Source organism: Nicotiana tabacum, chromosome 8 (assembly GCF_000715075.1).
Source record: "Nicotiana tabacum cultivar K326 chromosome 8, ASM71507v2, whole genome shotgun sequence".
In the NCBI taxonomy this organism is placed as follows: Eukaryota; Viridiplantae; Streptophyta; class Magnoliopsida; order Solanales; family Solanaceae; genus Nicotiana; species Nicotiana tabacum.
In genome coordinates this window covers 107259055-107331143 of record NC_134087.1, presented here as the reverse complement: position 1 = coordinate 107331143, position 72089 = coordinate 107259055, and the positions used below count along the sequence as shown (strand labels likewise).

General features: G+C 39.4%; 2 protein-coding genes, 1 long non-coding RNA gene and 1 pseudogene across 4 annotated transcripts; all 4 read left to right on the top strand.

Moving 5' to 3' along the window:
- The first annotated feature begins 19418 nt into the window (after positions 1-19418).
- Positions 19419-21215, top strand: LOC107826621 (glucan endo-1,3-beta-glucosidase-like; annotated as a pseudogene).
- Positions 21216-34077: 12862 nt separating this feature from the next.
- On the top strand, positions 34078-42935 carry LOC107826622 (cytochrome P450 71A9-like). The gene is made up of 3 exons (NM_001326169.1): positions 34078-34492; positions 41063-41595; positions 42283-42935. The coding sequence occupies exons 1-3, from the start codon at positions 34153-34155 to the stop codon at positions 42892-42894; spliced, it is 1485 nt and encodes a 494-aa protein (NP_001313098.1). The 5' UTR covers positions 34078-34152; the 3' UTR covers positions 42895-42935.
- Positions 42936-43771: 836 nt separating this feature from the next.
- Positions 43772-67314, top strand: LOC142162780 (uncharacterized). Of its 2 annotated transcripts, XR_012694175.1 has the most exons (4): positions 43772-43891; positions 47286-47397; positions 54761-54852; positions 67170-67314. It is a non-coding gene; the product is annotated as an uncharacterized LOC142162780 (long non-coding RNA). The 2 variants fall into 2 exon arrangements; XR_012694174.1 differs by lacking the exon at positions 67170-67314 and having other exon boundaries at positions 54761-55089.
- Positions 67315-68344: 1030 nt separating this feature from the next.
- Positions 68345-70291, top strand: LOC107791197 (uncharacterized). Its single transcript, XM_016613213.1, has 2 exons — positions 68345-69117; positions 69181-70291. The coding sequence occupies exons 1-2, from the start codon at positions 68345-68347 to the stop codon at positions 70289-70291; spliced, it is 1884 nt and encodes a 627-aa protein (XP_016468699.1).
- The last annotated feature ends 1798 nt before the right edge of the window (positions 70292-72089 follow it).

The following is a 72089-nucleotide window of genomic DNA, read 5'->3' as shown; positions in this document are numbered from 1 at the left end:
AAATATCTTTTTGGTGAAATTATTATTCATAGGTTCGGGGTTCAGGTAATTCGACCGAAATCGAACTAGCATAACTTTTATCAAGTGAGTGCTTGCTCGGACTCGAAATAAGGTAACCCTTTGGTTTTATTTGAATGAGGATGATCTTTCGAACTCAAAGCAAGAGATAGCCCTTAGGCTTTTGTATTAGGCCGACATGGCCTTTGTATACAGAATGTTTATGTATTTTCCCTTATTTTCGGCTTAAAAAGTTTGTCCTTTATATTTTTAAAACCTATAATGCCTTAGCATAGAATAAGGGATTGTTTGAGAGTTCAAACAATTTTGTACTCATTAGAGTTTTCAAGGCTTGATATTATCAAAGACCTTTATAATTTTGCTGAGGGTATCCTTTTTAACCGGTTTAAGAAAATATTCGCAGGCCTGTTTCATTATGGAATTCGTATGTCTCTGAATCGTGTTAATTTGGTCGTAGCCTTTTTTATTTTGGACTTGCCTCTTAGGCTTATTTTCTCGTTTCACTTCGAGCTTGTCAGAAGTGTCAGTCTCTGAGTGGGGTGGCTATGGCCTGTAAAAATCGAGGGTTAACTTTAAGGTCTTATGATCTCGAAGTGTTAATAATTCGATCTCATTTGTTTTTTGGACGACAGTCCCCAAGCGTGGGGTTAGTTGTTCGAACTTCCGTTATGATCGGCCCTTAAGCCTGTTTATACGATAGATCAAGAGTATGAAATCATAATGTAGGAAATTTTTCTAAGGCATGAGATATTTGCAAGGGAAAATACTTCTTTCAATAGATGATTATTCATGCGTACATGTTTGATGTTAGGGCTCGAGTAACCTATATGGGCATAGTTCATTCGACCGTTTGACCCTTACAAAATTTACCTATCGAGATCCCGCTGTCATGAAGTAATTTCCTTGCAACTAAGTTGACACTCGAGGGTAATGCCCCTTAGTATTCGAGGTTGATTGTAAAGAAGCCTCGGATATTGTTAAATTGTTCTAAGTTAGCACGATCAATGGTTGTCTTGTTAAAAATCTCGCTGGAAAAACAACTTGGGGCTAAAAACAGTTTGAGAAAAAAGAGTGCAACACGTGCTTTCATACCTAAAGACTTCGTACTGAAGAATCTGTCGATGTTCTTGATCGATCACCTGCAATTGGTTAATATAAAAGAAAATGGAGAAGGTTGTACCTTATTAGTAGTATCGCTTTAGGAGTGATACATTCCAATTGATCGCCATTCATAGTGCAGAGTTGTAGGATCCCTTTTTGATGATGTCGAGGACCTGATATGGTCCCTCCCAATTTGGATCCAGTTTTCCTTCATTCGGGTTTCGAGTGTTAAGGGTGACTTTTCTAAGCACCAAGTCCCCAATTTTAAAGTGTCGAAGATTGGATCTTCGGGTGTACTACCTTTCGATCCACTATTTTTGTGCAGCTAATCGAACTAGGGCGGCCTCGCATCTTTCATCCAACAATTTTAGGCTTGTATTCATGCCTCGTTATTTGATTCTTCGGTTGCATATTGAAACTTGAGGCTAGTTTCCCTAACCTCGACCAGGATAAGAGCTTCGGCACCATAGACAAAAGAGATTGGTGTTGGCCCCGTGCTGGATTTCGATGTTGTGTGGTACACCTAAAGAACCTCGGGAAATATTGATCGGTGCCAACCCTACACCACTACAAAGTGGCGAGAGCAGTCGAAGCAGCTTTTACCCGAGATGATCGGGATCGAATCCACAGGGAGCAAGAATTGGGAATTGGATTTCTATCTAAACTAGAGATGCGTAGTGCTCTTAATTAAACTTCCAATCATATTCGTTTGTTTTGTTACTTCTAATTTTTATGGTAATAGTATGCTAAATTAAACGAAGAGTAATTGCTTATAAGGTTTTCTAAACAGATAAAGAGGCACTAGGGAAGTAATTTTCTCCTAGGTGAATACTTAACGGGATCTAAAGCCTAAGACAAAGCTACTACTACTACTGGCTCTTCAGACTGGCCAATAGAGGCAGTGGCTTTGCCCTTAGGGTTTTTGGGGTTGTCCTCACCTTTGAGGTTGTACCAGGAAAAGGGTGCCTTTGATTTTACCTTCACATCGAATTTCCTTTTTTCGACATCCTGATCCTCAAAGTACATAGTCAGAAAATGTAGGAAGGGGTATTATCTATCGCCTTCATTGTCCACCCATGTAATCTCCCTGGACATAACATTCCTGATGTTGATAGGGTACCCCGCCATGATAAACGCCACTAATATAGCCCGAGAGATAGGAAGAGAGTTCTCGTGAGTGGTGTGGTCTAGCCTGCTGCAAGCAAATGTCTCCCACCCTTTTGCCTCGAAGTTCAGGGTTCTCCTCAAAATTTTGACTCCCGCTGTCAACCATGCTGGGGTGGTACCTGGAATTGCCAAGTACTCTGCTAACCACAGGCGGGTATCCTCCCCCAATGCTACCTTTTCTAGGTATAAAGTTTCATCCTCCTCCGGAAAGCCCAGGTAGTCATTGATTGTTTTCCCATCAAACTTTACTTTTAAATTTCGCACCTTAGTCACTGTAGTGCCCTTTTGATGTGGGCAACATTAGTGTAAAACTCCTTCACAAGGTGCTCATTTGCATCATCAACGTTGCCTATGAACTAATCCCAGCCCGGCCTCTCTCTGAATTTCCTCTGTATATTTGGGTTGTGAGGTAGAAGATCCTTGTCAATGAATCTCCGCTCAAGTATCAACTTCCTCTCGGGCCACCATTCTCGGAATTTGTGGTACGCAAGCTCACTAAGAAATCTATCCTACCAGGCCTCCGGCTTTCTAGTTCTCTCCACCCCCCCTACTTGAGGGACACTCCCTCTTTCTTCTCTTTCTATAGTATCCTCACCGGGTGTTAAAGTTGTAGGTGAGGTAGAAGAAACATAATCACCGCTCTCAGCTGAGCCCTCAGACGACTCAGAAGAAATTGCAACTGAAGCTTGAGCAGTAGGAGTGACCGGAGGTGTATCTCTCAATTTTCGCCTTTCCGGCCAGTCATGAACATACTATGGCACTAACTCGGAGTCGGATGTCTCCCAGGAGGGCAAATACTCACTTCCCGAATGGGAAACAGCTCTATCTGTAGCCTTTATTGACTTCCTGGTGTCCTTGATTGACTACCGGACTTGGGGGGTCAATCTGATCATACCTTGTCCCCTACCCCGGGAGGACTCTCCTTTGCCTTTTTGTTTATCACCTCCATCTCATGATTTCACCATTATCTGCAAGGAGAATTCATTCAGTTATTGTTAGTATCATAGTACTAGATGAAGTAGTGAAGATTATGATTGCAGACAGTTGACAATGTAAAGCAGAACTGCAGACTGCAGACCACACAAAATGCATTGCGGCCGCAAAGGGAGCACCGCGGATCGCACAAAATGGTACCACGGTCTGCATTAAGGTGTGGGTCAGAATACCCACTCTCTGATAAAGGCCATCGCGGACCGCAATAATTGTAATGTGGTCGCGGTAAGGCACCACAAACCGCAGAATATCCATCGTGGCCGCGGTCCTCAAGATTCAATCTCTCTGAAGTTTTACCACCGTGGTCCGCACAAAATTGCATCGCGGACCGCAGAGAGGGACCGCGGACCGCAAGAAATCCACCGCGGACCTCGATAAGCCATAAGCAGCAATACCAATCTAGGGTTTTAGATTTTTACATCTTTTTAGCCTTAGTCAACATTTTAGCAACCCACTAGGTAGTTAATCACCTTGTTTAACTAATTAACCCTACTCTAACAGCGTTATGTAACCCTAAGTTAACAATTAAAAGAAAAAGGGAAGCAGATGAAACATGAACTAACAAATTAAAAGAAAATAAAACAAAATTTAAAGACTAAGGAAAGATTAAAAGTACCAGTAATGAGATGCAACACAGATGAATGAGAATCAGTTGTTGAATTCGTGCAGTTAGGGTTAAGGATGAATAGTACTTTTTACTATTTGGAAAGCAAATGAGCGAAAAGTTTTAAATGAAGGCCTCAGGTCCTATTTATAGAAAAAGAACCTGGGCCCACTTCACGTACCCACCGCGGACCGCAAGTAATGCACCACGGTCCATGGTACTCGAACACATGAAGCACTGACAATGATGGCACCGCGGACCACACAACATGCTCTGCGGCCTCTATGGGGTACCACGGACCGCAAAAAATGCTTTGCGGCCGCGGTGACAATCTTCAGAAAACCTTCACTTTTACCAATCAACACTGCGGACCGCAATAAAATTTTGCCCCCGCAACAAGGCCATTACAGCTGCGAAAAATGCATTGCGGCAGCAGTCCAAACTTCAGAGAGTGCATCATTTTTCTAGTTTTAGTCCTGCACTGCATCAAATCAATCCTACACATATCTCACAACCAGTTAGACCAAAAGAAAATCATGTACTAAAAAGAAAATCAAAGAAAAACAAAAAGAAAGACACATGGGTTGCCTCCCAAGAAGCGTCTGATTTAACATCGCGGCACGACGCAGGTTACCATTAAATCACTTTAGATAGAGCAGTGCCACCACGTGGCTGTCATTAATCTTTCCCAGGTAGTGCTTGACCTTGTGACCATTAACTCTGAAGACCTCTCCATTTTTTTTCAAGTCAAGTGCACCAAAAGGAGTCACAAATACCACTTCTTAAGGTCCACTCCATTTTGACTTAAGCTTTCTCAAAAATAGACGTAACCGAGAATTGAACAAGAGAACCAAATCACCCACTTTGAACTCCTTGCTACGAGCATACTTATCATGAAGGTACTTCATCTTGTCCTTATACAAGGACGAACTGGAGTAGGCATGGAATCGGAATTCATCAAGTTCATTAAGCTGCTCCACCCGAAGATTTGCTGCCACATCCCATTCAAGATCTAGCTTCCTCAAAGCCCACATAGCCTTGTTCACTAACTCAACTGGTAGATGGCAAGCTTTCCTAAAACACCAACTGGTACAGATACATACCAATCGGACTCTTGTAAGCAGTCATATAAGCCCATAGAGCATAATCCAATTTCTTTGACCAATCGGTCCTATTTGCATTGACCGTGTTTGACAATACACTCTTGATTTACCTGTTTGAGACTTCAACTTGTCCACTCACCTGAGGATGATAAGGAGTAGAAACTTTGTGATTGACAAATACTTTGCAACAGAGTGTCAAAAGCTCGATTACAAAAATGAGACCCCCCACAATCACTTATGATTGCACGAGGAGTGCCAAACCTTATAAAAATTCTCTTCTTGAGAAACTCAACAATACTCCGGGCCTCATTGTTGGGCAAAGCCACGGCTTCAACCCACTTTGAAATATAGTCGGCTGCCACTAGAATGTATGTGTTCCCATACGAGCTAACAAATGAGCCCATGAAATCAATGCCCCATACATCAAATATATCAACTTCAAGAATGGTATTGAGAGGCATCTCATCTTTCTTCAAAATTCCACCCGCTCTTTGATATTCGTCGCATTTCTTCACAAGTTCACTTGCATCTTTTTACAAAGTTGGCCAATAAAACCCATAGCTAAGAAATTTTGAAGTCGTCTTTGCCCCACCATGATGGACACCATAGGGAGAGTAATGATAAGCCTCTAATATACTCAACTGCTCCTCCTCCGGGACACACCTTCGGATTACACCATCTGTGCAGATCTTGAACAAGTACAGCTCATCCCAATAGAAATCCAAACTATCTCGTTTGAGCTTCTTCCTTTGGTTAGAAGAGAACTCACATGGGATTATACCAATCACAAAGAAATTATCCACGTCCGCAAACCATGTCATACCATTCACCGACACAGAAAGGAGTTGCTCATCGGGAAATGAATCATTGATCTCTAGGCCATCACGAGGCCTCCCCTCCTCCTCCAAGCAGGACAAGTGGTCTGCCACTTGGTTTTCACTGCCATTCCGGTCCACAATCTCCAAATCAAACTCTTGAAGTAACAAGACCCATCGCATCAGCCTTGCTTTGGAATCCTTCTTCATCATCAAGTACCGGAGTGCGGCATGATCGGTATGAACTATGACCTTGGCACCCATGAGATATGGCCGAAATTTCTCCATTGCAAACACAATAGCCAAAAGCTCTTTCTCAGTCACCGTGTAGTTCACTTGAGCATCATTCATTGTCTTGCTTGCATAGTACACTGGATGAAATATTTTGTTCACTTTTTGACCCAAGACCAACCCAACTGCAACATCACTCGTGTCACACATAAGCTTGAAAGGCAAGCTCCAATTGGGTGCGGTAATAATAGGAGTGGTGGTCAACTTGTGCTGGAGAAGTTCAAAGGCTTGCATACATCCCTCATTGAACACGAACTTGGCATCTTTTTCCAATAACTTACACAAAGGATTCACTGCCTTCGAAAAGTCCTTGATAAATCTCCAGTAGAACCCCGCAAGCCCAAGAAAACTTCTAACTTCTTTGACAGAAGTAGGGGGAGGGAGCCTTGAAATCACTTCAATTTTAGCTTTGTCCACCTCTATACCACGCTTTGAAATTTTATGGCCAAGGATTATGACCTCCTCAACCATGAAGTGGTATTTCTCCCAATTAAGCATAAGATTGGTTTCTTCACAATGGGCCAACACTCTATCAAGATTTTTCAAAAACATTCATCAAACGAGTCACCCACAACACTAAAGTCATCCATGAACACCTCCAATATATCTTCCACCATATCGGTGAAAATGGCCATCATACACCACTGAAATGTAGTCGGTGCATTACACAACCCAAAAGGCATCCTAGAAAAAGCAAAGGTACTATATGGACAAGTAAAAGTGGTGTTCTCCTAATCTTTCGGAGCAATTAAAATTTGGTTGTACCAGAATACCTATCCAAGAAATAGTAGAAGGCACGCCCAGCAAGTCAGTCTAACATCTTATCAAGAAAAGGCAATGAAAAGTGATCCTTGCGGGTCACTTTATTCAACTTGTAGTAATCCATGCATACCCTCCACCCGGTGATGGTCCTGGTAGGAATCAACTCATTTTGTGCATTGGTAACTACAGTCATACCACCCTTCTTCGGCACACATTGCACCGGCGAAGTCCAAGAGCTATCAGAGATGGGGTACACAACCCCAACATCCAACCACTTGATAACCTCCTTTTTCACAACTTCTTGCATTGCCTCGTTCAACCTACTTTGATGTTCCAATGAGGGCTTTGCATCATCTTCCAGAATAATATTGTGCATATAGAATGTGGGGCTTATCCCCCGAATATCAGCTAAGGTCCATCCAATTACCTTCTTCTGCTTTTGAAGCACCGCCAATGTGACATCAACCTGCATGTTAGTAAGACAAGAGGAAAGAATAACTGACAAAGTTGAACTAGGGCCTAAGAATTCATACCTGGGGTGTGGAGGCAACGACTTCAACTCCAACACCAGAGGTTCCTCGATTGAAGGCTTTGTTGGTGGAGTCTTCCTATTCTTAATATCCAAAGAGAGTTTTTGAGGCTCGTAAGAGTAATTCCCATTCCATGTAAAGCATTCACACACTCCGCTTGGCCTTCATTCTCATTTACATCAAGATTCAACAACATCGCCTCTAGAGGGTTCTCCACATTGATCATTGCACTAGTATCATCAACTATCACTACCGTGACAAGGTCCACAAAAGAGCACACTTCAGAACTATTGGGCTGCTTCATTGACTTGCACACATGAAAGACCACTTTCTCATCACCCACCTAAAAGGTAAGTTCCCCCGCTTCCACATCAACTAAGGCCTTCCCAGTAGCAAGGAAAGGTTTACCTAATAGGATCGGAACTTCATAATCTACCTCGCAATCCAAGATCCCATAATTAGCCGGCAAGATAAATTTGTCCACCCGTACAAGCACATAATCAATTATACCCAATGGTCTCTTCATCATTCTATCCGCCATTTACAATCTCATGGAAGTCAATCTCGATTGCCCAATACCCAAAGTCTTGAAAACTGAGTAGGGCATCAAGTTGATATTTGCCCCCAAATCACATAGAGCTTTAGCAAAGTCTGCACTCCCAATGGTGCAAGGAATGGTGAAAGCACGGGGATATTCTAGCTTCGGAGCCTTTGAGTGCACTATTGCACTAACTTGATGGGTCATCTTGATAGTTTCACAATCCATGGATCTTTTCTTTGTCACCAAATCTTTCATGAATTTAGCATAACCCGGCATTTGCTCTAGAGCTTCTACCAAAGGCACATTAATGGATAAGCTCTTCATCATATCAATGAACTTCTTAAACTGGTTCTCATTTTTCTGCTTCGCTAGCCTTTGAGGATAAGGTGGAGGTGGCCTTGGAAAAGGAGCCTTGGCTTTAGGCACCATCATTTCCGGCATGTCTATTACATGTTCCCTAGACGGGTTCATGTCATTCTGTGTTTCCACCTCGGCATCTTGGATATCAATCCTCACTTCCTCATTCACGTTCTCATCAATCACATTTTCAACCACCAAAGGGATCTCGTCCTCTTGCAACTCAACTTCATCATTAAAAATTTCTTTTTGTTTGGAGGCATTCACATCACCGCCTCATCTACTTTTTGTAGTTACCATCATTACATGCCTGGAATTGTTCCCACCCTTTGGGTTTACTACCATATCACTTGGTAGAGCCCCCTTAGGACGAGTATTCAAGGATCGTGAGATTTGGCGTAATTGAACCTCCAAGTTTTTGATTGAAGTATTGTGGGAAGCCAACTGAGCATCAGAATCCGCATTCTTTTTCATCATCTGTTCAAACATCATTTCAATTCTCCCTATTTCATTGTTGGAAGAACTATGACCTTGGGATGGAAATAGGGGTGGATTGTTCGGTTGTCGATAAATTGGGGGCCTTTGAAAGCCTTGCCCCGATTTCCTTGGTTGCCATTGTTCCAACCACCTTGATTGTTGTTTCCACCCCAGTTGTTGTTGTTGCCGTTCCAATTACCCTGATTGTTCTGATTTCCCCAGTTGGAATTTTGGTTTTTGTTTCCCCAATTACTATTCCCTTGTTGTTGTTGATTTCCCCAATTTCCTTGGGATCTCCATTGTTGTTGGTTGGAAGAATTGCCCCTTTGGCTCTGATAATTGTTCACATATTGCACTTCTTCATTCTTCTCATCATAACCATCATTTTGGAATCCACCACTATCATTGTCATATTGATCTGAACTCCCTTGGTTCTGTTGACCTCTTTGTCTTCTTCACTAACATGTTGACACCCTCCATGGCATTTACCTGTCTTGGATTTTGAACCTGCTATAATTGTGCCTTTGCTAGCTGGTTCATTGTTGTTGTCAGATCTGCTATTGCCTACCCATGATCATGGAGCTCTTTGTGCAAGTGGATGACTATGGGGTCACCCTGTGGCACATTGGCTCTACTTTGCCAAGCGGAGGACGTGTCAGCCATCTCATCAAGAATGTCACAAGCCTCATCATAAGATAACTTCATGAAATTACCCCCGGCAAGTTGGTTCACTATGCACTGATTTGTTGTGTTAATGCCCCGGTAGAATGTCTGTTATATCATTGCCTCAGTTATATCATTGTTGGGACATTCCTTTACCATGGTTCGGTATCTCTCCCATATCTCATGTTATGGTTCATTGGGCTCCTGCTTGAAAGCTAAGATCTCATCCCTCAATACTACCATATGTCCCAGCGAGAAAAACTTAGCATTAAATTTATTCGCCAACTCATCCCAAGTAGTGATGGAATGGTTGGGAAGCCGTTCAAGCCAATCCAATGCCTTCCCTCTAAGTGAGAAAGGGAATAATCCCAACCGAAGTGCATCCTCGGACACATTAGTTTGCTTGCTCCCCCAACAGGTATCCACGAAACCCTTGAGATGTTTGTAAGAATTCTGATGGGGAGCACTGGTGAAATACCCCCGCTGCTCCAACAATGTCAGCATCACATTTGTAATTTGAAAATTGCCCGCCAGATCCAGGGTGGGACAATTGCACTAGCATATCCTTGGTTGGGATGTACTCGATGAGCTACTCTTGGAGGTGGTGGGGGAGGGTCTAGAACATTATCATTGGCATGTCAGCCTCTCCTTTGTCCTTGAGGCACTATAGGAACCTCATCATCAATATTGTCATCTACCTCCTCCCCTGGTGGAAGGTCTCCAAGAGGTGCGTTGTTTGCTGCCATTTTGTACTTGAGTTTTCGACACACACAAGTTAGTAACACAAAAGGAAAGAAAAACAATACACAAAACTATTTAGATAGATAGCCAAAACTGTTAACTCCCCGGCAACAGCGCCAAAAAGTGATCGGTGCTAACCCTACAACACTACAAAGTGGCGAGAGTGGTCGAAGCAGATTTTACCCGAGATGGTCGGGATCGAATCCACAGGGAGATAGAATTGGGAATTAGATTTCTATATAAACTAGAGATACGTAGTGCTCTTAATTACACTTCCAATCATATTCGTTTGTTTTGTTACTTCTAATTTTATGGTAATAGTATGCTAAATTAAACGAAGAGTAATTGCTTATAAGGTTTTCTAAACAGATAAAGAGGCGCTAGGGAAGTGACTTTCTCCTAGGTGAATACTTAATGGGATCTAAAGCCTAAAGCAAAGTTGTTATGTTGGGGATTGCGATATAGCCAATGCACTATACTACTCACTCTATACCTCTTGGTAGCTTGAGTGACCTTGCCCTAATTGACTTTTTCAAGACCAATTGGGTGTAAAAATTATGCAAGCAATATAGGCTCAAGTCGAGTATTACTATCTCTAGGTTTAACTCTTTAATTGGGGCTATCAATCTCTTGATTACGCCCCAATTCCTTATTGGACTGATTTTCCTAGACTCAAGCTATTTTTCTCAAGAAGAGCCCAAGTCAAATAGGCACAAAATAGTGTTTGCAACCACTAATTCAACATGGAAAACACAAATCAGTCCAAATATCAACTACCTATAAATATTTAAGCCTTAGAACAAAAGATCCATCAAATACCCACACTAGGGTTGAACCACAACCCTAGCTAATGGGTCTAGCTACTCATAATAATGGAAGAAAATAGAGAATTAGATGAAGAATAACCCATAAATTATGATTACAAACTAAGAAATAGAGATTCAATATTGAACTAGCCACAAAATTACTCAAAATAGGTCCAAAACAGCCTTCGCATGCTCTGGGATCTAACAGATTACAAAAGAAACCCTAAAAATGTGAAAAGAATGTATTTATACTAGGCCGAATTTTCTGGATAAAAATACCCCTATAGAGGTATCGCGGACCGCGGAAAATGCACCGCAGCCATGGTGAGGCTTTTTAGCTTGACTTTTTGGGTCTCTGAATCTGGCCACCGCAGGCCGCATAAAATGCTCCGCGGACCGCGCTGGTTTCATTCTTCCAAATTACCAACTATTTGAATCCCCTCTCCATGGACCACATAAAATGGATTGCGGCCGCGAAGAAGGTATTGCGGTCCGCACAAAATGGGTTGCGGCCACAGTGCTTGAACCTTCAAATCTGCACCTCTCTAAATCTCCTCACCGCGGACCGCACTAAATGGATTGCGGCCACGGTCGGACTGTTGCAATTGTGTTTTGACTTGTTCTTGGTACTTGTGCATGTTTCACTCCTTTTTGAGCTGGTTTTGACTACTTGTCACCTTTTTAGACCAAACCTTGCAAACAAGTACAACATGTAAGCCTTTGGGACTATTTGTATACATTTTAAATCAAAACTCAAGTAAAAAGGAGTGTAAAATAAACTAGAATCCCTAGTTATAAAAAATCTCTCTATTTTCCCTTAGCGTCAGGCAATCTTTTCTTAAGATTTTGAATGATGGTTTTGCAGGTCGATTCGGCTTCCTGTTCCCGCTGGGATGATATGGTATTGATATTCCTTTTAATCTTGTGATCCTCGAGAAATTTAGTCACTTTGCTGCCGATGAACTACTTTCCGTTGTCACATACAATCTCGGCGGGCATCCTGAATCGACATATAATGTGGTCCCAAATAAAACATATGACTTCTTTTCCTCTAACTTTCTCAAAAGCCTGTGCTTCAATCCATTTAGAAAAATAATCAGCCATAAAGAAAATAAACTGAGCTTTACTAGGGGCCGATGGTAAAGGGCCGACGATGTCCATTCCCCATTTTATGAATGGCCATGGGGATAAGACCGAGTGGAGCTGCTCCCCGGGATTGTGAATCATTGGCGCATACATTTGACATTTGTTGCACTTTTGAATGAACTATTTTGAATCCTTTTCCATATCAGCCCAATAGTACCCTGCTCTGATAACTTTGTGAACCAGTGATTCGGCACCGGAGTGGTTCCCACAAATGCCTTCGTGAATCTCTCATAGGACGTAATCGACGTCTCCTGGTCCAAAACATATCGCCAATGGCCCATCAAACATCCTCCTGAATAGTGTTCCATCCTCGGACAAAGTGAACCGTGTTGCCTTAGTGCGTAGAGTCCTTGACTCCTACGGATCTGATGGGATCTTCCCATTCTTTAGGTATTCAATGTACTTGTTTCTCCAATCCCAGGTCAAACTTGTAGAGTTTATTTCAGCATGGCCTTCTTCGATTACTGACCTCGATAGTTGTACGACAGTCCCTGAGTTAAGTTCGTCATCTTCGACCGATGACCCCAAGTTTGCAAGGGAATCGGCCTCGCAGTTCTATTCCCGAGGTATGTATTGTAAGGTCCATTATTTAAATCAATGTAAAGTTACCTATAGCTTGTCCAAGTATCTCTGCATTCGATCTTCTTGAACTTCGAAAGTTTTGTTGACTTGGTTTACCACAAGTAGGGAATCACATTTGGCCTCGATGACCTCTGCTCCCAAACTTTTAGCCAGCTCGAGACCTGCAATCATAGCCTCAAACTCGGCCTCATTGTTAGTTAAGTTCGAAGTTTTGATAGATTGTCTAATTATGTTACCCGCGGGCGGCTTTAAAACGATGTCCAGCCCGGACCCTTTCATATTCGAAGCACCGTCCGTGAAGAGGGCCCACACCCCCGATAATGTACCCGATTTTAATAATAGTTCCTTTTCAACCTCAGGTATGAGGGCTGGCGTGAATTTGGTCAAAGAAGTCAACCTGGTTTTACTAAATATTTCCAACTGAATCAGTCGCTATTTTTTTTTATTTTTTTAGTTATTTCCAACCGAATTGGTTGCTAACAGTGACGCGGACTTTTTGCCAAAATTTATGACGGTTATAGATGGAATATTAGTCATAACTATTATTAAAAATTGAAAAATATATTTTTATGTATTTTCGACTGATTCCGTCGGAAATTTCCGACTACTTTTTTCTGTCGAAAATTTCGGTCGGAAATGGGCCATTTTTTAGTAGTGGAAATCAGCCACGAAGTCTGCCAAGATTTGGGACTTGATGGCCATTCGGGGTTGATACTCGATATCATACCCGTTGATCTTGAAGGACCATTTGGCCAGTCGACCCGAGAGTTTGGGTTTGTGCAAAATATTGTGAAGGGATAGGTAGTTACGACACAAATCACGTGACATAGGAAATATAGTTTTAATTTCCTAGAGGCGCTTATTAAAGCAAGTGCTAATTTTTCTAAGTGTGGGTATCGGGTCTCGGTCTCACCTAAGGTTCGACTAACATAGTAAACAGGGAATTGCGTACCTTGTTGTTCTCAAACTAGGACCCCATTTACCGCTATTTTCGAGATCGCCAAGTATAAGTAGAGTTATTCGCCCTCTTTCGGGGTGTGAAGTAGTGGCGGGTTTGACAGGTACCGATTTAGTTCTTCTAAGGCTTGTTGGCATTTCGGGGTCCATGCAAAATTTCTCTTCTTTTTAAGTAGTGAGAAGAATCGGTGAGTCTTATCTGAGACCTCGAGATGAATTTCCCTAGGGTGGCTATGCGCTCGGTCATCCTTTGCATGACCTTTACATTATTACGTCTTTGATATCCTCGATAGCTTTGATTTTATCAGGGTTGATCTCGATCCCCCAAATGGACACCATGAAGCCGAGAAACTTGCCCGAGCCAACCCCGAATGTGCACTTTTCTGGGTTGAGTTTCATATTGTACTTCCTTAGTATATCAAAAGTCTCCTGCAAATGTTTCAAATGGTCCTATATTCGCAGGGACTTAACTAGCATGTCATCAATATAAACTTCTATAGATTTCCTATTTGTTCTTTGAACATTCGATTTACTAGGCATTGATAAGTTGCACCAACATTTTTAAGTCCAAACGGCATTATGTTATAACAATAGGTGTCGTATTTAGTGATAAACGAAGTCTTTACCTAGTCCTCTGGGTTCATCTGTATTTGATTGTATCCGGAGTAGGCATCGAGAAAATTGAGAATCTCATGGCCGGTCATGGCATCAATCATGCGATTGATGTTTGGCAAAGGAAAAGAATCCTTAGGGCAGGCCTTGTTCAAGTCCTTATAGTCTATGCACATTCTAAGTTTACTTCCCTTCTTAGGGACTACCACTATGCTTGCTAACCATTCGGGGTATTTTACTTCCCGAATGGACCCTATTTTGAGAAGTTTGGTTACCTCGTCCTTGATGAATGCATGCTTAACCTCAGAGTGGGGCCTTCTCTTTTGCTTTACTATGGAACTTAGGGTCCAAGCTTAGTCGATGGGTAATGATCTCTAGTGGGATCCCTGTCATATCGAGATAGGACCAAGCAAAACAATCCATGTTATTTAAAAGAAATTAAATAAGTTTTTTCCTGAGCTGGGGAGTTAGCCCTATGCCCAGGTATACCTTTTGATCAGGCAGATGCTCGATCAGTATGATTTGTTCCAGCTCTTTGACCGTTGACTTTGTTGCGTTAGAATCATCGTGGATTATGAAGGTTCGAGGTATCATATAATCATCATCCTTGAAAGTTCCCCACTCCTCTGATCGGGTCGAGGCTAGTGACTGTGGTTGCTATTTGACCTCTTGCTATCCCTTTGAATTCGATTTCTTTGCTGACGAAAGTGTTGACACCGGTATCACTTCATCGGTTGCGAACATCTCCTTGGCGGCGGGCTGTTCTCCATACACTGTTTTGACTCTCTCAGATGTCGGGAACTTTAGAACTTGGTGAAGGGTCGAGGGTACTGCCCTCATGTTATGGATCCAAGGCCTTCCGAGCAGGGCATTGTACCTCATGTTACCCTCGATTACATAGAAATTCATTTCCTGGATGGTTCTGGCCACGTTCACTAGCAAAATAATCTCACCCTTGGTGGTTTCTCTTGTCATGTTGAAATCGTTAAGTGCTCGGGCTGCAAGCACAAATTGATCTTGTAGGCCGAGTTGTTCTACGACCCTCGATCGAATAATATTGGCCGACCTACCTGGATCAATCAAAACATGTTTAACTTGAATTTTATTCATAAAGACAGATATTACCAGTGTGTCATTGTGTAGTTGTTCGATCCCTTCTGCATCCTCGTCGTTGAAAGACAAGGTCTCTTCCAGCAAGTAGTACCGCGTCCATTTTTCTCTTGTGATTGTCACCTTGGTGTGTTTGAATATCGGCCTTTAAGGAATATCAACCCCTCCAACAATCTTGTGAATCACGTGTTGTGGCTCTTCTTGCTCGTTCTGTCTGTTTGAATCTCTGTTTTTGAAGTGGATCTTGGCCCGGTCACTTAAGAATTCTCGAAGGTGCCCCTCGTTGAACAATCGGGCTACTTCCTCTCTTAGTTGTCTGCAATCTTCTATTTTATGGTCATGGGTACCATGATACTTCTATATTTTGTTTGGGTTTCTTTGGGCCGGATCGGTCTGTAGAGGTTCGAGTCCAACTAGTATCTTTGATACGTCCAATGGCCGATACTATTGCGGAAGCATCTACGCTGAAGTTATATTCTAACAATCGAGGTGCTTCTTTGGACCCGGAATCCCTATTGAAACCACTCTTGCTCATAAGCCCTCGAGAGCTCTGTCCCCGATCATTCCTTTTATCATTTTGAACGGGGTTGCGTCCAGGCCCGTTATTTCTATGATCTCCCCCATTTGGTTGATATCAGTCTCTATTCGACCGTGGTTCCCGATCGACATCCCTTTTAACTTTGTCCACGGGCCTATTGGGATATATCAAGTTCAATTGGAGACCCCAGTTGACCGTCTTCGACCCTAATCTTCGACTGATATCGATTATGTACACCGGACCAAGTGACGACTGGATATTCGATCAAATTTTGCTTTAATTGATGTGAAGCTATGGAACTCCGTTCGTTGAGACCTTGAGTGAAGGCTTGAACAGCCCAATCATTGGTGACCGATGGCAAATCCATCTGTTCCATTTAAAATTGAGGTACGAATTCCCTGAGTATCTGGTTATCTTTTTGCCTTACCTTGAATAGGTCCGACTTTCTAGTTGCAACCTTAATGGCTCTAGCATGCGCCTTTACAAAGGAATTTACAAGCATAGAAAATGAATCAATAGAATTATGTGGTAAATTATGGTACCATATCATGGCACCCTTTGATAGAATTCTCTGAATTTCTTCAGCAACACGGATTCAATCTCGTCATCTTCCAAGTCATTTCCCTTAATGGCATATGTATACGAGGTGACATGTTCATTTGGATCTATCGTCCCATTATACTTCGAAATCTCGGGCATACGGAACTTCTTTGGGATTGGCTTCGGAGCCGCACTCAGGGGAAAGGTTTTTGGATAAACTTTTTGGAATCAAGTCCTTTCAATATCGGTGATGCCCCTAGGATTTGGTTGACCCTGGAGTTATAAGTTTCCACCTTCTTATCATTTTTATCGATCTTTTTTTCCCCTATCTCGATTCTCTTCGTTAATTCCTCGAGCATTTTTACGATAGCAGGTTAGTTTTCGTTGCTCCTCCATTCGACCTCTTTGACACCGATTCGGCTCTATGAAGAACTTCTTGTGATGGCTCGGACTCTATCCTGATTAGTGCACGATTCTTATTTTGGAGTTGTGCTATTGCGGCTTGTTGAGTCTGCAACATTTCGAATATCATTCGAAGGCTAGTTTCGCCTTCTTCATCACTCTGTACGTTTTGATCGGCTGTTCGAGCATCATTGCGGATGCTATTTTCGGGATCTATGCCCAGATTTTCATTAAGGGCAATATGGGAGCTAACGTCGATCGAGTCCACGACCGGAGCTCCATCGGGGTTGACTAGAGGTACTCTGTTTCCTGAGGCAGCTATGTTTTCATTCTCGCCATGAAGATCAAGGCCATTTTCTGTGTGTGGGGGCGCTACTTGAGAGTTTGACATGTTGATCCTGGAATCAAAGACACTTCAAAGAACAAGCATAAAATAGTGTGTTACGAAAATTGTACCAGGTAATCACTATTATCCTTAGCCCCACGGTCGGTGCCAAACTGTTTACCCTTAAATTCGGATAATAATTAAACTTACAAGTGGTTTTAAGGATACGTAATTTCACCTAGCACCAGTTGATAAATATGATGATTAATAGTAGAAATTAATAGCAAAGTAAAGCAAACCAGCATTGAAATGCAATTCGGCCCTCGAGCTAGGTCTCCCTCGAACCGAGTGAGTGAGAATAGAGTTATGAAATAAACTGATGAACCAGAGAACATAAGATTGCTTTGATATGCGAGAATGAGCTCGTTACAAATGATTAGAACCCTCTTTATATAGTAGAGGAATACTACTTATGGTATAATTCTAATTGCAGAAGCTAATCCCATGATAGACGAAATAACTGGCCTTGACTTGATATGTGCCGAGATTCCCGCCACGATCCTTGCCCGATCGCGAATATCTCGGTTTTCTATTACTTAACTTAGTAGGCTTCCTTATCGACCTCTTTCTTGCTTTGGTCTCGATCACGGCCGGTCCCGATCTTGATCGGCCATTGAGCCACGAGCTTACCATTCCATCACCGTACCATGGTCCAAGATAACCGAGGTCGAGCCTTGCTCTGCCACCCTGATTTCGGAGCCCGATTTTGACCGTATATAGTTTTAGAACTTAAGATTCGAAATCTGAAGTTGCATTCAATAGATTGAACTACTTAAGATTCGAATTTCTGAAGTTGCAATTGAAAGATAGGAGAACTTCATATTTGATTCTGAAGTTGCATTGAAGAGATTGAACTACTTCAGATTCGAATTTCTGAAGTTGCATTTGAAAGATAACAGAACTTTAAATTTGATTTCTAAAGTTGCATTGAAGAATTGAACTACTTCCTACTTCAGATCCGAGCAGATAAACTTTGCAAAAATTTATGTAATGTGGTTATAACTTCAATATTGACCTCAAAAATGGGTATATATGAAAATGCCCCTATTTAATTTGAATATATTGAATGGCACCGGATCGGAAGTCCATGATATATTTTTGATAGAACGTAATGTAATGATACTTGAAAATTGCATTGGCAATTGATGGTTAAACTTTTATTAATTAACCAACTTTTATGGTAAAATAGTTTTTATTTACAGAGTAATACTTTAACAAATGGCACCAAATAAACTTTTATAAAGTATTTCTACCATAGCTAATTATTTTTGTTCAATAAAATATTACTTCATTTGTCTCAATTTATTTACCAATTTTCTCGTTTCAAGAGATAATTTGATTATCCTTTGAAGTTAAAATGAATTATTTTTTATTAGATTTTACAAAAAGATGGATTATTGGGGAAGAATATAGTTTAAAATTCTGACCAGATTTTATTTCATTTTAATTTCTAGAAGTGAAATGTAGCAAATATTTATAGAGATTAAAGAACTTAAATTATCCAACTAGAATTATTAGTGCGTAATAGGCTAATAGTTCTTCTTTCCATTTGAATTTGGATGAGGTAGTTTGACTCGGTACGGAGTTTAATAAAATAAAATAAAAAACTTTTGAAACTTGTGGTTTTAAAAGTTTAAAGTTGAATTGTTTCGAAATTTAGAAATACTCCATCAGTTCACTTTTACTTGGTATATTTTGACTTTTTACGCCCCTTAAGAAATAATAAATGTAGCGCATACTTACCATGATACTCATATTAATTGATGCATATTTTATTGGATTTGAGAAAATAATTTGAAATGGGTAATAAATACTGTGGGTATAACAAGAATTTTTTTTCTTCTCTTGATATACGTAAAGTGATAAATAAAATGAAAATCTATTTTAGTGTACACGCCAAGTAAAAGCAAACGGATGAAATATGTCATTTGTTTTGGAACACACTAAAAAGGTAAGTATTTCATCTAATTTGAAACGGGCAGTAAATACTTCGCTGTGATGCTTTATTATAGAAGTTGCCAATTCAACTCAAAGGTTAAAACCACATTACGGGAATGTGATTCTTTTTTTTTTTTGTTGTGCATTTAAATCAATTTAAGCAGCAATCAAGAGATCATCAAAATTCAAGTTCGTTTTTCAATGGTCAAATTGATTTTTATTTTTATTTTCAAGAGTCCGAATTGGCCATTTGTTTTTTTACGAGTCGATTTGGCATTGGAATTGCAGAAATTAGGACTATATCACCTCCCACGTTTCTGCTTTATAGTACCACGTCCTTGGCTGCGTTGCAGAATTTGCAGCCCTGTTTTCTACCACTCAGCACACCACTCTGCTTACAAAGTAACAGTTCTCATCGTTTAATTTCATGGCTAAGCTCTGTTTTATCCACATTCTCTGTTCCTTTATCTTCTTCTTTTTCTGTAACGGCTCCTTGGGGGGTTATCTCATCGGCGTGAACTACGGAACTGTCGCCGACAATCTCCCACCGCCGACCCAAGTCGCCGCCTTCATCAGGGACCAAACCACCGTTAACAAAATCAAAATCGTCGATGCAAACCCAGAAATCATCCGCGCATTCTCTAACACCGGCGTCTGGGTTACAATCACGGTCCCAAACGGCGATATTTTAACTGTTTCCAAACCGGCCGGTGCACAATCATGGGTAGATGAAAATGTCGTTCCTTATTATCCACACACGAAAATAGATCGCATTTGCGTTGGAAATGAGGTCATAGCCACTAGTGACAAAAATCTCATCGCGCATTTAGTCCCCGCCATGAAAGCAATTCACGAAGCTCTGTTACAAGTTGGAATTATTAGTGATATCCAGGTGTCAACACCACATTCATTGGGAATCATGTCCCGCTCCGAACCTCCCAGTTCGGGCCGGTTCAGACGCGGGTACGATCGGGTAATATTTGCCCCAGTGCTAGAATTTTACCGTAAAACCAAATCACCCTTCATGATTTGTCCGTACCCATATTTTGGGTTTAACGATAAAACCCTAGATTATGCCCTGTTTAAACCAAATGCTGGGGTTTACGATGAAGTTACGGGGATGAATTACACAAACATGTTTGATGCACAGGTCGATGCTGTGTATTCGGCGATGAAGTTATTGGGTTATGACGACGTGGATATCGTTGTGGCGGAAACGGGTTGGCCTTCTGCGGGTGACCCGAACCAACCAGGTGTCAGTTTGGAGAATGCTGTTTCGTTGTGGGAACGCCGTTGATGCCTAACAGGACCTTTGAGACTTACGTTTTCTCCCTGTTCAATGAGGACCTTAAGCCTAGCACTTCGGAACGTAACTTCGGGTTGTTTCGACCCGACTTCAGCCCCGTTTACGATGTGGGCATTCTGCGTAATGCACAGGTAATTTTCGAAAATTTGGATAATCCTCAAGGTTAAATATGTCAATAGGTTTTCTCTTTTTCTGCTATATCCTCTTAGTATAGTATGACTTGAAGTTTTTTGCTGTCACTGGTGTTAAGGGTATAATTGTCTTTAAAAACAATGATTATTGATCCGAGATCCCAGTTTGATATTTCCGATTCTTGAATGGCATAAAGTCACCAGCATTGACTACTGGTATTTACATTTAAAAAATATACTACTACTTATATATTTACATTAAGTGTAATTATAAAACGTATATATATAGTAGATTCATTAAATGACTTAATAGATGTTGTATTACTACTTTGTACTTACCGTCTTAAAATTCTAAATTCAGACTTCTCCGCCTGCTATGGCACCAGAAGTGGATAAGAAATGGTGTGTGCCGAGGACAGACGCTACTGATGCAGCTTTGCAGTAAATATAGATTTCGTGTGTAGTTCGGGAATAGATTGTCAGCCTATACAAGATGGTGGCCCTTGCTATGAGCCCAATACAGTCAGAGCTCATGCAGCTTATGCCATGAACGCTTATTATCAAGCAAATGGTCGTAAAGATTTGGATTGTGACTTCATTAATACCGGTGTTGTCACCATTTCTGATCCTAGTAAGTTTATCTTTCCAAAATTGTTAATTTTTCAACGGAAAAGTCAAATAGTGATCAAGAAATCACAATTCAATCAGTGCCCATGATTATGACTATTCTGTTAATTATTGAAAAAGTAATAGTGATCACTTGTGTGAAAATCTATGCACATGAATGCAGGTTACGAAGAATGTACGTATGCTGCTTAAAGGAGCAACTGCGGATCTAGTAAGTTGCTGGCTCTTTATTTCGAGCATTGGATCGCATGTTTTGATAATAGAGTATTAATAAATTAATCTATACATTTTGGCACAGTCCAATGGGTTGTTGCGCTGTAACTTTTTATTATTTGAAGTCTGAAGAGAGCTATGTTTTGCATGGATGATATCTATATAAATATCTTTTTATTTGCGATGCAAGTTTTTTGAACTTGGTGATTCTAAACTTGTAGATCAAGCCTCCACTGTCCTTTAATTGTTTTGAGATAGTGCAAAGCTTTTCCATGAATCAATTCTACACATCCTATATGAATCAAAATTAGCTATTCACCGAAGGGCCATATTCACGATCGTCTTGAAATTGATAGGAGAAATTACTTACTGGTTTAAATACTTTAAACAACAACCCCCAAACCAAAATGAATGTGTTTTAGATGCAAGCTCAGTGATGATATGGAAAATACTTACCAAACATCTCGTGTTTATACCAAATTAAGCAATTTAATCTTAACAGTTAAAAATTAAAGTAAGAATACATATCTGTATGGATCAAAATTTGTCCTGGAATATTTAAGGTAGGATAATACTAAAGAAAGAGTCCTCGAGCCGTCGTCAGTCGAGGTCGACCAGGAAGCAGCGAGATTCGTGGTTGTGCTGTCAACAATAGTCGAGGTCGAGTATTATTGATAAGGCTGTAGCGACTAGTTTTTGAAATATGATATTATAGAGAATATTCTAGTGGATATTCTCTGCACTTGTACTATTAGAGTGTACTAGGAAAATCCCTCATATAAATAGAAAAGGAGATAATGATATAGAGCATGTGACATTCATTTGATAAGAACAGACTTTTGATAAAAGATTCTCTCTATCTCTCTTACTAAGAGACAAACACTACTTTTTCATCAAGATCCTCGTTCATATTATTCCATATTTTCCTATCAGATCCGAGAATAATTCGAATATTCTAGGATTTGTCTGTCACTTATCATTGCCAGGGGGAACAACCATCTAGTTCATCATTTATTGGGTGAATCACTCCTCCTATTTACTTAAATGCCATTTATTGCTATTAAATGCTCTATTATTGCTCATATTTTTGGAATAGTTATTGCACGTTGCCATTAATCTACCACCAGATTTATTTGATATTGGCCACGTTTTTGGAACCCACATATAGAAATATCATTCTTAACTAAGATTATCCAATGTTTAACTGAAATTAATTATTTGAACTAAGATTTACGTTTTTGGATCAAATAATTTATTGGGTGAATCACTCCTAATTTAAATGTCAATTATTGCTATTAAATGCTCTATTATTGCTCATATTTTTTGGGATAGTTATCGCACACTGCCATCAATCTACCACCAGATCTATTTGATATTAGTCACGATTTCGGAACTCACATATAGAAATATTATTCTTAACTAAGACTAACCAATGTTTAATTGAAACTAATTATTTGAACCAAGATTTATGTTTTTAGGTCAAATAATTTGGTGCCATCTGGGGGGATTTCTTGTTAAGTTTTTATTTTCTTCTGGATCTACAGCTAACACGGTCACTAACGTAAAAAAAACAAAAACAAGATCTCCTTTCTTTTGTATGTACAAATCCCAACATGGCAGGTAACTAAGAATAAATAACGAGAATAATAGGGGACCTCTTAGCTAACCTCATGAATGTCATCAACGCAAGCTGTGAAACGGCAAGCGAAGACGCAACGCCCAATGCCTCCCCTAAGCGAGATGGGTCTCCGCCTCCCCACCACAACATCACAAAATCTCTTGGCAAAGAAGCCTCCACATCTATGGGGGAGGAGACACCCCCAACTGTAAAAAAAGCTCCTCGAAGCATGGCTAACTAACAATCTAACCAGCGTCCTCAGCAAGCCTGCCGGGACACAACTGCAGAAAATACAAGGACTTGCACTATACAACTAGCAGACGAGCAGTGCTACCAACTCCCTCCTCTATCGACAAGTATTACTCACAATGTTATTAATAGTGCACGTGACAACGCTTCACAACCATTTTGAAAAAGATGGAGGAAATGGAGAATGAGAATAAGGCACTCCGAGATCAATGAAAGAACACCAGGAAAGGATCGATAAAATACCGGGCGCTCCCAAGCTGTTGCTAAAGAGAGACACTGGCCGGTTCGTCGAACAGCCGTACAGTGATGATGCAGTCCCACATGCTATACTAAAAACCTTTAAAATGCCGCCCTACCTCAGTATATATGACGGCACAACCGCCCCCGAAGATCATGTGACAAATTACATCACCGCCGTAAAAGGCAACGACCTCGCCAAGGAACATGTGTCTTTCATTTTGCTGAAAAAGTTTGACAAAACCCTCATTGGAGAAGCATTAACATGGTATTCGCAACTACCAACACACTCCATCGAAACCTTTGAAGAAATGGCCGACAAGTTCGTAATGGCCCACACCTGAGCAAAAAAGGCTAAGGCCAGGGTGAATGACATACTTGCCATTAAGTAATCTCTAGGAGAGGGATTGAGGGACTTTCCCTCCCGGTTCAATCGAGTACGAATGACTTTTCTAAACGTGTCCGAAGGGATTGCAGTCGCAGCCTTTCAGAATAGGTTGAGCAGGGATGATTCAAGAGCAACGAGGAAACTGTTAAGCCGGTTGATAAAGTATCCCCCAACCACTTGGGATGAGATCCACAATGCTTATTGTGCCGAATTCCATGCAGATGAGGACGACCTCAACGGGCCAACCCATCGGCTAACCTCAGAATAAGCGGAGTCAAGAAAGGATCGAAAATCAATGCCAGAGAAGATCACCTGGTCCCATGGCCTAATAGGTAACGACACCAACCATATATCAGGACAGTCGTTGCCTCCTCTCCTCATTACAAAGAAGGTCATTCTAGACCGAGGACGGTAACTCATCGGGGCAACCAAGGTATGCCTCCTCTACTTTCTACTCACAATTTTTGTGTGTCATCCATAGAGATAGTCTACGCCCTAGAGAATCTCGGACCAAAATTGAAATAGCCACCGAAGATAAGATTAGACCCCAATACCAGAAAGTCCGCCGCCCTCTGTGAGTTCCACCAAGAATGAGGGCACAAAATGGAATATTGCATCGCCCTAAGGCAGGAGTCCATGAATATGCTACGTTAAGGACATCTTAAAGAGATACTAAGCAACAAGGGAAGAAATAACTTTGCTAGAGGGCGCGAACATCAAGGGCCACCTAAACCACCCTCACCAGCTCATACCATCTACATGATCATCGGATACGACGCCTCCATCAATAGCGTGAAGTTCACCACCACACACAAACTCAATCAATCCATCACCTGCGAACGGTACGACAAACTCAAAGAACGTATCATCTTCGACAAGTCAGATATCGACGGATTGGTCTTCCCTTATCATGACACTCTTGTTATTACTCTGTGAATTTTGGATACTGATTTCAAATGTATTATGACTTATGATGGAAGTGGCGCATGCATCATCCATCCCCGAGTACTTACCCAAGTGAAACTCGAGGATACGATAATGTTGCACTGCATCACGCTAACTGGTTTTAACAATACAATTGAACGAACATCCAGAGAAATTACTCTCCCCGTTTTGGCCGGCAGCGTAACTCTGGAAACAACATTCCACATCATGGAACAAGACACCACCTACAACGCCATAGTGGGACGACCATAGATATACCCCATGAAGGTCATCCCCTCCAGCTTATACCAAGTCATCAAATTTCCAACTCCATGGGGGATATTCAGCATATGAGGACAACACCGTACATCCCGAGAATGCTACCGCATTGCTTTAGACAACACAACCTCCCAACAAAGGAAGGACAAAGAAAAAGAGGTATAGCAATAAGTAGGATCGAGGTCGGGGCATGACGAGGTTGGAGAAGGTATCAAAGATCCCGATGTAGTCGAAGCCACAAGGTCGACCATAAAAGACCTCGACCATGTTCAATTAGACTCCAACGACCACAGCAAAAAGGCATATATCGGTTGCAACCTCCAGGACCCAAGTAAATTCCGTCAATTCTTAGCAGCTAACGCAGATTTGTTTGCTTTCAACCATGCAGATATGCTAGGTATCCCAAAGGAAATTGCCACGGACAAACTGAACGTCGATTCATTCCACCCCTAGTAGGACAGGTCAGGCTTAAGTTTGACTCCGCAATTAATGATGCGATACGTGAAGAGATTTAAAAAACTGTTAGAAAATGGCTCCATCAGGGAGACGAAGTACCCCAGTGGTCATGGTGAAAAAGAAGAATGGAAAATGACATGTGTGCATTGATTTCATAGATTTGAACAAAGCATTCCCCAAGGATTCGTTTCCGTTACCCCATACCGACTAACTCATCGACGCAATGGCCGGTCATGAATTACTGAGCTTCTTGGACGCGTATTTAGGCTATAATCAAATCCTCATGGAAGAAGAGAATCATGAAAAACCACATTCATCACCCATTAGGGGACGTACTGCTACAGGGTCATGCCCTTCGGGCTAAACAATGTAGAGGCAACTTATTAAAGGTTGGTGAGTAGGATATTCAAGGACCAGCTCAGCAAAACGATGGAAGCCTATATACACGACATGTTGGTCAAGTCCAAAAGGAAAGAAGATCACACCGGCCATCTAAGAGAAACCTTCGACATACTCAGACGATATGGAATGAAACCTAACCCCGAAAAAAGTGCGTTCAGCGTGGCCTCAAGAAACGTTTTAGGTTCCTGGTATCACAACAATGAATCGAGGTCTATCCTGATCAAATCAAAGCCATCAAGGGGATACCGAAACACTTGACCATCAAAAAGCTAGTTCAAAGGTTAACTGGTCATATCGCTGCCTATTAAGGATCATTTCACAATCATCGGATAGGTGTACAAGTTCTTCGGCGTACTTAAGAAGGAACGACTTCCAATGGACTTCCGAGTGTGTCCAAGACCTAAAAGAATTAAAAGCATACTTGTCGTCGCCACCATTGCTTTCAAAATTAGAGCCACAGGAACGACTCCTCATTTACCTTGCCATATCCGATGTAGTTGTGAGCGCAGTCCTGATTCGAGAAAATAAAAGTACACAATCCCCCATCTATTATATTAGTAAAACATTAGTCGACGCTAAGACGAGGTACCCTCACCTCGAAAAACTTGCCCTGGCCTTAGTCAAAGCTGACGGGAAAGCTTAGACCGTATTTACAATGCCACCCATCTCGGTCGTCATGAGTTTCCCGCTAAGAAGCATTTTGCATAAACCCCAGCTATCGGGAAGGCTGGCCAAATGGGCCATCGATCTGAGTGAGCACGATATCACGTACCAGCCGCGAACGGTGATAAAGTCATAAGTGCTCGCTGACTTCGTCGCCGACTTTATCGCAAAAGTAACGCTCGAAGTTGAAAGAGAAGCCACCCATACTTCCCCCAAACATAAGACCTCTGGTCCTGTACATCGATGGGGCTTCCAACATGTTAGGGTCCGGACTGGGACTTGTACTCAAAGTCCCAGCCAACAAAGTAATTCTCCAGTCCATAAGGTGCCCGGATATGACTGACAACGAGGCCGGGTATGAGGCCATAATTGCAAGTTTGAGGCTAGCACTCAAGTATGGGGCAAAATGGTTAAAACTAAGCTACGATTCCTAACTCGTTGTCAACCAAGTCACTGGGACTTTCCAAATCAAGGAACAAAGAATACATAAATATCAGACTGAAATCTACAAACTGCTATCCTAGCTCAAAGAATGTCAGCTCGACCAAATTCTATGGGCATAAAACGCTGAGGCAAATAGCCTCGCTAAGCTAGCTACAACTACCAAAAGCATTATAATCGGAGACAAAAGCATGGTCCACCTCCTCAACTCGTCGCTAGACTAAGTATGAGGTAAGAACCCTTAACTGGGGATTGGCGCAATCGTATTATTACATACTTGCAGGATGGCATACTCCCAGATGATAAAAAAGAGGCCAAGAAACTGAGAATGCAAGCGGCCAGATACAGTATCATCCACTACGTCCTATATAAGAGAACTTATGGTGGCCTTTTAGAAAAATGCTTGGGCCCAAACCAAACCCAACACATCCTTGAAGAAGTCTATAAGGGCCATTGTAGAGCTCACTCCGGCAATCGGGCTCTGGTCAGATGCCTCATACGGGCAGGATACTACTGGCCCACCTTGAAAATGGAGGTCGCGGACTTCGTCAAAAGATGCGAACAATGCTAAAAGTTTGCCCTAATGATTCACCAGGTGGGTGATCACCTCCACTCGGTCACCTCACCTTGGTCGTTCATCAAATGGAGAATGGACATCGTGGGCCCCCTCCTGATAGGACGAGGTAACGTACGATTCCTTTTGGTTTTAACTGACTACTTTTCTAAGTGGGTGGAAGCAAGAGCATTCGCCTAAATACGGGAACAGGAAGTAATCACCTTTATATGGAGGAACATCATATGCCAGTTCGGCCTTCCCAAGAGATCAATTGCGACAACGGACCCTAATTCACGGAAAGAAAATCACCGAGTTCTTTGAGAAATGGTATATCAAAATGATACTCTCGACACCATAACACCCTACAAGCAACAGACAAGAAGAGTCCTCTAACAAGTCAATACTGAACATCATGAAGAAAATGCTTAAAGACGCCAAGGGACTATGACCAAAAATATTATCCGAAGTATTGTGGGCTTACCGAGCAACTCTGAAAACGAGCATAGGAGAGACACCCTACTCTTTGGTATATGGGACTGAGGCGGTAATAACAGTCGAGGTCGAAGAGCCCAGACTAAGGTATTCCCATAAGAGTGACACAAACAACAATGATGGCCAAAGACAGGAACTCGACGAACGAAGAGACATGGCTAATATAAGAATGATCACCCAGAAACAGCAAGTAGAACGTTATTATAACAAGAAAACAAAGGTCAGGCCGCTCAAAATCAAAGACTATGTATTGAAAGCTAAAACCCAAGCAAGCAAAGATCCTAGGGAAGGTAAGCTGGGAACAAATTGGGACGGGCCGTACAAAATCACAGCAAAAGAAAATAAAGGATCATTTTAACTAGAAACAATGGAAAGAAAGTTGCTACCAAACAACTGGAATATTAGCCACCTCAAGTACTTCAATTTTTAAAGGAAAGAGTGACCCCCAAGTCGTACTCTTTTTTCCCTCACTTGAGTTTTGTCCCGATTGGGTTTTCTCAAGGAGGTTTTTAACAAGGCGATGAAGGGAGCACTCCAAGTCGAAGTACGCGAAGGCTAAACTCTAGTTACTATTTCATCGCTCGACCTCTCACTACACTCCAGATCGACAAGGGACTAGATAGACCGGGACTAGGACTGAAATGCCAGCCAACACCCAAAGTCTGTAAATTTCTCCAAGTATGTAACAAATGCAACAATATCAAGGAAATAAATTTTACACTTACCATCACATTTCTCCTAAAGTTAGGTTATGTTCAACCTCGCTCGAACTAACACCTATCGGCCCTCGGCCATAATTAAAGTTATGTTAAGTTTGACCTCGCTCAAACTAACATCTACTGGCCCTCGACCATAATTAATTCAGGTTATGTTCAACCTTGTTCGAACTACACCTACTGGACCTTGGCCATAATTAAAGTTAGGTTATGTTCGACCTCGCTCGAACTAACACCTACCAACCCTCGACTATAATTAAAGTTAGGTTATGTTCGACCTCCGTCGAACTAATACCTATCGGACCTCGACCATAATTAAAGTTATTTTCCTACGCTTCTCCTCCCTATGGGCGCTTTCAATTTCCAAAATCATAGTATGCAAAAAAAAGTAAGGTAGACACGAAAATGCCCCTGTCAACAAAGGCAAAAAAGAAAAGGACAAAAAACTATGCACTCACCCGAAGAGCGAGACCAACTATGCTCTAAGGTGACGTCATCCAGTTCTCTAAGGGTCTTACCCTCAATTTAGGAGTAGAGAGGGCTGAGGGCAAGGACTACGTCTTCCGTGTTTTTCAGCAAGTCGCGGTCCATAGGAACCACAATGATCCTTGTAGACCCCTCTAATCTCATCTCGAGTTGGGTAAAACCCCCATCCATCATTTTTAGGCCGACTGTATCGACGTCAGACCTCGAGTCATCAGCATCATGAGCAACATGTTTTCCCCTCTCGTCGGCCGACAAAGAAGCATCCGAGGTCGGCTGAGACATCAATGCCTCCTCCCGCCTCGAAGTCCCAGAGACATCATCAACGGATCTCTCCACTCCGGCAACCACCAAAGGCATACCCACTTCGTCAGCCTCTAACCTCTGGGACCTGGATTCCAGCTCGACGTCTTCCCTAATAACTATGATTGTCATCTCGTGCAAGGAGAAATCACCCGCCATTAAGTCAACGGCCCGAGTGACCCCGCTACCAACATTTACATACCTCCTATTGTGCGACATCAAGTCCCTCTGGCTCGAAATATACTCGTTGTCTTCGTCTATAAGATGACGTAGGGGGAGGACGAAGTCTCCGCGGTCTCCACGGCCGTAGAAGGAATGAAACTAGGCGTGGGAGCAGGATGGGTTGAGGTGCGAATAGATCCATCTACCATCGTAGGTAGGGCGAAAGCCGAAGGTTCAACCACTTTTCTTTTTCGAAATGAAAGGGTGGGAGCCCTTACCCTCCTCGAAGGACCTCTGGCCGATCCTAAGAAAAGCACAAGAAAAAGAGAAATTCAGCAAGGTAAACAAAAAAAAAAGAGCCAAGACTCCAACAAAATGAGTAATTTACCAATCGAGAGGGGAGCCGGCCCGGACCTCTTGAGGAAACCTGGCCACTCACTGCAATGTGAGGGAGGAACTGACCGACCCAACCACAGAAGTTCTCGACTAAAGAAGGAGGCGAGGTCTTGGATGAATAGGAGAAAAGCGAAAGGTCAAAGTCCACAACTAAGCAAAATAAATCAAGTACCTACATGCAAGGGAATGAGGCACTTACGGGTGTAGTTCCAAGCATCAGGGAAGCCGTCGATGTTGGCCACCACGTCTTCAGTTCTAACAAAAAAAGGTTGATCCAGAACTGGCGTTTAGCTTTGTCGTCCATCTTCACCACCAGGAATTTGCCTCCTCGGCGGCGAAGGTTCAGCATCAGCCCCCTGTAAAAGCTGGGGGCGAACAAGTGCATCAGGTGTTGAAGTGTGATTTTGACCCCGGCCAACTCCGCAAACTTCGTAAACATCCTTATGAGCTTATACACGTATGGCGCGAGCTGAGCTGGGCAAACACCATAGAATTTACAAAATTCCTCCGTTAGCGGGAGGAGGGGTAGAGTATAGCTAACGTGAAAGGGATATGCATAGAAGGCGCAATACCCAGGACGGTGGTATTGAACCGCGTCCCACCCGGCAGGGATCAACTCGACGTGATCGGGAAGGCCATATTTTTCCTTAAGCTATAGTAAATTCGCCTCTTTCATCGCCGACTTAGAAGTTTCAGATTTAACCTCGGGCAACTTCGAGAAATCAGACCTGATATCGGGGTTACGAGGAACTATCTCCTCCATAGTCGGGAAGCTCTCATCCTCAACGGCAACGGGAATGTTCTCCGCATGAGGAGGAAGAAGAATCGTTAAAGGGACCGGCTCAATTCCCTTGCTGGGTCCAGAAGGTATGTTTGACATATTCTTAACAAAAAAGAGGAAAGTATTAAACAACTGAGGATGAAAAATGATAAGGATCGTTGGAACAGATGGAAAGGATATACAACAATGGAACAGAAAGAGGAAGATGCGGGGTTTCAGTGCAAAGGATTTTGTAAAAAATGAAATTATATCCTCACACCCCTATTTATCGGAATCCAAGCATCATAATCGAGAAATTGGCTCATCATTACATGGCACTGTAACCGAAGCGGCAGATCCAATCAAAAGATGCATCCGAAACGAAGCGACGCATCGAAAAAATAAGTTATAATGACGCGTGACGTCATGACGTCACTTTGATTCATGGACAACATAACTCCAAAATTCGCGGCTCATAGAAGGCCAGGTCGCCAGCTCGCTCCTGTCATCACGACCCAGTCACCTCGACCAATCGTTTCGACTGCAATAAAAGGTATCCGCTCATTAAGCTCGCTTAAGGCCGGCCTCAATAAGTGGAAGGACTAACTGTATGGGTCAAAATCTGCCCTGAAATATTTAAGGTAGGATAACACTAAAGAAAGAGTCCTCGAGCCGTCGTCAGTCGAGGTCGACCAGGAAGCAGCGAGATTCGTGGTCGTGATGTCAACAATGGTCGAGGTTAAGTATTGTTGATAAGGCTATAATGACTAGTTTTTGAAATAGGATGTTATAGAGAATATTCTAGTGGATATTCTCTGCACTTGTACTATTAGGATTTACTAGGAAAATGCCTCATATAAATAGAAAAGAGATAATGATATGGGGCATGTGACATTCATTTGATAAGAACAGACTTTTGATAAAAGATTCTCTCTCCTTCTCTTACTAAGATACAAGCACCACATTTTGATCAAGATCCTCGTTTATATTATTACATACTTTTCCATCAGATCCGAGAATAATTCCAACACTCTAGGATTTGTCTGTCACTTATCATTGTCAGGGAGAACAACCATCTAGTTCATCCTTTATTAGGTGAATCACTTATCCTATTTACTTAAATTTCATTTATTGTTATTTATTACTATTAAATGCTCAATTATTGGTCATATTTTTTGGAATAGTTATCACACGCTGACATCAATCTAGCACAAGATTTATTTGATATTAGGCACGTTTTCGGAACCCACATCTAAAAATATTATTCTTAACTAAGATTAATCAACATTTAACTAAAATTAATTATTTGAAGTAAGGCTACGTTTTTGGGTCAAATAATATCTCCACACAATGGCCAACTATGAAATACGAACTCCTACTAACATTCGTTCTTGGCCAGTCTAAGGCTGATAGAAGCAACATTAAGCGTATTGTAGCAGGCGGGTAGGAGCAGACACATCTCGGCTTGCTCTTGGTCTGTAGATAAAGAAGTCATTATTCCTACATTTATATTGGGAATTGACCAAACCCTACTTTGCAATAGGGATGAATATTTCTTATTCAAATTAAATAGTGAAGAGACAAACTATTAGCTTCTGAGAACCATTATTTGCTGTTATGCCGAACATGGTTGGTGTCAGAGACACCTACGATCCATACATTTTTCCTACTTCCTGGAAAAATCATATAAATCCACCAATGAAGGTTGGGCTTAGGCATGGACCGATGGACCCAAAATGTTAGAAACTAAAGAACAAAAGATACAAAGTGAAAGAGGAGACATTTGCCGCCGGACCTCGTAGAATCAAGCCAAGAGTGGACTTTCTTTACATATATTGTTAGCTTGAAACTTCGAGTTAAGCTACATGCTAGTCCTATGGGGAAGACTCCTACAAATACATTAAGTTGAATTTAAGAAAATATTCAAAATTTTGCAAAATGAAAATTAAATGTGTATGTCTTATAAATTACCTTGAGAACAAACAACCCATGAAGTTTCCTTTACAATCATCACATTTCATTGGAATAGATTGATCTCAAAGTCTTTTTTTTAATCTAGTCATTGGCTTGAAAATTATTCCCTCTTGAATATTTACCCGGACTTAGTGAGAAAATGATGGCACGCCAGAGAGAAAATTCAGCAAATGAAAATATGGCAAGTGAAGCCAAAAATTCACACACAATTAAGCAGATGAAAATGCATAACCTACCAATTATTGAACATTCCATTATTATGCGATGAAAGTGCAGAACCTACCAATTATGAAATTTCCATTATTAGGCCCAAAGTCATGTTTTGGCGGCTCAAAAAATAGTGTCTTCTGTATACACTTGCCGCCAGATACAATTAATTTGCACCAAAAACCTAAAGTGAGTGCATTTTGACCAACAGAGTTATAGGATATCTGCATTTGACAAATTTATTACTAGTGAAGCTATTCAACTCCAAGCTGAAAAAACAAAACTATTCAAATTCGAATACTTTCCTATGAAAAATGATTGCGAGTATAAACACTCTGATTTTAGCATTATCGCTAATAACAAATAATCCTCTTCACGGAAAAAGTTCAAATTTACTCTTGAACGTAAAGTTATTTGAATATACCTCCGTTAAAAGCTCGTAAGAGAACAATCCTTGTCGTTAACCAAATGTTCCACATTCGCTCTTATTTTGTAACTTCGTAAACGAAATTCACTTAAGCTGACATTATTTATGGGAAACATCATCTCTTGTTGACTCGTGTATACTGTAGGATCCAATACCTACACCTCAAGATCAAAATAAAGAGGAATAAATGGAGAAAGAAATTACAAATCAAAAATCATATTAAATTTTAAATTCGTGACTATTATTTCTAGAGATCAAATAAAAAACCGAGAAACGGACACGCAAAAGAATAGAAGACGTAGGTTACTGGACCACCTAAATATGAACAGCATTAAGACCAAGATTTAAGTGTTCAAATTAAACACCATTATATTTCTATTTCAGAATTATTTCACATGTACAGGTCAACCAGTTTGGGATATATATAGAAAATAATATTTTCAACAGCTGTCCAAGTTCAGCTTTTCTTTCCCTAAGGATCGATCACGGAATTATTTCACGTGTTGTATTCCTTGTCTATGATAGGAAGCTCGTTACCTCAGCGTACAAACCCCAAATAAAAAATGAATTTCCTTGTGGTGTTAGCTTCTCTCTTTCTCTTTGTGTTCCTAATGAGGATAAGCAAAGCAAAAAAGCTCCCTCCAGGTCCAAGGAAACTGCCTATAATAGGAAACCTTCATCAAATTGGAAAATTACCTCATCGTTCACTTCAAAAACTTTCTAATGAATATGGGGATTTCATTTTCTTGCAATTAGGTTCTGTACCGACTGTGGTTGTCTCCTCAGCTGACATTGCCCGAGAGATCTTTAGAACTCACGACCTTGTTTTCTCAGGCCGTCCTGCTTTATATGCTGCCAGAAAACTTTCCTACAATTGCTACAACGTTTCATTTGCACCCTATGGTAAGCTGTAAGATAGAATATTATATTTTCAATATGTTCTCACACGCAGATTTGATTCTTGTTTTTATATCAAGCACGTTGAAATTTCTTTTGTACCAAATGAGACAACGAATCTTATAACTGACCCAATTTTTATATTAAACACTGTTGTTAGAAATGATAGAGTTAAATGTTAAGTATCTATATTTATGTATCTTTTTAGTTATTATGACTGTATGGTGGCAATCGGGCTGTTTGGTTGTATTTGGGCTGGTCAAGATGGCTGATTCATTAAATAAGTCATTGTCCAATCCTGCCCAAAATTCACTTGGGTTAAGATGAGTTGGGTCAAGATGGCTAATAGCCTGTTTGGCCAAGCTTATTTTTGGGCCAAAAGTATTTTTTTGGTAAAAATAGCACGGTATAGCCAGTTTTCGGACTGGTCATTCAAAAATAGTCAGCGTTTACCAAGTCAATGAAAAATAACCACTATTTTGCTGCAACAGAGACCGATCTAACATAATATACTGGAGTTCGGTGCACTTGTGTATGAACTCCAGCATATTATGATGGACCTGTATACTTTGTTGGCTCCAGTATAATATACTGGAAACTGGAACACCAGTGCTCCAAACTCCAGTATATTATGCTGGACCGGTATACTTGCTGGAACTCCAGTATATTATGCTGGAGTTCCAGTGTACTTATGCTAGAACTCCATCATATTATACTGGGATATTTTTCCGGATTTTGAACAGTATGCTGGAGTTCAAGTATACTTATGCTGGAACTCCAGTATAATATACAGGCGTATTTTCCAGATTTTGAGCAGTGTTTTCACTCAGATTTATCTTTACATAAAAGTGGCTAAATTTCGATTACTTTTGAAACTGGGCAATTTTTGAACGACCATTTTTAAATCTGGATATTTTTGAATTTCTCCCTTTTTTTTTTGGCTAAAAGCACTTTTGGCCAAAATTGAGGTGTTTGGCCAAGCTTTTAGAAGGGAAAAAAATGCTTTTGAGGAGAAGCAGAAACAGTTTTTGAGAAACAGAAAAATGTAGCTTCTCTCCAAAAGCACTTTTTTAGAAGCACTTTTGAGAAAATACACTTAGAAGCAGTTTTCAACAGCTTGGCCAAACACTAATTACTGCTCAAAAGTGCTTTTTAAATTAATTAGCCAAACTGTCACGACCCCAGTTCGCCCTCCGTGAACTGTCGTGATGGCACCTAGTCTCTACGACTAGGTAAGCCTAACAAATGCGGAACATAAAGGAAAGTTGCGAAAGAAATAGTCAAAACCAAAATAACTGAATGGAAACAATAGTTATAATGTCGCTCGACATATACAACACAACATTTTCAAAACCAAGTACACTATCCCAAAATTCGGAAACTCACGGAAACACAAGCCTTTGGAATATCTAACGGTCTAACTCCAGAATATCTAACAACAAAGAAAATACAGAAGGGCAAGGTTTAACAGATGGAATAGAAAAGGGATTTCTCGATCTGCGGACGCGGCAGATGTACCTCGAAGTCTCTAGAGCAGTTGCCTCCCTCAAGGATGGTAGGCCTGAGTAGCGGTACCTGGATCTGCACATGAAAAACATGCACATGAGAAGCATGAGTACACTACAGCGGTACTCAATAAGTGCCAAGCCTAACCTCGGTTGGGTAGTGACGAGGAAGGTCAGGGCCCTACTGAGGTTAAATAAAATATAAAGATCAACAGTATAGGACAGAACAGTAATAATAAGTTTGGCAGTAAAATAACACAGGATGTACAGGACAGCAACAACTATGCGGAACGAGGTAAATATGGAAAGGAAATACAGCTCAACACCAATAATAACAATCGGGGATCTCCCAGGATACGGTCCTGTAGTCCCATATGTACATATCCAGTGGATCTCCCGGGTTCCGTCCCGTAGTCCAACTCATAGTGCGCGGGAATCTACCGAAATCCCGTTCCGTAGTCCCAAATGTAAATACCCAGTACTGGGGGAATCTACCGGGTGCATTCCCGTAGTTCCATATAATTGTGTAGGGGGCTCTACCGGAATCCCACATCCGTAGTCCAAAATAAACAGATAAGGGGGAGCTACCGGAATCCCACATCCGTAGTCCCAAAATAAACAGACAAGGGGGAGCTACCGGAATCCCACATCCGTAGTCCCAAAATAAATACACAGCAACAATAGGAAAATATACAGAAATGGCAAGACTTCGTATTAAGGCAACAAGTGATTCTAGCCTAGCATGTTGCACAGAATTCAAGTAAGGCAGGTTGAATAAATAAAGCAATTAAGTCACTTAGACATGTTTTCCTAAGCTAACAACAGGTTTAACAGTGCAAGTAATAGAAACAGGAAAGGAAACATACTAGTAATTACTTAAAGAAAACCAGATTTCCAACAATTAGCACAAGTTCCCACTCGTCACCTTACGTATAAGGCATTTCAATTACCAAATGTACCAATCCTAAGGAAAAGGTCCCCACACAAGGTTAGACAAGTCACTTACCTCGAACCGGCTCAAAAATCAATCCGAAACAACGCTCATGCCACGAGTACTCAACTTCAAATGGCCCAAATCTATTCAATTCAATTTCATAATGCAAATAACACTTCAAGTAACTGATTCTACAATTAAATTCTAAGCTAATACTCGAAATTATGTAAAATGACCAAAACTCCCCTCGGGTCCACGTCTCGGAATCGGGTAAAATTTATATTTTCAGAAACCTCATACTCTCATGAGCTCATGCATACCAAAAGTACCAAAATCGGACTCCAAATGGTCCCTCAAATCACCACTTAAAGGTTCCTAATTAGTCAAGCCCTAAACCTCAACTTGCCACTGAGTTTTCCTTAATTTTCATGCTTAGGATAATAACAATCACTATAATAACAGGTAGAGACCAAATACCTTACCCCAATGAACTCCTATGAAAATCTCTCTTGAAAAGTGCTCCTTAAGCTTCTTCCTATTTTGAAAAAGATGAAAAATGGCCAAAATTCGTGAAGGCAAGAATTTATATGTTCAGCCCAGCGATTTCCTCATTTGCGATGCGGTCCCGCTTTTGCGGAAAACAAGTCGCATCTGCGACAGCTCATTTAAATCCCCAATTCCGCACCTGCGACCTTCTCATCGCATCTGCGGTTACTCAGGTGCGTAAATACTTCCGCATCTGCGGCCTCTGCTGCTCCTCCTTATTTTTGCTTCTACGGTTACAACGCTGCTTCTGTGGCTCCGCACCTGCGGAACCCAAACCGCAGGTGCGGTTATGACAGATACTAGCTGAACCTGCAACCTCTTAACTTTAAAAATCCTTTCGTCAACTATCCGAAATCATCCCGGGGCCCCCGGGACCTCAACCAAAGGTACCAACAAGTTACAAACCACTATCCAAACTTGTATCAATCCTTAAAACACCTAAAACAATATCGAAACCTCGAATTAACCAAGGATTTAATCCTAAGAACTCCAAATTTCTCAAAATACGCTTTCGATCAAAAAATCTATCAAACCTCATCCGAATGACCTGTAATTTTGCACACACGCCACATTCAACCCTACGGAGCTACTCCAACTTCTGGAATTCCATTCCGACCCTCGGATCAAAATCTTACTATCGGACCGGAAACTCCAAAAATTAAACCTTCGACATTTCAAGCCTAAATTAGCTACGAACCTCCAAAACACAATCCGAACACGCCCCTAAGCCCGAAACCACCCAGCAAAGCTAACAGAACCATTGGATTTTCATTCTGAGTCCGTCTTCATATTATTCCAACTACGGTCAATTTTCTAACACTTAAGCTCTCATTTAGGGACTAAGTGTCCAAAAACCCTCCGAAACTCAAAACCGAACATCTCAGCAAATCAAATTAGCAGAAATAAAACTTGGGGAAAGTAGTTATTAGGGGATTGGGGTGTAAATTCTGAAGACGACCGGTCGGGTCGTCACATCCTCCTACACTTAAACATTCGTTCGTCCTCGAACAAGCATAAAGACATACCTAAAGTAGTGAAAAGATGAGGGTTCTCGGTCTCCCAGGTCACCTCCTCGACCGGCTGGCCCCACCACTGAACCTTTACCGAAGCGATGAGTTGTAATCCAACCCCCAAATTGACCCAAATCTTTGTAATATTCTCAACTTCTAAACAAACATATATAAAAGTTGTCTTATGTATTAGGCTAAATGCCAATTCATGACTATTAATTTCTTTACTCAACTTATATTTAGAACATTATCTGATAATTCTATCTTATTATGCTATACTCCCTTTGTTCCAATTTATGTGAACATATTTGATTGGGTACGGAATTTAAGAAAAAATAAAGACTTTTAGAATTTGTGGTCCTAAACAAGTCAAAAAAGGGCCCAGAGTATTTGTGTGGTTATAAAAACTTCTCATTAAGGGTAGAATTGTAAATTTAAGCTAAATTGTTACCAAATTTAGAAAATAATTATTCTTTTTGGAACAGACCAAAAAGGAAATAGGTTCACATAAACTGAAATAACGGGAGTAATAAAGATCATAATAATAATAAAAAAATAGTATAATTAGAATTTTCCAGCCACCTCTGACCCACCTCCCACCACCCCAACCCCCACCCCACTCCCGAATTCCCACCCCTACCTTACATAAAAATATTATTTAGAGTACTTTCTTTTTATGTAGATAGAGTATTTTCTCTTCATTACAATAAAATGAATATTTTATTTTTATAATGTAGAAAAAGTATTTTCTTTCATTTCAACTAAATAAGTACTTTCTTTTCATGATGTAGAAAAAGTATTTTCTTTTCATTTCAACAAAATAAGTACTTTCTTTTTATGTTTTAGAAAGAGTATTTTCTTTTATTTCAACAGAAAGAGTACTTTCTTTTTATGATGTAAAAAAGTATTTTCTTTTTCTCTAAATAAGTACTTTCTTTTTCTCTTGTAGAAAAAATGATTTTCTTTTATTTAAAAAAAGTACTTTCTTTTCATGATGTAGAAAAAGTATTTTCTTTTTCTCAAAATGAGTATTTTCTTTTTCTGTTGTAGAAAAAGTATTTTCTTTTATTTCAACAAAAAAGTACTTTCTTTTTATAATATAGAAAAATTATTTTTTTTTACAAAATGAGAACTTTCTTTTCATGTTGTAGAAAAAATATTTTCTATTATTCAACAAAAACGTACTTTCTTTCATGATATAGATAAAACATTATTTTTTTCACAAGATGAGTACTTTCTTTTCATGTTATAGAAAAGGTATTTTCTCTTATTTCAACAAAAAATTACTTTCTTTTCATGATGCAAGATATTTTTTTTTCACAAAATGAGTACTTTCTTGTCCTGTTGTAGAAAAATATTTTATTTTATTTCAACAAAAAGAGTACTTTCTTTTCATGATGTAGAGAAAGTATTTTTTTTCCACAAAATGAATACTTTTTTTTCCTGTTGTAGAAAAAGTATTTTCTTTTATTTCCACAAAAAGAGTACTTTCTTTTCATGATGTAGAAAAAGTATTTTCTTTTTTACAAAATGAATACTTTCTTTTTCTGTTGTAGAAAAATATATATTTTTTTATTTCAACAAGAAGAGTACTTTCTTTTCATGATGTAGAAAAAATATTTTTGACTCTAACCAAGAACTAGAAAATATTTTTCGATTTTTTTTCTCACCAACCAAATATGAAAAATTAAGTGAATAAATCACTCATTTTCTAAGAAAATATACACGCCCTTAGAAGCTTTTAAAGGGCAATTGCTATTTATGGGTCAGTTTGGGCTAAAATCATGAGTTGATTTGGGCTACTGAAAATAAATGGGTTTAGTTGAATTGTACCCAAACTTAGCCCATCATTAAAGTAGTTCATGCCCAACCCACTAAAATCTAAACGGCGGGTTAAACAGGTCAAACGGGTTTGGGCCACTTTTGCCTCCCCTAATCATGAGTGTATGATCTTGTGTAGTATTATCTACGGGGGTGGTTGAGATATTATAGGAGCCTAAAAAATTAGGTAATGTATAACTGACCACTTAACAATTTGTTTGTGCCAGTGTCCCTAGTTTAGGGGAGAAATTTTAGGAGTTTATGAACTTAGTAATCTAGCTAAAAAGTTAAAAAGTTGTAATAAATTGTATGTTGTGAAATTTTCTAAAAGCAGTTGTAACTTTTATAAATAAGTATTAAAAAAGTTGTAATCTGTGTAAATTCCTCTATATAATCACTTGTATGTTATCGTGGCTAAGTTCATAGCGTGTATGAAATTAAGTTATTTACTAGGTGTGGTCTAGAAGCGTCTCTTGACACTTATAAAAACCTCCCTTGTAATAATGCTTTGTGAGAATTTAGTTTTTTGCCTCCCTTGTAATAACGCTGTTTTGTGAGAGTTTAGTTTTTTATTTGATGGAAGTATGTTTTATGTTTATCTCTCTCTTACATCTTTGTGTGTGTTGTGATATTTATAACGAGAGCACGTTATATTTCAACAAGCGAGAGATTGATACCACATAGTTTGACTACCTCATTTAAAGCTCGAACGTCTAGTAGAGAGAGTACACTTTAATTTATTTAATTATATTTTTAACAGGTAATTACTGGAGAGAGGCTCGGAAAATTCTAGTGTTGGAGTTGCTAAGTACAAAGAGAGTACAAAGTTTCGAGGCAATTCGAGACGAGGAAGTAAGTAGCTTGGTTCAAATTATCTGTAGTTCCTTGAGCTCACCTGTTAACATAAGCACATTAGCACTATCCTTGGCAAATAACGTTGTTTGTCGAGTGGCTTTTGGGAAAGGGAGTGCTGAAGGAGGAAATGATTATGAGGATAGGAAGTTTAATGAAATTCTATATGAGACACAAGAATTATTGGGTGAGTTTAACGTTGCTGATTATTTTCCTCGGATGGCATGGATTAACAAAATAAATGGGTTTGATGAACGATTGGAAAATAATTTTAGGGAATTGGATAAGTTTTATGACAAAGTAATAGAAGATCATCTTAATTCATGTAGCTGGATGAAACAAAGGGATGATGAAGACGTTATTGATGTATTGCTTCGAATTCAAAAGGATCCAAGCCAAGAAATTCCTCTCAAAGATGATCACATTAAGGGCCTTCTTGCGGTAATTTTGTTCTCAATTTAATTATTGTACTTTATTTTTCTACTTCTTCACTCTACATTATTTTCTCTTTTAGCAAACAATAAATAATAAGAGCATGTTCACGGATAGTGCAAAATAGTAAGAGAAATAGAATAGTGAAATAGGAAATAAAATATTGAAGGATAAACCCGAGAGAGACAAAAGACAATTAGACAAATAGAAGACATGACATAAATGGAGAAAACAAGTTTATCTATTTATCATACATGTTAGAATTGTGTGTTTCGCCATGTTTAAATCCTTCTTTTTAAGATCAAAATAGTGTCGGTGAGACTTGAACTTAAAATTTTAGTATGTTCCCATGCTGTATTGTCTCACCTAACTTTTACCGAATTATTCACGCAGGGTGAAAAAAATTAGCCTTCTGTACCTATTTACAAAATTTGTCCATTAAAAAAAATAAATTACAAATCGATATTTTCTACGTATACCATAGGAGTATACAATTTACACAATTATGTACCCCAAATTAAATATATACAACAGTAAGGAGAGTTGAATCATAATGTTCTAAAATTGAAGCCCCAGTCTTTAGATAACAATAATGAAAATTAAGTTGAGAACAAGCAATTGTGTTTAACACATCATATTAGCAATGAAAAGGTTATTTTGTTTTACAAATATATTGAAAAGGTTATCTTGTGGCAGGATATATTCATAGCTGGAACTGATACATCATCAACAACCATAGAATGGGCAATGTCAGAACTCATAAAAAATCCAAGAGTCTTGAGAAAAGCTCAAGAGGAAGTTAGAGAAGTTTCTAAGGGAAAACAAAAGGTCCAAGAAAGTGATCTTTGCAAACTAGATTACTTGAAATTGGTCATCAAAGAAACCTTTAGACTACACCCACCAGTCCCATTACTAGTCCCTCGAGTAACAACAGCCAGCTGCAAAATAATGGAATACGAAATTCCAGTAAATACAAGAGTCTTCATCAACGCGACAGCAAATGGGACAAATCCAAAATACTGGGAAAATCCATTGACATTCTTGCCAGAGAGATTCTTGGATAAGGAGATTGATTACAGAGGCAAAAATTTTGAGTTGTTGCCATTTGGGGCAGGGAGAAGAGGGTGTCCAGGAATTAATTTTTCAATACCACTTGTTGAGCTTGCACTTGCTAATCTATTGTTTCATTATAATTGGTCACTTCCTGAAGGGATGCTAGCTAAGGATGTTGATATGGAAGAAGCTTTGGGGATTACCATGCACAAGAAATCTCCCCTTTGCTTAGTAGCTTCTCATTATACTTGTTGAGATTTTAAAAGATTTTAGCATAGCTATATATAGCTTGAAGTGTCATTTGTAACATATATTTATAACTTCTGAATTTCAATATTATGCAAAACTTTCCTTATTTCCTAATTTATGTAAGTTAGTTTAACAATACTTTATTATATAAATCATCATATATTCCGTAAAATGAGCCTTATTTTTTTTTTCCTCTTAATTTATGTGACGAACCTACCTTATTTCCTTGCTATCAACTTCTTATCATGGATGCACGCAGTCATCATTTCATGCTATCCGACTTCTTTAAAATATATCTTCCACCTAATTAATAATAAAAATCATCATTGAAAAAAATGAAAAACTACATAAGTATAATTTAAAAAGAAGATTTCTTACTGATTCTTCCTTGTCTTTTTTTTTTTCTACTTTCAACAATTTGTATCTTAATAATTTTTTTTCCCGAACGAGCATCTAATGACATAAGTCTTCCTGCTACTACTAGAAAAAAGCTTTTTTCCGACTACCAGTTCCGACTACAATTTTCAGTCGTAATTTTTCGACTACTATAGTCGGAAAATTTATATTTGTATTTATATTATTTTTTTTAGAATTTTGCCGCCTAAGTTTTCGACTACTAATGTCGTGAAGTTTTACGGAATTTTTCGCGCGTATATTTTTCCGACTACTGTAGTCAGAACACACCATAGAAATAGTAATAGAAATGTTTTGAACAAAATTAATTAAATATTAATTTTTTTCCGACTACAGTAGTCGGAACATAGTCAAAAAATTTTAAAATAGAATTAATTAAATATTATGTTATTTTCGACGACAGTAGTCGGAACATAATCACATATTATTTACCGACTACCATAGTAGGATAAGTTAGTTATTTCGGGGCCAAACCCTTATTTTTCTAATTATCTTTTCCTTTCCCACACTTCTCTCTTCTCTCTCACTGCTCACGTTCCTCCTCTCTTCTAGTGGCGTCTGTAGTGGCTTTGACTGGACGACGACGCAGGTGTGTCTCTCTCTCCGTCACATTTTAAATATTCCTATAAAAAAAATACAAAACAGAACAAAGAGGTTTCAATCACAGAATACAAACGGAGTCAAAATATGTAGGCAGTTTAATTAATATTTATGTATCTCGTGGATTTCTCAACGAACTAAATCTGCAATTGATCTAATTTTGAGTTTGGCCTTTCTTTGTTTTTATCTTCCACAATTTTGGTTTCGGCTTTTCTTCATTAAGTCGCAAGTTAATTTCTAAACTATGATTAAATCCAAATTCAAGGATTTTAGCGGTGGGAGGGTGGGGTAATGTTGGGGTGGCTAATAAGCAAAATATAAGATGGATAGATTTTGGTTTGAGGTTTTTGACTTTTCCTCAGTGAAAACTTTTTTCACTTTTCATGGCTCTATGGGTTTTCAACCCTTTTTACTGTTATTCAATTCTAATTGGTACACTTTTAATGGATTCATTTACTCGTCATACAATTAATCATAAGTCCATTTCAACGCAAATTGCATTTGGCTAATCCTAAAACAAAAAGAGGGCAAACGATTAGATTAATTGAACCTTTGAAAAGGTTGTGAGACTCGATAAGTCGTTTTGACGAGGAGTTATTAATACAATATCGGTATGTCATATCTTTGTGGAATGTATTTTTTTTAATCTTCTATAAGATATTATCCATTATAAAATGGAATCAAAAGTGTGTTGTTTATGTTTCTTGGTGATTTGTGTTTTAAAACTTTTTGTCGTCTTTTATATAGATTTGTATTTTTTTAAAAATGAAATAGGGGACATATCTGTCGTTTGGTTTAATTTAATGACTACTTTTTGACATGGATATAATTTTTCTCCAATTCCACCAAATTTTTTAGCGTTACCTTTTCTCCTGTATGATTAAGATTTTCTTGTAAGATGCCAACATTTTCTAGAACTCAAAAGCATGCACATACCCCTAAGATTCTGATTTTGATTAACCTCTTAGAATGACTAATATAAATACTTGATAAAGAAGTACCTATAATTCTGTGGAAGGATTGAAATTGCAATGTATCCTTACAGTCATGTGTTTCTTCTTGCGTTGCGGTCCCATTATGGTAATTAATTGGTATAAACACTGGGCATGGGTAATCCTAGTTATTTTGAAATACAAGAAAATGAATAACCGGGAGTAAATTTTTAGCAACTTTGAGCTACATCGTATATTAAGAGTCTGTTTACTAAAAGTTATTCTTTTGAGTTACTTCATATATTATTACGATTACAGAAGGCTCAACTATATATTATCGCTATTTTTGAAAGCCCAGAGTGAGAATTTTTTGGAAGGGGTAAACTTATTAGGCAATGTGGAAAGTGAGGCAAGTTATGGTTTTTGTTACCTGAAGTAACCTAGAATAGCTAATTAGGCAACTTAATGGTTTTTTTACATTGGGGTGTGTGTGTTTATTTGACTCGACTTTTATATATAAAAGCTAAAAATTTCTTATTTATACCGAGTCATGATTTGCATTATCTATAATTGCAATCTGTATATCTAGTAACATACCTTTCCAATGGATCTAATATCTGTTACAAATTTTTTTATGCCTTTGACAATATTTACTTCCTTAACTTACCTAATGATGCCCCGCAATGTGAAATTGGACAGCTAATTGTTCATATTGCAGCAAATAAAGGCTAAAGGCGAATTCTAAGTTCAAAGTGTTTAGCCTATGTTGCTCAATATGCATTACAATTATTAATCTCAAATTATGTCCATGTTTGTGCTTGAAAGACTATTTTAGGGATTGATCTGGTGTCTTTTAGCTCTATTTTTGATGAATTAAGTCTATCTAAAAGAAAAACATGCTTAGTTATGTTCTTGTAAGGCACTAGGCCTCTGTTGAAATTTATGAATGAGAGTATGTTTGTATGAATGTCCACTACCAACTCTCTTGACATTTTAAGATGGCTTAGAATGCCATTCCATAACTTTGAAAACATCTTTGATATAGTAAATATGTTAACAATTTTTATTTTGTGACTCTCCCTTTGATCTTGTTGGTTATGGATTGACTTTGAAAAAACAAAAGAGCCTATGGTTCTGTCCACTATCAATTCCAGCTTTATAACACAACTCTCCACATCACTTTTTGAGCTCAGTCAGAATAATTCTGGATACAGTAACTTCTGTTTGAAAATGTTGATAAGAAATTTACCTACATATTTATTTGGTGTTACTTTTTATTCTATGTTCACTCATATATGCCATCTTGATTTTGTAGAAGACTGAAAGAGTACAAAGGCTGATAATTAAAGAAAGTGTGATGACCCAAAAGGTCATCACTTGTTTTAAAAACGAATTATGCGTTCCGAAGCCTTAAAAATAAAACTCTTTTAGTCTTATCTCGATTTGCGTGCGCAATTCGGTCGCGTAGCCGGGAAGCCACTTTTGTGAAAATCTATGAAAAACGATGAATTTTGCCTTTAAAATGAGTTTGAGTTGACTTCGGTCAACATTTTGGGTAAACGGATCCGGACCCATGATTTGACAGTCCCGGAGGATCCGTAGGAAAATATGGGACTTTGGCGTATGCCCGGAATCGAATTCCTAGGTCCCAATTGTTACGCCCCATAATATTACGTCGATATTACATCCCGCAGTGTTATATTACGACGATGTTGCACCCTGTAGTATTGTACGTTGAAGTTGTCGTAAGGTAATTGACATCAGTCTAAGGGAAAGATTATTTGAAGATTATAAGGATTATACTATTTCAAATGAGTGATGAGAAAATTCGTGAAAGTGAGAGCGGAAGAAAGTCAAAGAAAATGAATTTTCGTCCAAGTTTGGCATGTTGGGGGTACAATTTAGGCCGAGCGTTAATACCCCATATTTATGAACTAGTACCATGCAATGTACCATATGACCACGGTATTATAATATATAAAGTATATATGAAATATTTTAAAAATAAATAAAATTTTAAGTAATTTGTGGTAATTTTTAAATTATGCGGGTATGGATTAATTACCGGGTAACAAATCATTACCTGGTTAACTAATAAGTGGATAAAAATAATAATAATTAAGAACCCTCCCACGTGGCATAAAGCCACAATGTCCAAACATGACTCATAAGTCATTAATTCCATGTGACTATATATGAAATAATGACTCAAAGCTAAGTCTTAGAAAGACTTGTCCAATATGCCTCTAACCTTCATTTTAGTATCTTTGGTTGAATAAATTTTGTTACTTTGGCTTGAAACCAAATTGTAGCTAAAGCAGACCATTCAAATTTCAACCCAAATGATTCTTCAAGAATCATAAATGCTTTTCTTCTTAAATTTCAAACAAAGAAAATGTTAGAACTAAGTTAAGAAGTAGATTGCATCTCATTCTTTTTTTGGTCTTAAAGCCAAAAGTACGCTAGAAGAGGAAGGAGATTTCGTTCCAATTTCAAAATCCAAGTATAAGTTCCGTTCAAGAATTTCGCAGAAGAAGATTCATTCAAATAATTCAAAAAATAGGTATGTTAAGGCTATCCCTTCTTTCTTTTGGCATGATCCATACGATATGAACGAAACGTGAAAATGCACAAATTCCATAAGTGACTCTACTCATAGAAGTAATAGAAATATATATGTTCTTTAATTCTCATGTGTCATAATATTTTATCATCTGTTCATGGGTCTCAGAAAAATACGAAAGTTGAAAAGATGTTACTTTATGATATTGCTCAAGAGGCAAAGTGGTCTTATGACCTTACGAATGATTTTATTGACGTACTTTTCATGCATTGCATTCATGTGCATTGACCCATGACCAAATGACGTTATATACGCGTATATATGTAAATATATGTATATGGAATGGGAAAAGGTTACGGCATTATATACGCGCCACCACCTGATCAGTTGGTATATGATGATGATGTTGCCCACAGTGGCCGAAATATGATTCAAATGGCGTTATATACGCATATATATGTAAGTATGATTCAAACGGCGTTATATACGCGTATATATGTATGTATATATGTATATGGGATATGGGAAAGATTATGGCGTTATATACGTACCACCACCTGATCAACTGGTATACGATGATGATTTTGCCCACAGTGGCCGATATGATATGATGGGATGCTCTCAGAGGCTGATGATATTATGAAATATGTACCTATGCACGACATGACATTCATACGCATATGCATGACGTTAAAAGTAATTTATGATTTACAAAGTTATTCAAACTTACAGGTTGAGTCATGTACTCTATATGTCTTCCATATCTCTCATGTATTTATTTATGTGCCTTACATACTCAGTACATTATTCGTACTGACGTCCCTTTTGCCTGGGGACGCTGCGTTTCATGCCCGCAGGTCCCGATAGACAGGTCGAGAGCCCTCCAAGTAGGCTATTAGCTCAGCGAAAGATGTTGGTGCACTCCATTTGCTTTGGAGTTGCTCGTTTGGTTAGTATGATTTAGACGTGCATTGTTTGGTATGGCGGGACTCTGTCCCGACCCTTATGATATTTATGTATTCTTAGAGGCTTGTAGACATATGTCGTGTACATAAAAGATTGTACGGCCTTGTCGGCCTATGTTTTGAGTTTATAAAGGATCATGTTGGCCTATTAGGCCCATATGCATGTGTATATGATGATGTATTAAGAAAGATATGTTACATTGGTACTCAGTTGAGTAAGGTACCGGGTACCCATCCCGGCCCATCAGTTTGGGTCATGACAAAGTGGTATCAGAGCAGTTCTGTCGTAGGGAGTCTACAAGCCGTGTCTAGTAGAGTCTTGTTTATGGGTGTGTCGTGCACCACACTTATAAGCAGGAGGCTACAGGGCATTTAGGATTTTCACTCTTTCTTCTTACTCTAGATCGTGTGGTAGAGCTCACTTATAAGAATCCAAGTTCTGAAATTCTATTTTATTCATAATAAGACGATGCCTACTTCCCGAAAGAAGGTTGGAAAGAGAGATAGTTGTGGAAGAACTGAGTCAGAGGAATTGAATTTTGTATGATGCCTACGATAAGTAAATATGAGGTCTTTAGCAGATCATGGGTGTACTGAAATGGGTAAGCTTCCTGATAAGAAGCCTTAAGGTAAGAATGCCTATCCATCTTTATGGTGAAGGACAATGAGAGATTAAGAAGATAAGTACAAGTTTCGACAAGTAAAAGGAGCAAGGTAAAAAAGGGTACGAGGTACCAAGTTAATGAAGGTTAACAACGTTTATAATTGAGGCAGAGGAACATAAGCTTCTTGAGTTATATTTAATAGTAACAGAGGTATATACAATTGGTCACACCCTTTCCAGATATGTCCTATAGGGGTTAACAAAAGTAGTATAAGAAGATATGATGGATTAATTGATTGCGTCAGTTGACATTTCCGTAGGATATTGCAAATGTGCTAATAGATCTCTTTAAGAGATACCTAGATAGTGCACTCTAAAGTAGTGCAGCCAGATATGAGTACTACAAAGACTTGCACTATAAGCCTTGAAGGAATAAATATTACCTTAGTATGGCTCGCGTCCCTAGTAAAGCGAAAACGTTAAGCAACTTGCAGAGCCACTGGATGGAGCAAAGGAAATCAAAAAGCGAAAGAATGTCGTATTGATGTTTTTACAAGAAAAGGGATATGAAGAAATATTAGCAGAATAATGAGAAGAGAGATAAGGAAACATTATGAATAAGGTGTGATACATTGATGAAAACGGTAGAGTGTTACAGAACCTATTGTCAAATGAAGGAAGAGACAAAAGGTGATGGGCCTTAAGACAATAAAAGAATATAGGCCATAAGGTCATAGCCCCATTTCGAGAAATAAGTTCGCAACTCTAACGCGATTACCAAGAGGAAAATTTAGACCCTAGAGTAATAGAAATTAATATGGACTGGTGAACAAGATAAACTAAATATGAATTAGGAACTGAGTGATTTGATAATAGTCAGCATCTTGAGAATTTCAGATCATGTTCCGGCAATAATAGGACGGACCACAGAAGGAGATTCATGATAAATTCAGAGAATGGTCATTCAGGGAGACGCTTCCCTAGAGCAAGCAATGTGAGCAAAGTTAAGCTTAAGAGACTGTATGTTCCAGTTACACTAAGTGTCACCCTCGCGAGTAAGGGAATGTGTCATCCTTGGTACAGGAGGATTGCCGCAAGGCGAGTAAGGATCATTGATGTTGAGAAACAACGCCAAAGATGAAGAGGTAAAATATCTATAGGTAGATCCTTATGGCTTCAGCTTTTAGTACACCCCTAAAGGGGGGAATATGGAGTGATGTGGCATTAAGTCAGAATTAAGTGGTTTTAGTGACTATGGAATGGTAAAGGAAGTAAAGGTTTCTGTCAGAGCTGTTATTAATAAATAAGGAGCCAGTGCGAGACGTAAGTTAAGATAAAGGAAATAACTCAAGAAAGATTATGAGGAATATTGATATGAGAATGGACCAACGAGTAGTTAGTAATTGGTTAGGAAAATCCCAGTTATGGATAAATAGGAGGTTACAGACGAGTCATCAGATCATGTAAGATAAACGTAGTAGAACCCAACATGGAGAATTCAGCCTCAAAGAATATCATTATAATGCTTGAAATATATTCAAACAAGCGTCGGGGTAGTTAAAGGTACCGTATGAGTGTTACGAGGATAAAAGAAAGTGACACTGGGAAGGCAGTTAAAATATCAGTTCAGAAGAAACTATACAAGCATAAGGGCATAGAAGTAAGCAACTACGGATGATTATAGGCAAGTAAGGACATCAAGAAGGTCCGTAATAAGCTCACAGCTTTACGAGAGTCAAGGGTTCTCCCTAAGTACTACAATGAAAGACTAGCTGAAGAGATAAGAAAGAAAGCTTCAACCTAAGCACACCGACCTAAAGAGGAAATGGTCGTGTAACAACAATACAACATTGTAAGCATTCCAAAGGAAACTGGCACCTACTGTGGCTAATGAATGGGAAGTAAGAATTAAAAGTAATATTTGAGATCGTATGAGTTGTATGAAAACTCTTTCAAGTGTGGGCACTAAGATAAGCTAAGTATGGACGCAACAAGGGGCAGAAAGACCAGGAAAAGTAATAGCTTACGTTGAAAGAAAGTTAAGATGGAACAAAAGAATTATTTGATCAATGATCCAGAGTTAGAACATTATGGATACACTCTAGATTTTGGAACATTATCCAGGCAGCATATTTGTTGACAATCATACGGCCATAGAAAACTCCGGTATAAGTTAAAAGAAAGAATTAAGCCCAGGGCATAGACAAAGGATTAAATTGTTAGACGATTGTATCATGGATATTCCATAATGCCCATGAAAGGTTGAGGTAATAACTAATACCATGAGCCACAGATCGGAAGATAGCTTAAGCTTACGTAAAGGCTGATCAGAAGGAAGAGGAAACTAAAGAATTACATCACCTAAGTAAATCAAGAGTCTGATTATTGGACCTAGAAAAATTATAGAAGTAGTGCTGGAGAACATGAGAGAATCACTCTTAATATTAGATGTTCAAGAGAAATAACACAACAACCATAATCTATAATGGCTCTACAAGGAAGCCAGTTAGAAGAAGTACTAGCCTCATAAGAAGTTACTACGTAATTCCCACCGGATTGTGTATGTACTAGAGGTGCGAGTATTATAATAGAGCTTCAAGTTATGGACGTGAATTACATCTAGGTGGAAGGGAGGTTATGAAGGAGATAAAAAATATGATACGAGATTTTAAGTAAGGTAAAAGTGAACAACGTACGAGATACTCAAATGCAGAAAGTTGTAAATAGTCCATACTTCGGATAGAAGGTTATAAGCATGCGGGAATGAAAGCGGCATCGCCGGTGACATGTCTTCTAGCCTATGGTTTCTAAGTACTGAGAGATCTAGTTAAAAGAATAGAGAAAAGTTGGAGACGATGTGATGTCTCGCTTGACATTCCAGAATAACATAAGGAAATCTATGGTGCAAGCAAGTTGAAGGAAAGTTCATAAATGGATATGTATAGGTCGCAAGCTAAAGTATGGTAGAGCGACAAAGTTTTAAAAAAACATGAGTAAGGATGAGGAAAGGCAAGTGAAAAGGTGACAAGAATGGATAAGTCTTTGGATTAAGCCCATGAAAACAAGAAGAGCAGACAGTTTCTCTATGTTATACAAAGCTCACTATAGCCTTAATGAACTCAAAGGAGTCTAAGATTAATAGCATTTAGAAGGAATGAAATGCTGACTTGGTAATAAAATAAGGGTATAATGGTGACAGATATAGGATGATGTTTGGGGCCTTCGATTAAATGAAGATTTAAAAAAAATAAGAGAATGAGAAAAGATTTCGCTGGCGGCACGAAATATGGATACCCCCATAAGGTGAATCACAGTATGAAATACGATTATGAGAATCACTTCGAATATTCCTCAATTCAACGTAAGCCCTAGCGGTAATGTATTACATAAGAAGTTTCAAGTTATCAGTGATATATTATAGATCAATATTGAGGTGAATCAACAATAGATGGACTAAACTCACAAAGTATGAGATGAGATTGGGCCGTTATTCTAAGGATGAGAAGTAATAAGGAAGCATAAAAGGACTTAAATTTATACATATGGGATAAGCAACAAGAGTAAGCTGGGATTTGATAACAGACCTCAGAAATGATAAATTAACCTATGAATTATGGCAGTAAATTCATACGAATGGCTAAATGGACCTATGCGATGAGATATAACAATATTCATGAATTCAACAAAGTACCCAACGAACAACTTCAGTATACTGATAGATGCCCAAAGGAACATCTTATCAAGATCTACATATAAAACCTAGATATTGGGCACACTTACAAGGTCAAAGTCGTACAGGTTGCATGATGAAAGGTAGAAACAATTACGAGATTGGAAGGATTCCGACTACAAGTTATGGTGTGATAAGGAGGCCTAAGGGGGGAGTGACCTGAACTTTGAATTTATTCACAGAACAACTGCCTAAATGGCAAGGAAAGTATTGAGGTATTCACAAGAGCTATAAGTTATGAAAATGATAAGAGCATCAGTCAACATTCGAGGACGAATGTTCCAAAGGAGGAAATGATGTTACGCCCCGCAATATTACGTCGATATTACGTCCCGCAGTGTTATATTACGACAATGTTGCACACTGTAGTATTGCACGTTGAAGTTGTCGTAAGGTAATTGACATCAGTATAAGGGAAAGATCATTTGGAGATTATAAGGATTATACTATTTCAAATGAGTGATGAGAAAATTCGTGAAAGTGAGAGCGGAAGAAAGTCAAAGAAAATGAATTTTCGTCCAAGTTTGGCATGTTGGGGTACAATTCGGGCCGAGCGTTAATACCCCATATTTATGAACTAGTACCATGCAAGGTACCATATGACCACGGTAGTATAATATATAAAGTATATATGAAGTATTTTAAAAATAAATAAAATTTTAAGTAATTTGTGGTAATTTTTAAATTATGTGGGTAATGGATTAATTACCGGGTAACAAATTATTACTCGGTTAATTAATAAGTGGATAAAAATAATAATAATTAAGCACCCTCCCACATGGCATAAATCCACAATGTCCAAACATGACTCATAAGTCATTAATTCCATGTGGCTATATATGAAATAATGACTCAAAGCTAAGTCTTAGAAAGACTTGTCCAATATGCCTCTAACCTTCATTTTAGTATCTTTGTTTGAATAAATTTTGTTACTTTGGCTTGAAACCAAATTGTAGCTAAAGCAGACCATTCAAATTTCAACCCAAATGATTCTTCAAGAATCATAAACGCTTTTCTTCTTAAATTTCAAACAAAGAAAACGTTAGAACTAAGTTAAGAAGTAGATTGCATCTCATTCTTTTTTTGGTCTTAAAGCCAAAAGAACGCTAGAAGAAGAAGGAGATTTCGTTCCAATTTCAAAATCCAAGTATAAGTTCCGTTCAAGAATTTTGCAGAAGAAGATTCGTTCAAATAATTCAAAAAATAGGTATGTTAAGGCTATCCCTTCTTTCTTTTGGCATGATCCATATGCTATGAACGAAATGTGCAAATGTTCAAATTCCATAAGTGACTCTACTCATAGAAGTAATAAAAATATCTATGTTCTTTAATTCTCATGTATCATAATATTTTATCATCTGTTCATGGGTCTCAGAAAAATACGAAAGTTGAAAAGATGTTACTTTATGATATTGCTCAAGAGGCAAAGTGGTCTTATGACCTTACGAATGATTTTATTGACGTACTTTTCATGCATTGCATTCATGTGCATTGACCCATGACCAAATAGCGTTATATACACGTATATATGTAGATATATGTATATGGAATGGGAAAAGGTTACGGCGTTAAATACGCACCACCACCTGATCAACTGGTATATGATGATGATGTTGCCCACAGTGGCCGAGATATGATTCAGACGGCGTTATATACGCATATATATGTAAGTATGATTCAAATGGCATTATATACGTGTATATATGTATGTATATATGTATATGGGATATGGGAAAGGTTATGACGTTATATACACATCACCACCTGATCAGCTGATATACGATGATGATTTTGCTCACAGTGGCCGATATGATATGATGGGATGCCCTCAGAGGTTGATGATATTATGAAATATGTACCTATGCACGACATGACATTCATACGCATATGCATGACGTTAAAAGTAATTTATGATTTACAAAGTTATTCAGACTTACAGGTTGAGTCATGTACTCTATATGTCTTCCATATCTCTCATGTATTTATTTATGTGCCTTACATACTCAGTACATTATTCGTACTGACGTCCCTTTTACCTGGGGACACTGCGTTTCATGCCTGCAGGTACCGATAGACAGGTCGAGGGCCCTCCAAGTAGGCTATCAGCTCAGCGAAAGATGTTGGTGCGCTCCATTTGCTTCGGAGTTGCTCGTTTGGTTAGTATGATTTAGACGTGTATTGTTTGGTATGGCGGGACTCTGTCTCGACCCTTATGACATTTATGTATTCTTAGAGGCTTGTAGACATATGTCGTGTACATAAAAGATTGTACGGTCTTGTCGGCCTATGGTTTGAGTTTATAAAGGATCACGTTGGCCTATTAGGCCCGTATGCATGTGTATATGATGATGTATTAAGAAAGATACGTTACGTTGGTACTCAGTTGAGTAAGGTACCGGGTACCCATCCCGGCCCATCGGTTTGGGTCGTGACACTAATCACGAGAAATGAATTTTTTAAAGAAATTATTTTCTGAAAAATATAAAGGTTTTTAAAAGTAAAATGTTATGTTAAACCTGTGGTATCGGGCCCGTATTATGGTTCCGGAACCCGGTATAGGTTCAATATGATTTATATGTGTTGTCGGTAGGGTTTGGTAAGAAACGAAATCCATTTGACGTGTTTCGGACCTTAAATGCAAAATTTGATGTTTAAAGAAGTTTTGAGAAATTTTATTGATTTTGAGGTTTAATTCGATGTTCATGATGTTATATTAGTGATTAGAATGCACGACTAAGTCCGTAGGGTGTTTTTGAGGTAGTGTGCATGTTTAGTTTGGAGCCTCGATGGCTCGAGTGAGTTTCAGATAGGTCTTGGGAGGTTTTTGAATTTAGGAAAATTGTAGAATCTGCTGTCTCTTGGTGTCTAGGTGTTTGTGCTATGCGATCGCATAGGAAGGTCTGCGATCGCATAGTGTAAATTTCAGGGGTCCTATTTTATGCTAAGCGATTGCATAGGTCCTTCCACGATTGCATAGAGTAAATTCTGGGAAGTTCATTTTTGTTCTATGTGATTGCATTGTTTCTTCCACTATCGCAATGGGTTAAACATGGGAAGGGAATCAGTTTCTTCTATGCGATCTCATAGACTAGTCTGCGATCACAATGCCCAGTCCCCCTTACCCTATGCGATCGCATACCATTGTCCACGATCGTAGAGAACAATTTCGCCCAGTCATTTAAACAGTAACAGAACATACGGGATTAAACCAAAACTTCATAACTTCTTCTTCCAAACTCCAAATTGGGCGATTTTTGAAAGAGTACTTCACCACAAATCCATAGATATGTAATCTTAGACTCATTTTCTTCAATTTCCATTAACACCCATTAGATTTTTAGGCTTAAATCATGTTCTTAAGGGTAGAAAATTAGGGATTTGGGTAGAGTTAGAGCTTTTTGTATAAATGGAATTTAGATCTCATTTTGGGGTCGGATTTCGAAACTAATTACATATTCGGGATCATGGGTGAATGGGTGATCGGGTTTTGGTCCGAACCTCGTATTTTGACCAAGCGGGCCCGACGTCAATTTTTGACTTTTTGGGAAGAATGATGGGAAAACTATAATTAAGCATTGGAATTGAATTGTTTAGCATTTATTGATGTTATTAAGTCGATTATGTCTAGATACAATAGATTTGGAGCCAAATTCAAAAGGAAAAGCAGTGTTTGAGGCTTGAGTTGGCCGTGGAAGTTCGAGGTAAGTATTTGGTCTAACCTTAACTTCAGGGATTAGGAGTCGAGTCCTATTTGCTATGTGGTATTTATCGAGTACGACGTATAGGCATGGTGATGAGTATCTATACGTTGGTGTCAAGCATGCCTGTGGGTCTTATATTGTGATTATTATGACTTCGTTGTATTATTCATACTTTGATGATGATTTCTATTGTTGGGCAAAGTTTGTGGAAGTAATTGAGACATTTGAACATGGAGGAGCGTTGACTCGAGTTGTACAATGAAATGTGAAAGTATAAGTGGTAATTGAACCTTTTAGAGCATTGGCTCAAGTTGTGAAGTGAATTGTGAACTAAAAATTGAGAAAGATGTCACGACCCTAAACCCGGACCCAGTCGTGTTGGCACCTCTCGTGAAGACAAGGCCAACTGACATTTTTCATTTTTCCAATTATTAACAATTTAGCATTTAGAAACAGTCTAAACATGAATAGATAATCCAAAGTAGCAGATAATATCATAAATACGCGAAAGAACAATCCAACACAGCTCTAACCGGGGTGTCACTAGTCATGGGCATCTATAAGTCATAATACAAATCTGCTAAGTTAATAAACTAGTACAACTATCTGAAAAGAGATAGAAGTGATAAAGGAGTAGAGACACGGGGCTGCGGATGCCAACAGCTACATCGTGAACTCCGAATGTCCGCCTGAAGCTGGAGGGATCAGCACTCGGGAGCGGAACCAGCTATGCCTGAATCTGCATACAGGGTGCAAGGAGTAAAGTGAGTACTCCAACTCTATGAGTAACAAATGTAAATAACGACTGAAAGTAAGAAAACACGTAAGGCACAAGGCATTCTATAATGAAGAAGTAAAACAATTAAAATAGTAAACCAGTGAAAGATAGATAAAAATTCTTTAACTCAAACGTAGTTTCATGAAAAGCCCTTTTTCAATAAATAAGCAGGTAATTGACAGTTGATTATGAAAAATAAACACATAGAGGTTCTCCCCTCGGGCACAGTATCAAAAAATCCGCCCCTCGGGCAATCACATAGAACAATACTAGCCCTTTAGGCTCAATCTTACATCACAATGGGTACCCGTGCTCACTGGGGGTGTGCAGACTCCTGGAGGGCCCCCTTACGGCCCAAGCGCAATATCAAGCCATCTCGTGGCATCATCACTAGGCTCTCGGCCTCATATCAATAAAGCTACCTTGTGGCGTAGATATCTCAGGCACTTGGCCTCAAATCAATATCAGTGTTTCCTCACAACATATGCCCTCGGCCTTACTCAGTCAAAAATCCTCACAAGCCACTCGGGCAACAGTAAAAACAGTGTTTCTCGGCCGAAACATCATTTAAAATATCATTTAAGTAATAAAACTGAGTAAACATGGCCGAGTATGAAAACAATGGGAAAATAGCATGACTGAGTTCAAATATAAAGTCAAACAATGAGAAAATATCAGTAAAAAGCCCCGAAGGGTTCAAACAGTTGGCACGACGCCCAAATATGGCATTCAGTCCAAATAATGATGATAGCAAATAGATTTCAGTCAAATACGCGGTAAAATCATTAATCAGGAAAGACTAAGTCACAATCCCCAATAGTGCACGACCCCACGCTCGTCACCAAGCGTGTGCCTCACCTCAATATAGCACTATGATGTGCAATCCGGGGTTTCAAACCCTCGGAACATCATTTACAATCATTACTCACCTCAAACCGGTCAAATCTCTAGCTCGTGATGCCTTTGCCCCTCGAATTGGCCTCCACTCGCATCGAATCTATCCAAAATCAGAACGAGGACGTCAAAATATGCGAAGGGAACGAAGCCCAAGCAAAAACAATCAATAAACGACACAAATCCCGAAACTACCAAAACCCGACCCCCGGGCCCACATCTCGGAATTCAGTAAATTTTTCATCAATAGATTCCTTATCTCCTCACGAGTTCATACATATCAAAAGTACTCAAATCCGACCCCAAATAGTCTTTCAAATCCCCAATTAAAGGTCTAAGTTTCCAAGCCCTAATTTCCCCAATTTTCACCCTTATTTTCCATGATTTCTAGCTCTAATCTATGTAATACTAGCATAGGAATGAGTTTTAGATCTAGATTCCTTACCTCGATGAAGTTCCCATGAAATCCCCCTTTCAAATTGCCCAAAAAGCTCTCAAGCCGATGTAAAAAAAATGGTGAAATAGCTCAAATTCGCGAAATGAAATAACTTATATGTTCTGCCTAGTTGTTCCGCATATGCGGCACAATAGCCGCTTCTGCGGTACCGCATATGCGGTCTTTCATCCGCTTCTGCGGATATCACTTAATGGGCCAAATCCGCATCTGCACATTTCCGCATCTACGACATCACAGATGCGGTCACCTTACCGCTTCTACGGTCTCAGCTCACCGGACCATTTTTCGCTTCTGCGACCAACTCTTCACTTATGCGGCACCGCACCTGCGATCCCCAATCCGCAGATGCAAAAATACCAGAAACATCAAATTCAGCTGCTGCAAGCAAATTCCAACTTCTCTGTTAACCATCCGAAATCACCCCGAGGCCCCCGGGACCTCAACCGAAAGCACAAACATAACCCAATACCTTATTCAAACTTGTTCCGATCACCAAAACACATCGGATTCAAGCAAAACTTTCTAAAATCTTCCAAATTCCACTTTTGATAAAAAACCCAACCAAACCACGTCCAAATGACCTGAAATTTTGCACACATATCCCAAATGACATAACGAAGCTATTAAAACTTCGGAATTCCATTCTGACCCCTATATCAAAATCTCGCCTACCAACCGAAAATCGCCAAAATATCAACTTCGCCAATTCAAGCCTAAATCTACAACGAACCTTCGAAACTCATTCCGATCACGCTCCTAAGCATAAATCCCCTCTCGAAGCTAACCGAACCACCAGAACTCACATCCGAGCCCTCTTACACATAAGTCAACATTGAGTTGACTTTTCCAACTTAAGCTTCCTCAAAAGAGACTAAGTGTCTCAAACCTTACCAAATTCATTCCAGATTCGATCCGACTAACCTGATACCACATAACACGGATAAACAAAACATAAAGAAGCAGAAATATGAAAAACGAAGCGGTAACTCATGAGACGACTGACCGGGCCATCACATCCTCCCCAATTTAAACAAACGTTCGTCCGTGAACGAATCAAGAAACATACCTGGAGCCTAAAAAATGTGAGGATGTCTGCTCCGCATCTCCCGCTCGGTCTCCGAGGTAGCCTCCTCCATGGGCCGACCTCTCCACTGCACTTTCACTGAAGCTATATCTTTTGACCTCAACTTCCAAACCAGACGACCCAAAATAGCTACTCGCTCCATATTATAGGTCAAATCATCATCCAACTGAACCGTGCTGAAATCCAGAACATGCGACGGATCCCCAATATACTTCCGGAGCATAAAAACATGAAATGCCGGATGCACACTCGACAAGCTGGGTGGCAAAGCAAGCTCATAAGCCACCTCCCCAATCCTCCAAAGCACCTCAAAAGGCCTAATGAACCGCGGACTCAATTTCCCTTTCTTTCCAAATCTCATAATACCTTTCATGGGCGAAACCTTCAACAGAACCTTCTCACCAACCATGTAGGACACATCTCAAACCTTCTTGTCAGCATAAATCTTTTGCCTCGACTGCGCTATACGAAGCCTCTCCTGAATCACCTTCACCTTCTCCAAAGCATCCTGCACCAAATCTGTTCCCAATAGCCTAGCTTCACCAGGCTCGAACCAACCAACTAGAGATCTATACCGCCTCCCACACAAAGCCTCATATGGAGCCATCTGAATACTCGATTGGTAGCTGTTGTTATAAGCAAACTCCGCAAGCGGTAGAAACTCATCCCATGACCCTCCGAAATCAATGATACAAGCACACAACATGTCCTCTAATATCTGAATAGTGCGCTCGGACTGCTCGTCTGTCTGAGGATGAAAAGCTATGCTCAACTCCACCTGAGTACCCAACTCTCTCTACACAGACCTCCAAAATTGTAAAGTAAACTAAGTGCCCCTATCTGAAATGATGGAAACTGGGACACCATGCAAACAAACAATCTCCCAGATATAGATCTTTGCCAACCACTCAGAAGAATAGGTAATACACATAGGAATGAAGTGCGCGGATTTGGTCAGCCGATCCACAATCACCCAAATAACATCGAACTTCCTCAAGTCCGTGGAAGTCCAACTACAAAGTCCATAGTGATCCTCTCCCACTTCCATTCGGGAATATCCATCTGCTGAAGTAAGCCACGTGGTCTTTGATGCTCATATTTCACCTGCTGACAATTGAGACACCGAGCTACAAATCCTACAATATCTTTATTCATTCTTCTCCACCAATAGTGCTGCCTCAAATCCTGGTACATCTTCGCGGCACCCGGATGAATGGAATACCGCGAGCAATGGGCCTTCTCTAGAATCAACTCCCGAAGTCCATCCACATTGGGCACACAAATTCGGCCTATATCCTCAACACCCCATCATCACCAATGGTCACATCTCTGGCATCATCATGCTGAACTCTATCCCTAAGGACTAGCAAATGCGGATCATCATACTGCGCTCTCTGATGCGATCATATAAGGAAGACCGAGAAACCACACAAGCCAATACCCGACTGGGCTCCGAAATATCTAACCTCACAAGCCGATTGGCCAAGGCCTAAACATCAACTGCAAGAGATCTCTCCCCAACTGGAATATATGCCAAACTCCCCATGCTTACTACCTTTCGGCTTAGAGCATCGGCCACCACATTGGCCTTTTCCGGATGGTACAATATAGTGATATCATAATCCTTAAGCAACACCAACTATCTCTGCTGCCTCAAATTAAGATCCCTTTGCTTGAACAAATGCTGAATACTGCGATGATCGGTGAACACCCCACAAGATACGCCATACAAGTAATGCCTCCAATTCTTCAATGCATGAACTATGGCAACCAACTCCAAATCATGAACTGGGTAGTTCTTCTCATGGGGCTTCAACTAACGAGAAGCATAAGCAAAAACTCTACCCTCCTGCATCAATACACAATCAATCCCAACTCTCGAATCATCACAATGCACGGTATATGAAACTGAAGCTGATGGCAAAACCGACACTAGAGCTGTGGTCAAATATCCGAGTCCCTGATCTTCAACTGGTGATAACCTAAACGGAGATCAATCTTGGAGAACACTCTCGCTCCCTAAAGCTGGTCGAATAAATCATCAATGGGAGGCAAAGGATACATGTTCTTAATTATTACCTTGTTCAATTGCCTATAATCAATACACATCCTCATAGTGCCATCCTTCTTCTTCACAAACAGAACCGGCGCACCCCAAGGTGACACACTAGGCCGAATGAACCCTTTATCAAGGAGTTCTTGAAGCTGTTCTTTTAATTCCTTCAACTCTTCTGGTGCCATACGATATGCAGAATAGAAGTGGGCTTAGTTTTCGGCACCAGGTCAATACCAAAATCAATATCCCTGTCCGGTGGCATGCCCGACAGGTCTGCAGAAAACACATTGGGAAAATCTCTCACAACTGGGACAAAATCAGTACTGGGAGTCTCAGCTCCGACATCCCTTAAAAAAGCTAGATATGAAAGACAATCCTTCCCAACCATACGCTGGGCTTTCAAGAATGAGATCACTCTACTAGGAACATAATCATTCACACCTCGCCACTCAATCCGTGGCACACCCGGTATAGCCAATGTGACTGTCTTAGCTTGACAGTCCAGAATAGCACGGTACGGAGATAGTCAATCCATGCCCAAAATGACATCGAAATTCACCATACACAATAATAAAAGATCCACACGAGTCTTCAGACCCCCAATAGTCACCACACACGACCGGTATACACAGTCTACAATAACAGTATCGCCTACTGGGGTAGATACATGAATATGTGAAGCAAGAAACTCACGGGGCGTACCCAAATAACGAGCAAAGTATGATGACACATAAGAAAAGGTGGAATTATAATACAGAGACATCTCTGTGGCAAACTGAAACAATACTTGTAATAACAACGTTTGAAGCAATAGCATCGGGTCTGCCTGGAAGTGCATAGAAATGGGCCTGACGGCCACCTGATCGATCTCCCCTTCTAGGGAGACCCCTAGCTGACTGACCTCCACCCCTAGCTGGCTAGGTGGGTGGTGGTGAAGTAACTGGCACTAAAGCCGATGACTGATTTACCAACACTCCTCAAACTAGAACCAACATAGCACATAACCGTGCAATCGACTAATTAATAGTGGATTCCCCCACTTGGCTCGAAGCCATAGAGCAAAACATACACAATAACTCATAACGCATATACTTTATTGCTGCCATAATACCATAGTGAGATTAAACTAAATCCTTCATAAGCTCATGGAACATAGATCATCTGGTACTTTATACCTTCTGCAAATCTCGCATTCATCCTCGTAACAGACATGCCTACTCTCTTAAGTAACTCAAACTCAATTGTTACACATATCTTTCACAGGTAACAGAGATCTCCCAATAAACGACATAAGGATCACACAAATTTCAGAACAATCCGTAGGAGATAACCCACCTGCTTCGCCTCAAACTCGTATCTCTCTATACTCTTCTATAATCATAACTATTACACAATCAATTAATCTTCCTGGGTCCGAACCCATATCACAACATGAAATCTACTTCACTTCCTAACTAGACAATAGGAAAAGGTCATTCAACACACCCACACTCGGGGCTACACATTAAATCAAGCACTAAATAGTTCTTTCTACCCTCAAGCAACCTCTTCTTGCCACGTCCGAACAATTCGAACACATCTCGCAATCAAATCATACTCATCACGAAGCCATCCAGTCATCACTTCCCTTAATGGGGACACTATCGAACATATACATCCAGATACACGTGCTCACACAATCAGCACCTCCGTGCTCAAACTGCAGGCAAAACCCGGCCTCAAGTCCTCTAGACTGGCCCAACCTCAACGCACAGAAAATTACATCTCGCCCCTCGATCAGGGAATCACAAGCCATCGATGCACATCTGATACTGAGCGCTCATGTTCGCATACGAACACGTGGAAGGAATTCAAAGAGTTACATATCAAGCTGAATCAAGGACGCACGATAAGAATTTCAAGAATGTGAAGCTTTTCCTAAAGGTTTTGCAGCCTCTCGAGGATAAATACAGATGTTACCATACCGATCCGCGAGAGTCTACTAAACCTGCTCATGACTCGTGAAACCTATGTAACTTAGGCTCTGATACCAACTTGTCACGACCCTAAACCGGGACCCGGTCAGCCGACACTTCCCATTTTCCAATTATAACAATTTAGCATTTAGAAAAAGTCTAAACATGAATAGATAATCAAAAATAGCAAATAATATCATAAATACGCAGAAGAACAACCCAACATAGCCCTAACCGGGGTGTCACTAGTCATGAACATCTATAAGTCATAATACAAATCCGCTAAGTCAATAAACTAGTACAACTGTCTGAAAAGAGATAGATGTGATAAAGGAGTAAAGACACGGGGCTGCGAATGCCAACAGCTACCTCGTGAACTCCAAATGTCTGCCTGAAGCTGGAGGGATCAGCACTCGAGAGAGGAACCAGCTACGGCTGAATCTGCACAATGGGTGCAGAGAGTAAAGTGAGTACTCCAACTTAGTGACTAACAAATGTAAATAACAACTGAAAGTAAGAAAACACTTAAGGCACACGACATTCTATAATGAAGTAGTAAAACAATTAAAATAGTAAACCAGTGAAAGATAGATAAAAATTCTTTAACTCAAACGTAGTTTCATGAAAAGCCCTTTTTCAATAAATAAGCAGGTAATTGACAGTTGATTATGAAAAATAAACACATAGAGGTTCTCCCCTCGGGCACAGTATCAAAAAATCCGCCCCTCGGGCAATCACATAGAACAATACTAGCCCTTTAGGCTCAATCTTACATCACAATGGGTACCCGTGCTCACTGGGGGTGTGCAGACTCCTGGAGGGCCCCCTTACGGCCCAAGCGCAATATCAAGCCATCTCGTGGCATCATCACTAGGCTCTCGGCCTCATATCAATAAAGCTACCTTGTGGCGTAGATATCTCAGGCACTTGGCCTCAAATCAATATCAGTGTTTCCTCACAACATATGCCCTCGGCCTTACTCAGTCAAAAATCCTCACAAGCCACTCGGACAATAGTAAAAACAGTGTTTCTCAGCCCAAACATCATTTAAAATATCATTTAAGTAATAAAACTGAGTAAACATGGCTGAGTATGAAAACAATGGGAAAATAGCATGACTGAGTTCAAATATAAAGTCAAACAGTGAGGAAATATCAGTAAAAAGTCCTGAAGGGTTCAAACAGTTGGCACGAAACCCAAATATGGCATTCAGCCCAAATAATGATGATATCAAATAGATTTCAGTCAAATACACTGTAAAATCATCAATCGGGACGGACCAAGTCACAATCCCCAACAGTGCACAACCCCACGCTTGTCACCAAGCATGTGCCTTACCTCAATATAGCACTACGATGTGCAATCCGGAGTTTCAAACCCTCAAAACATCATTTACAGTCATTACTCACCTTGAACCGGTCAAGTCTCTAGCTCGCGATGCCTTTGCCCCTCGAATCGTCCTCCATTCGCGTCGCATCTATCCAAAATCAGAACAAGGACATCAAAATATGCTAAGGGAATGAAGTCCAAGAGAAAATAATCAATAAACGACACAAATCCCGAAACTACCAAAACCCGACCCCCAGGCCCACGTCTCGAAATTCAATAATTTTACATCAATAAATTCTTTATCTCCCCACGAGTTCATACATATCAAAAGTTCTCAAATCCGACCCCAAATGGTCCTTCAAATCCCCAATTAAAGGTCTAAGTTTCCAAGCCGTAGTTTCCCCAATTTTCACCCTTAATTTCCATGATTTTTAGCTCTAATCCATGTAATAATAGCATAGGAACGAGTTTTAGGTCCAGATTCCTTACCTCAATGAAGTTCCCTTGAAATAGCTCTTTCAAATCGCCCAAAAAGCTCTCAAACCGAAGTAAGAAATGGTGAAATAGCTCAAATTCGTGAAATGAAATAACTTATATGTTCTGCCCTGTTATTCCGCATCTGCGGCACAATAGCCGCTTCTGCAGTACCGCATATGTGGTCTTTCATCCGCTTCTGCGGATATCACTTAATGGGCCAAATCCGCATCTGCGACCATATTTCCGCATCTGCGACATCGCATATGCGGTCACCTTACAGCTTCTGCGGTCTCAGCTCACCGAACCATTTTTCGCTTCTGCGACCAACTCTTCACTTATGCGGCACCACACCTGTGGTTCCCAATCCGCAGGTGCAAAAATACCAGAAGCAGCAAATTTAGCTACTGCAACAAAATTCCAACTTCTCCGTTAACCATCCGAAATCACCCCGAGACCCCCGGGACCTCAACCGAAAGCACAAACATAACCCAATACCTTATTCAAACTTGTTCCAATCACCAAAACACCTCAAACAACATTAAATTACCCAAAACACATCGGATTCAAGCCAAACTTTCTAAAATCTTCCGAATTCCGCTTTTGATAAAAAACCCAACCAAACCGCGTTCAAATGACCTGAAATTTTGTACACTCATCCCAAATGACATAAAAAAGTTACTGAAACTCTCATCCATTCCGACCCCTATATCAAAATCTCTCCTACCAACCGGAAATCGCCAAAATATCAAGTTCGCCAATTCAAGCCTAAATCTACTACAAACCTCCGAAACTCATTCCGATCACGCTCCTAAGTCATAAATCCCCTTCCAAAGATAACCGAACCATCGAAACTCATATCCGAGCCCTCTAACATATAAGTCAACATCCGGTTGACTTTTCCAACTTAAGCATCCTCAAAAGAGACTAAGTGTCTCAAACCTTACCAAATTCATTCCGGATTCGATCCGACTAATCCAATACCATATAACACGGATAAACAAAGTGTAAAGAAGTAGAAATAGGGAAAACAGAGCAGTAACTCATGAGACAACTGGCCGGGTCATCACAAAAAGAAGAGAATTAGTATGTTGCTTCCCTTGCCGGGATATTGTTGCTTTTGATATTATCTCCCTTGCCGGGAATTTGTTGTCTTTTGATGTTATTCCCTTGCCAGGACTTGATTGTTGAACTATTGTTCCCTTGCCGGGATTCTTATTGTGATTTCATATATTCCCTTGCCCTATTATTTGTAATTGTTATTTGGGTGAGGAAGAGTATTAAAGCACGAAGGGTGATGCCGTTTATTGTTTTGTGAGGAAAGAGTGTAAAGCACAAAGGGTGATGCCGTGTATGATTTTTGAGGAAAGAGTGTAAAGCACGAAGGATGATGCCGTGTACATTATTATTATATGATTTCTTTGGTGAGGATGAGAGTAAAAGCACGAAGGGTGATGCTGTGCATTTATTGATTCTGATTCCTTGATGATATTCGAGTTATATTGTTTCTTTCGTTTATTTGTTGTATTTATATTCGGAATTGATATCTTCCCCCGCAGCATGCTACCCCTCCCATACTTGACTGTTTATTTATGTATTTCTTTTCTGTTGTATATATATTTGAATTGCATAGGTTTATTTGATAGTTTGGTCCTAGCCTCGTCACTAATTTGCCGAGGTTAGGCTAGGCACTTACCAGCACATGGGGTCGGTTGTGCTGATACTACACTCTGCACTATGTGCAGATCCCGGAGAAGCTCTTGGACCGTAGTTCAGAGGCTACCTTCAGGCCACATGGAGATCCAAGGTAGACCTGCAGATGTCCGTAGGCCCTGACGTCTCCCTCTATCCCTTATTCCCTGTTTCATTTTCCTTAATTCATAAATAGTGTATTGATATTTTATTCAGACTTTGTATGTAGTAAAGCTTAGACCGTCTGTGACACCAGGTTTTGGGTGATTAAGGTTTAAGCAGTTGTAATAGATACAAAGTTCAGATATTTTATTGTTTTCTTCCGCTTAAAATTAAATTTTCGCTATTTATACGTTATCGCTTTATGTTTGTTAAAAAAAAATGGATAATGAATTAATTAGTTTAAAGGATTGGCTTGCCTAGCTCATATTAGTAGGCTCCATCATGACTCCCGAGGATGGAAAGTCCGGATCGTGACAGAAAGGCTATCACTGCTGGTTCATCCTCCATTTCGACTTTTGTTTTTGGTTTTGGAGTTTGTGTGTGTGTGTGTGTGTGTGTGTATATATATATATATATATATATATATATATATATATATATATGTTTATGCAAAATATATTTTTATATAAATCATAGGACTTACCTCATTCTTCATGTTACCTTGTTTGCCAATAACTAAATGGTTAGGGTTTCATTTTTTATGTTACCAAATTAAGATTACAATAAACAGTTGTTTGTGGTTGTATCCATTTTTCACCTTTATAACCTGATTCCTAGGAAACTACTAATTTACTAGGTATATGCAAAATGAATCCATAGTGACCATTATTTTTAGAAAACCTTTTTTGGTGGGGTTACCCTTTCCTTTCCTTTATCGGAGGAAATATTATGTAGCACGACATATGGATATGGTTCTAACTGGATAAAGACTAAAAGTATTTAGCATAGTACTAATTGCACTTTCTCCTAATATTATTGTTGTTGCAAATTTAGCTAGTCAATTGGATATGTGAGACTTCTCTTGTTGAATTTTGATTCCGCTATATACTAGTAGATATGCTTTTGAATGTAATTAATCTAATTTTTGTTGTGAAATTTAATATTTATAGAGTCATTTATAGTTAAAATGTTGAAGGTCTTACAATTATTCAAAGTAGGAACCTTTAGAAGAATATCTCAATAGTTTTTTCTGTTGATGTAGATGGAATTTGAACATTGTAGATGAATGTATAATAGGACGCATCCCAATCGTGCGGGATTGAGGGAGGAATTTATAGAAGGAGTTGCGGGGTTTATTGCTAAGGCGAAATCGCTAAATGATTTTATTATTGAAGGGACAATTAGGTGCCCTCGTGTTAATTGCAAGTGTGTCAAGTTATTGAGACAAGATGTAGTTGAAATTCATCTTTACAAGAATGGATTTATAGAAAATTATTATGTGTGGAATGTTCATGGAGAGAATCATGATTTTCATAATTCTTTTGGTGGTGAGGGTAGTCCTAGAGTAGAGAATAATTTTGAAAATTCTCGATTCAGTGTAATGATGAGAGATGCTTTTGAGATGTTCCCAAGGGCTCGATCTGAACCAAATGATGAGGCTAAGTGCTTTTATGAACAACTAGAGGAAGCTAGTCGTCCATTGTATGAAGGCTCAATGCATTCCAATCTGTCTGTTGCAGTTAGACTACTAACTATCAAATCTGATAGTTCTATTTCTCAAACGGGCATGGATTCTATAATTGGGCCTATGAATGAACTAAATCCGAATAAAATTGACTTACCCAAAGATTTCTATACTGCAAAGAAGTTGGTGTCCAAGTTAGGGCTTTCATCAAAGAGGATTGACTGTTGTGAGAAAGGATGCACGTTATTTTATAAGGATGATGCGGCGTTAGAAAGTTGTAAGTTTTGTAACCAACCTCGTTATAAGAAGGTTACAAATGCTAATAAGAAGAAGGTTCCAGTGAAGGCGATGCATTACTTACCCCTTATACCAAGGTTAAAGAGGTTGTATGCATCAATGAGCTCTGCTCCTCATATGAGATGACACTATAAACATAGAAGTCCAACCGGTGTTCTATGTCACCCGTCAGATGGAGAAGCATGGAAGCATTTTGATAGGGTGTTCCCGGACTTTGCAAGTGAACCAAGAAATATTAGGTTGGGATTATATGCTGATGGATTCACTCCATTTGTAGTCTCTGCCGCACCATATTCATGTTGGACAGTGTTTGTTACGCAGTATAATCTTCCTCCAGAGTTTTGTATGACAAGTCCATATTTGTTCCTAACTTACATTATTCCAGGTCCACGCAATCCAAAAAGTTTGATTGATGTATACATGCAACCATTGATTGATGAGTTAAAGTTATTGTGCCATCAAGGTGTGGAAACTTATGATATATCAACTAAACAGAACTTCAAATTGCGTGCTGCTTTAATGTGGACTATAAATGATTTTCCTGCTTATGGAATGCTATCCGGGTGGTCGACTGCTGAAAATTTAGCCTGCCTGACTTGCATGGAAGACACAAAAGCGTTCACTTTGAAACATGGAGGTAAGAACACATGGTTTGACTGTCACCGTCATTTCTTGCCAATGGATCATGAATTTATGAGAAACACTAGTGCATTTATGAAAAATCAAACTGATTATGAAGAGCAACCTTCAGTCTTGTCGCCAGAAGAAATTTGGAACAGAGTTAGGGATCTACCTAAGGTAGCAGAGTCTCCAATGCCTAATAAGATACTTGGTTATGGTGTTACCCATAACTGGACTAAACACAACATATTTTGGGAGTTACCTTATTGGAAGCATAATTTTCTAAGGCATAATCTTGACGTCATGCATACTGAGAAGAACTTTTTTGATAACTTGTTTAATACTGTGATGGATGTCAATAACAAGACAAAAGATAACTTGAAGGTCAGGATGGACTTGAAGGAATATTGTAGGCGAAGTGAGTTGTACCTTACATACTTGAACAACAAGATTCAGAAGCCCAAGGCCACTTACACATTCACTTTGGATGAGAGAAATGAGATTTGTCAGTGGGTTAAGAATTTGAGTATGCCAGATGGATACGCGTCAAACTTATCTAGGTGTGTTAACATGAAAGAAGGGAAGTTGATGTCAATGAAAAACCATGCTTGTCATATTTTCATGGAATAATTGATGCCTATTGCGTTCAGTGCTTTGCCTGATAGAATATGGAAGCCTATCACAGAGATAAGCTTATTTTTAAGGAGTTGTGTTCTAGCACATTGAGGATGGAGAATCTAACTTACATGGAGAGTAATACTCGCTTAACTTTAAATAAGTTGGCGAAAATGTTTCCTCTTGGTTTCTTCAATGTAATGGAGCATCTTCCAATTCACCTTGCGCAAGAGGCACAACTTGGAGGGCCAGTTCAGTATAGATGGATATATCCCTTTGAGAGGTAATAAATAATTTTTAATCATTTGCCCTTTATTTATTTTAATTAAATATTGTTCCGTCTAAGAAATTGTAATATGCAGGATTATTGGCAAATGTAAGCGGACCATAAAAAATAGGTCGAGAATTGAGGGATCGATATGTGAGGCATATCTGGCTAAAGAAACTTCTTATTTTTGTTCATATTATTTTGAACATGATGTGCCATGTTTGAGAAATAGACCCAATCGACATGAAAATGGAGGAAGTAATGATCCTTCAGCACCACCATTTTCCATATTCAATCAACCAGGAAAAGGTGGTCCAAAAAGTAGTTCAAAGCGAATCTTGACTGAGAAGGAACTACAATCAGCTACAACACATGTACTATTGAATTGCCCCGAGGTCCAACCTTATTATAGGTAAATATATATTTATATTACCAAGTTCCATACAAAATTTATCCTTGTTTTAACTAATGAATATTATAATTGTGTCGGTCAGTTACTTTGTGGGTACATATGGGAAGAATGTTTTTTACCCTAGGTTTTCAAAGTGGTTTAGAGAATTTGTAAGTGTTACTGAATATAATAAATAGTTTTTATTCGTTGCAAATTAATTACATGTATTTTAAAATTCTAAATTTTCTCTAATTCTATATAGGTTCATAATCCAGCTAATGGCATAAGTGATCAATTTCTGCATGATATAGCTTGGGACCTGATTCTAGAGTCAGAAAGATGTCTAGGTATTGTGTTAATGGGTACAAGTTCCATACAGAAGAATGGTCTAAGGGCAAGAAAACCAATAATAGTGGGGTGTGGGTGAAAGATGAGGGGGATGTTGATTATTGTGGTGTGATTCAAGAGACAATGCCGGAAACAAGGCCCCGACTATACCTCAAAACCTGAAAATTTGTACAAAAGAAGAACTACAAACCCCTGGGAGAAATGGGGGCTCACTAAGACTGCAGTAAAGAGAGAAAGAGAGCACCACTATCTGCGATCGGCGCTATCTGCGATGGAACCACCTACATCCATTCAAATATGTAGCGCCCCCGACAAAAGGGACGTTAGTATTGTCGAATAGTACTAGCATGTAAGGTAAACACAATTCTTAATAGGATGAACAGTGAACAAATAGAATGCATTTATAACATCAACATGTACTTCACAGGGTTACAAGGAAACACCAAATAAGGACCACATCATTCCGATTCAATGTTTTCATCTCTTTAGGTTAGTAATCTTTAGTGCCAAGCGCCACAACCCATAATGCCACCATGTTTTACACGGAGTCCGGTCTCGGTCCGGCCGGCTTAGCCATCCCAAGTGAGACATATCCAAATCCACAACGATAATTAGAAATTCAATGTAAATGCCACCATGTGTACAACATGGCGTCCGATCTCGGCCCGATCGGCTAAGCCATATCACTTGGGAATCATTCAATTATCCCTTAGTTCACATTTCTATCCATTACGTGGCACAAATACACCATATTTATTAATTAATTCTTGGCACTTGGACACATTTTTATAAGTCAAGTCTTTCCC

Excerpts from the sequence above, each read along its gene's own strand:
- LOC107791197 (XM_016613213.1), top strand. The coding sequence starts at position 68,345 with ATGTATAATAGGACGCATCCCAATCGTGCGGGATTGAGGGAGGAATTT. Across the intron at positions 69,118-69,180 it reads TACTTACCCCTTATACCAAG|AAGTCCAACCGGTGTTCTAT; the intron begins GTTAAAGAGGTT and ends CTATAAACATAG.
- LOC107826622 (NM_001326169.1), top strand. The coding sequence starts at position 34,153 with ATGAATTTCCTTGTGGTGTTAGCTTCTCTCTTTCTCTTTGTGTTCCTA. Across the intron at positions 34,493-41,062 it reads CGTTTCATTTGCACCCTATG|GTAATTACTGGAGAGAGGCT; the intron begins GTAAGCTGTAAG and ends TATTTTTAACAG. Across the intron at positions 41,596-42,282 it reads ACATTAAGGGCCTTCTTGCG|GATATATTCATAGCTGGAAC; the intron begins GTAATTTTGTTC and ends ATCTTGTGGCAG.